This window comes from Larimichthys crocea, chromosome VIII (genome assembly GCF_000972845.2).
Source record: "Larimichthys crocea isolate SSNF chromosome VIII, L_crocea_2.0, whole genome shotgun sequence".
Lineage (NCBI taxonomy): Eukaryota > Metazoa > Chordata > Actinopteri > Sciaenidae > Larimichthys > Larimichthys crocea.
In genome coordinates, this window is record NC_040018.1 from 10,995,492 (window position 1) to 11,056,439 (window position 60,948).

At 40.4% G+C, this 60,948-nt stretch overlaps 1 protein-coding gene across 1 annotated transcript; it reads left to right on the forward strand.

The window, feature by feature from the left end:
* Positions 1–26,773: 26,773 nt before the first annotated feature.
* On the forward strand, positions 26,774–60,070 carry lgr4 (leucine-rich repeat containing G protein-coupled receptor 4). Its single transcript, XM_010731214.3, has 18 exons — positions 26,774–27,670; positions 36,524–36,595; positions 44,864–44,935; positions 45,718–45,789; positions 49,484–49,699; positions 51,442–51,513; positions 52,837–52,905; positions 53,269–53,340; positions 53,609–53,680; positions 53,789–53,857; positions 53,941–54,012; positions 54,267–54,332; positions 54,493–54,564; positions 54,648–54,719; positions 54,829–54,954; positions 55,965–56,062; positions 56,803–56,856; positions 56,950–60,070. Exons 1-18 carry the CDS (start codon positions 27,489–27,491, stop codon positions 58,362–58,364), a joined length of 2,943 nt encoding a protein of 980 aa, XP_010729516.1. The 5' UTR covers positions 26,774–27,488; the 3' UTR covers positions 58,365–60,070.
* The last annotated feature ends 878 nt before the right edge of the window (positions 60,071–60,948 follow it).

The window sequence follows — 60,948 nt, forward strand, 5'->3', positions numbered from 1 at the left end:
ACAGAAGCTGCAAAAGTGAACCAGATTAATTACGTTTTGGGCTGGACAGATAAACAATAAGCTAAAGCTTTGTACAGCTGAAGGGAGCTGCAGAGTTGGGTGATAATTCTGTGGTTCATTTCATCACTGTGAGCATTACACATTATCATTTGATACATTATTATAAAAAATATATTGACTATAGCCTCTATAGCATCGTCACATCATAAAACAGTTTTATCGTTCAACAGTGACGTTGTAACCGCCTGGAAGGCACAGACAAGACAAATGAATGTTGTCCTGTCGCTGAAGGCGTTAGATCCGGACACATTTTATTGTTTAATTTGGAAGACCTATTGCCAGAAACTGACTCCAATGGGATGATAATGTTGTTCACTGTCTACTGGATGTGTAATTAGGCAATACAAATTAGCCATGTTCGCCAACCTTATAGGCTGTTAATAGGGCTCTCTGTCTGACAGCTCGTTTTGGAGTTCTTCTGCCCTCTAGTGGCCAATATTTGATTATTGCAGCTTTAAGTGTAGAAGTCATAATCTTCTTGGTCTCTGTTAAAATAACACTGCTGTAACTCATGTCCACACTCTCAGATTTGTACTCTGTTGTCCACTCTGTATACATCTATTATTCATGTTATATACGACCCAGACATGGAAGAATTTAACTTTTCCAATATGCTTTATATTTTTATACTGTTGACTGCTGCCTGTGCAGGCTTTATCACCCTGTTTACTGTATTCTCTTTATTTATCACTGACACATGCATAGGGCCCAGTATGTTCAATAACCCTCATTTTTCTCTTCCTTTATGATTTAATCAGTGAGTGTTGGCAGGAGCCTAATGGCAAGGCCAGTGATGAGTCAGCCAGGCTGCAGTTTTGGGAGCTGGAGGTGAGAATAACACTGAGGGGAGGAGGAAGGCAGGGACAGAGAGAAAACACAAGCAGAAAGGAAGACAAGAAATGAGGGACACCATTGTGAATAACACTGAATTTGGAAACAGGATTTTTTTTTCTCTAATCGTCACACAGTTTAGGAATTGTTGGAATGCAAAAGGACCTCTGTAACTCCTCATTAATCGTCCTCTTTGTAATGTTTAACACCAGGATGATTTGTAACCTTTGAAATGAGCAGATTCGTTCCATACATAGACACGTTCCAGTCCAAGGATGCCTTTACTTAATCAGGCGTCTGGGTTGGGTCTCATGTTTGCTCAAGAGTGTTATCAGAGCAGCTCAACTAAGGATAACATGAATGTAAATATTTCATGTTAGATACTCATATATACCTCCTATCAACCTGATTGATGAGCCAGACTTGTAGCATTCCTTCCATATCCAAGCAAATACCATTCTGACAGGAGAGCTTTCCATGCCTGTGTTTAGTCCGTGGCCTCAGGTCTTTATTTTGAAACATTACAGTAAATCTAATGTTAATCATGATCCCATTTAATAGTTGAGTGTATTTTCTGCCAGAGGCATCTAGTGACATTGTTTGGGTATGACACACCACAGTTTAGACAGTGCGGTATTTTCATTCATAACACTGAAGATATTCCTGTTCCTTCTATTGAGCCAAAGAAACCAAATATGCAAGGAGACATCCTTCAGCTGCTAAGGTTTATAAAAGTTTATTTTATAAACCTTATTATTTCAGTCTCATCTAAAACCTGTTCTAAATTAAAAAAACGATTTATGGGAACTTTCTGTTTGTCTCTTATTTAAACATTTGATCATGTCAAGGGATTATATACCAATAATATATGAAATAAATAGGCCTTTTTCGTGGAAAGTTAACAATGGCTGAATCCATGTGGCTGCTTCGCTGCCAAGGTCCTGGTATTGTTCATGCTGGCTCACCGTCATAGCTTACTTGGACACTTGATGGAACTGAGCAATTGCTAACAAAATTTGTTGCACCTGTGCTTTCCTGTGCTGTGAAAAGGGTCTATTGAGTATCAGAATAATGCTGAAGGTTATTTGTCCATGACAAGAGACACTGTACATGTAACTCAGAGGACGAATTTATAAATACCACTCCAGTCTCCAATCCACTCTCCAGAGCCTGATGGAATTGCCAAGCTTTGGGCTCAAAGAAATACTTTTTGACACTTGGTAAACATGCTTTTAATTTCTTTTCCAAGATTGAGATGACAAGATTGATAGTAATCTCATATTTGAGTAATTAAAGCCATGAGACAATTAGCTTATTTTAGCTTAACATAGCATAGCATTAAGACTGAAATTGGGGACGTCTTGGCTCTGTCCAAAGTTTAAGAATCCACATAAATCTCACTAAACTAATTAAAACTCACTAAACTATTTAACTCATTGTATCTTGTCTCATCTGTTAATCTATACACTGGGGTTGGGCCAATGTTGAAATTTTAAAATCGGTTTGATTTTAAGCCAAAGATGGGATGGGACCAGAAATACTGAATTTTACCACTAGGTGCCACATTTGACTCAACCGATCCCAAATAGGACGTAATGAGCGCCATAAATAAGAGTAGAGCTGCAAGCTTTCTACAACACGTTCATGCAAATGATTCACAATAAAGCAGAAGAAATGGGTTTTAAGCGTTGTGCAGTAACTAACAGTGTAAATAGGAACAAGGCATCATATGTTACTTACTGTACTAGCTAGCTACCTTGCTAACACAGCAAACAGATGAGATAAGCATGAGTGACATGACGGTTGTCAGAGACAGAGTTATAGTAGGAAGGGATGATGATGGGATCATTGTTTATTAACTTTCGAGCAATGATTTTCACCAACTATTTAGAAACTTACTGCGATGACGCTTCTAACTCTATACCACTCAGCAGTTATGCATGTGCTCCAGTATTGTAGCGACCGCCCACTGAATGGTTGACATTGTTGAGATCTTCTTCTTCTCTCTTTTTATTTTTCCAGAATGAAAAATGCCAGTTCAGTTGTTGTTTTGCACAAACTCAAACAGATTTAAACTTTTGCACCGGCCCGGCAAAACCGGAAACCAACTCAATCCCAGTATACACAAACAGAAACTTGGTGGTTTCGGGGCGGTCGGTAGCGTAGTGGGTTAAGCGGCCGCCCCATGTGTGCAGGCTATAGTCCTCGCTGCAGTTGGCCCAGGTTCGAATCCCGCATCAGATGGCCATTTACTGCGTTCCCCCTCTCTCTGCCCCCTGCTTCCTGTCTATCTTCAGCTGTACTATCATAACAGGCCAAAAACAATCTTTAAAAAAAAGAAACTTGTTGGTTTCTGGTGGTGGTGACAATGTCTTGGCCGGGTGTAGTTACCTCCTGTGGTGTGGTTGACTGGTGATGACGTCTGGGTTTGTGTATGGATTAGACAAACAATATAATTATTGAGCTTTAGAGGTGGATCTTGTCACGTTTGGATTGAGCCATGCTAGCTGTTTCGCATTGTTTTCTGTCTGAATGCTAAGCTAAACTAAGCTAATGTTTGGCTTTAGTTTCCCACTCGAGCTGAAACATTTTGCCAAGGTGTCGTGACTTTATCTCAATAAGCAAATCTGCTGTATTCCTGGCCCTCCTCTGAACAATTCAAATTTCCGTAATCATCTGAGACTTGACGGGTGCAAGTCTTGCTGACTGAAAATGGAGCTGAAATAGATTATCATAGGTGCAGAATCATTATAAGGGCAAAATCTATGTTGGTCACGGTGCAGGCGAGAGCTTCTTACTCTGCCTACACATTTCAAGGTAAAACTCATACAGTGCTCTTTGAAAACTACTTCTCAGTAACCACCTTAACTCCATCCCCATAGGTGATACTAAGGTGGCCGGATTTCTTGCACTTATTATGAGCAAGAACTCAAAGGTGGATCTCATTCATTTCAAAATAATCAGAATGGCTTCTTCTAGATTTCTATCCATGCAACCTCAGAGTTAACAGGTACCAGAATGTAGCTGATGTTTGTAAATTGATATGAATCATATGAAATCTGGCTTCTATCTGTAAGAAACTTGAGGTTTCTTACAGATGAATGGCATACACATAGGAAGAACAGTACAAAGGTGTGAAAACAGTGTGAAAATATGTGAATTTGAATTAATTATATTTTCAAGAGGGTATGAATGTCATCATGACATGGACTGCCTGTTAGCTGGCTTTCAAAGGAAAAAGTGGATGACGCATGAGCTTAGGTGTTGAATGATGGTACCAAGAAATGAGGGTGAGAGAAAAGGTTCAGTGTGTGCCTGAGGGCGGACTGGAAAATATCTGACCATTAGGAGATGGAGTGATGTTGATTATTCCGTAACTTTGAAATCTAACCTGTCATTTAAATATACCACTGCAAAAATATTCATGTTAATAGGTAATTCAGTCTCAGGTTCAACTTTCATGAAACAAGAAAATGTTCAGCTGGAGACAACACCACTAGTTTACTAGTATAGCGAACAACAGATCTATGAGTTGCTATTTATAATTGTCAGTATCTTGAAAGAAATGAAAAATTTGGGCAGAAAAGGCCTTGATTCTAGAAAAAACATCTCACCCCATGACAGATTTGAGATCATATACTATATATTTTGTGTGCACTGTACTAACACAGGTGGAACTCTTTTGAAAAGCTTGATATGTTGAAGGTTGCAGCCCACAAAGATCTGTCCTTCAGGGGAACAGAAGGCAAGGCCGAGCAGGTGTTTGGACCACCTTTCTCACCCATAGATATAAATATGGACGTCGTATCCATGACGTCAACCATAGGTTTTTGAAAAGCCATTGTGAAGCTCAGAATTTAGTGGTTCTGTCCATCACCAAAGCAATTCTGCCACTGCCTTTATTTTGGACATTTTATTATGGGAGCTTATAGAGATTGGCACGTTCTGTAGCCAGCCTCAAAGTGGTCATTTTTGGCACTTCCGAATTGGCTTCACTTCAAAGTCATTTTTGCAGCTTGCTCTCACCTCATGATGTCAAAGTTCATCTCCACATTTGTTGACCTCAAACAACCAATACCAGCAGACAAATTTGTACGATACCATAACAATAGTTGAGATAATTAACTTATGATGGACACTGGGCAATATAAAACGTAATGGTAAATAGATCTGTGCTTTTTTACATTCAATGTTTTACTCTGGTTAAAGGATAGGTTCACATTTTTTGTGAATGATAATATGCAAAATCCACATTGTCAAACGGTGTAAAAAATATGTTTCAAAGCTCAACAGAAGATAATAAGATAATGAGGCTTCAGCAGACTTAGTTAGACAAATAAAAATGGGTATCTTCCAAAGTTACAATCTTTTTAAAACAGACTACCCCTTTTGTGTATCCCGGCACAGTGTTTTCTTGCTGAGCTGGAGTGGAGGGATATTAAGATTGTAAGAAAAAGAGCAGAACATATTTTATCCTACAAATCCTCCTGCATATGAGAATTATGAAACTATCCTCTAATTTGTTGTCATATGTGGATATGCGGGTTCTTGAGATAATCAAGCACATTTAAGATGATAATAAATGTGTCCCCTATAAATAAATAAATAAACAATTAACCCTTAGATGCACAAGTGACTGGACCCTACACTCTTCCATAAGTGGGTCAAAAATGACCCGAGCGCTGGGCTGGCTGGTTCCCCGCTGTTCTCTACTAGAGCAGGGTCGTCACTTCCCCATGGATGGTGAGGAGGAACCCATGCAGCTGGGAAGGACTCGGTAATGCACCACACTGCCACAGAACTTGATGCACTTATAGACTCAGGGGCTGATGGGAGTTTGATGGACTGGGGTTTGGCAGAGGAGCTGGGCCTCAAATCCGAACTCTTAGTGAAGCCAATCAACACCAGAGCTCTCAACGGAAAAGAACTGTTCACCATCACACACGTCTCTGAACCCCTCAAATTACACATAAATGAAATTTATTCAAGTCACCCTCTCATACACTGATTTTGGGATAGCCATGGCTGTTTCGCCACAACCCCCATGGAAACTGGAGAACGGGAGAAGTTATGGGGTGGCGCGAGGACTGTGTTAGTAACTGCCTCGACATCTCAACTGAGGGCAGAGAAGTAACTGTGGCTAACCTTGCCTCTGCTAATTCTGCCACAGACTCCGAATACCTGGACCTGAGTTCCGTGCCCTCCTGCTACCACCACCTTCGAGAGGTATTTAGTAAAACTAAAGACATGGCTCGCCCTCCACATCAGCCATATGACTGTGCTATTGAACTGATTCCAGGTTCCACCATTCCCAAGGGCCACCTGTATTCGGTTTCGGGGCCAGAGAGGGAGGCCATGCAGGAGTACATCAAGACCTCACTGAGGGTTGATCCGCCCTTCATCATCACCAGCAGGTGCCGGCTTCTTCTTTGTGGGCAAGAAGGACGGGTCCCTAAGACCTTGCATAGACTACAGTCCTCTTAATGACATTACAATAAAGAATCGGTACCCACTTCTTCTCATGTCTTCTGTGTTTGACCAGCTCCAGCAGGCCAAGGTGTTCACCAAGCCACACCTTCGCAATGCTTACCATCTGATTAGAATAAGAGAGGGAGACGAGTGGAAAACGGTTTAATACCCCAAGCGGTCATTATGAGTACCTGGTCATGCCTTTCGGATTAACCAATGCGCCTGCTGTGTTCCAAGGAATGATTAATGAGGTACTTAGAGACTTTCTTGACCTTTTTGTTTTTGTGTACATTGACGACATTCTCATTTATTCCCCTGACCTTGACACACACCGAGACCATGTAACCAGAGTACTAGAAAGACTGTTGGAAAACAACCTCTAAGTCAAAGCAGAAACTGTCTCCTTCCTGGGCTTCATTGTAACTCCTGGAAGAGTGCAGATGGACCCAGCTAAAATTAGCACTGTCACTGAGTGGCCGCAGAAAGGTTCAGCAGTTCCTTGGTTTTGCTAACTTTTACAGGCGGTTCATCAAGGGTTTTAGTGAAATAGCTGCCCCTCTCCATGCTCTTACCTCCTCTCAGGTGTGTTTCCACTGGGCTCCAGAGAGCTCCTCACCATGCCAGACCCTCAGAGACAGTTTGTGGTTGAGGTAGACGCCTCCAACGAAGGGATCGGGGCAGTGCTCTCTCAACGGTCGGAGCAGGATGGTAAAATGCATCCCTGCGCATTGTCACAGCGGTTGTCTAAAGCAGAGCGGAACTATGATGTCGACAACCGGGAGCTGCTGGCGGTCAAGGTCGCCTTGGAGGAGTGGAGACACTGGCTGGAGGGGGCACAGCATCCGTTCATTGTGTGGACGGATCACAAGAATCTTCAATATATCTAAATCCACGCCAGGCCAGGTGGGCATTGTTTTTTAACAGTTTCTGCTTCACGTTGTCTTACAGGCCAGGGTCCCGGAATGTCAAACCAGACGCCCTGTTACGCATCTACGACCCTGAGCCTGCTGCCAAGGAACCAGAACCCATCCTCCCACTGAACCGTGTGGTTGGAGTAGTTACTTGGCAGATGGAACAAGAGGTGAAGCAAGCAAATGGTAAGACGCCCGCACCTAGTGGATGCCCAGAGCATTGTTTGCTTGTCCCTGTTGATTTGCGCCCACAGGAGATTCATTGGGCTCACACCTCGCTGCTCACTCATCCGGGAGTCCAAAGAACCATGTTCGCCATCTCCCAACAGTTCTGGTGGCCGTCCATGGAGTCGAGCATCCGGGAGTACATCGAGGCATGTTTGGTCTGTGCTCGCAACAAGATGTCCTCCGGGTCACGCATGGGACTCCTGCAACCTCTGCCCATCACCTCCAGATCATGGTCGGACATATCTATGGACTTTGTCACGAGTTTCCGGTTTCAAAAGGTAACAACCCACCACTGTCCCTTTTGTGGAGTGGGAGTTTTTCCAAGATGGCACATTTAGTTGCTTTACCTAAGCTGCCCTCAGCTAGAGAAACTGCTCAAATCATGATGCAGAATATCTTTGGGATCCATTGATTCCCCAAGGACATTGTGTCAGACCAGGGGCCCTAGTTCATCTCCCGGTTCTGGAAGGAGTTCTGTCGGCTCATTGGTGCCACAGCCAGTCTGACGTCAGGATATCACCCGGAGGCCAACGGCCAGACTGAATGTCTAAACCAACAGCTGGAGACCAGCCTCCGATGCCTTGTGTCCCAGAACCCGGCTTCGTGGAGCACCCACCTGGTCTGGGTGGAATTTGCCCACAATTCCCTGCCTACCTCTGCCACAGGTTTCTCCTCCTTCAAGTGTGCCTATGGCTACCAGCCTCCTGTGTTTGCTGACACAGAGCCAGAAGTGTCAGTTCCCTCCGCCCATGCTCTGGTTCGTCGCTGCCGCCGCATCTGAGCCACCACCCACTAAGTACTCATCCTTCAGGGGGACAGAGTCAAAAGGCCTGGGCAGAGAGTGTGGTTGTCAGCTAGAGAGCTTCACCTCAAGGTCCCCTCTAAGAAGCTGGCGCCATGGTTCATGGGTCCTTTCCCCATCACCAAAGTCATCAGTCCAGCTGCCATTCATCTCCGTCTCCGTATGAGTGGTTTTGTTTTGTAGAGTTAATCTTCTTGAAAACATATCTTTATTTTCAACTCTAGTATAATTTCCATAGTCTGTTCTTTTGTCACTTACTGTTGGATGTGGGAGTCATTCCAATAAAGTTCTGCCCAGTCGGTCATTTACCTGCATCTGAGTCCTCCTGAAGTCTAGGTCTGACAGCGGGTCATTTTTGACCCACCTATGGGAGCTTGGGGTAGTAATACAACAAATACAATTTCGTAAAATGTATAAAAGGTAATTTTAAAGATTTAATGGCATGAAATTAATAACATGTTTTTTTAAGAATAGCTGGAATATGAAATGATAACTTTCCATTACGAGGATATTGCAAGAAAGCAACCTCACCGGGCCATTTTTGACCCACTTTTGCATCTAAGGGTTAAAAAAAACATCAGTGACTTTATTTTTAACTATCTGTTACAAACAGTATATTTACTGGTCTCCATCCATTCAGTTTTGTGGAGCTTATGGAGGTTTTGGAAGCTGCAGTCTGAACACGGCACCCCACAGACATCCGTCTCCACAGTGAGGTGTTCCAGCTCTTTCTGGGGAATCATGAGGCATTCCTGGGCCAGATGGACATGTAATCCCTTCAGGATTTCTGGTTATAGGGAAGTGTCCAGGTGGCTTCCTGATCAGATGCCAGAACCACCTGAGGTGGCTCTTTTCAATGTGAAGAAGCGGTGGAATGACTCCAATTTACTTGAAGATGTCTGAGCTCCTCGCCCCCCTTGTTAGATTGATACCAAGACTATACTGATGTAAAGCAGAGATGGAAGAATTTTCTAGATTTTTATACAAATGTATTTTTGGAGAAAAAGTTTTACCTACCTACACAAGTATATTAAAAGTATTCAGGTTGTGTGGGCATGTACGCCTGTGTGTATCTTATTTTGCAGTAGGAGCTAGATAGCCAAGAGTGAGAGAAGGATTTAGACCTGACAAGACAATTTGACTCACATAATAATGGTCCAGTACTGTCATATTTATGTATTTGCAGATAGCTAACAAATGTCAGCTGACCAGGAGGGACAGAGGTGGAATAATAGGTCCCAGAGGTTATGAGGCAAGGCCGAGTACTCGTACATCAGACGGGCATCAAAGGTATACACAGGTATGCGGAGTATGCCTACATATTTTTCAGTCAGCATCGGGTACACCCACTTCTAAATCCCCTCTCATGTGCAATATCCAGTAATGTTCTGCAAACTGATTTTTTTTCTTGGATGGTGAAGACATGACAGTTGAACATCAGGCGTAAGCTGGCCTGTTCATGTGAAAGAATCTGAAGGTGTTCTTGATGGGTTACTCACACAGTGGTGTCAATTAACATACCAAGCTGTCAGAGAAGCTTGTCATATTTTATGCAAGTTCACTTTGGCCTCAGCTTTCTTTTTTAAACATCCTCTGCACTTCTCGTCATTTGAGGTCAGAGAGAGATGTGGGTCCAAAGCAGACATGCAGTGAACAAGGTTATGCTTTATGGGAGCTTTCCGGAACAGCTTGCTCACTGAAGCCCTCGTGGTAATTTTACAGTCTGTTCCCAACTGCATCACCTTTACTACACTTATATTACCTTTTGCAGTTCACTTGTACAATCCTCTACAACACTTCAGCTCTATCTTTTCACATCATGATTTCCTTACAGTACAGCTTTCCCTTTTATGGACACCATTTTTTTCTCTCAAAAGTTTTTCAAGCTGGACTTTCTTTATTACTTATAGATGAATAAATCACTGCATTACCCTCCCAGTGTGCGATGCATGTCCTCACAGAGAAATTAAATCTCGGTTTTGTCCTTAATTTCTGTCTGTTTGGACTTTTGTAATCGACTTTATTCAGGGCTCAGCCAGAAGCCAATCTCTCGCCTCTAGTTAATCCAAAACACTGCTGCTGGTCTTTTTCCTAATTCCAAGAGGCAAGAGCATTTTACATCTATTCTCACCTTTCTGCATATGTTTGTGTGAGAAAAATATCTGTTAAAACAACAACGAGACTTTATTCTTATAGTTGGGATATCCAGTTCTGGAGTAATCCAATATGATGATAAATACTGCAATACGAAGGAAACAATGACACAGCAAGTAATATAACTAATGTTGTAAGCAATTACAGTAACCGTTATGAAGGCATGCATGACAATTTCCAGATTTTTAGAAAATCTGTCTGATCCTTGAAATATTTCTGAGATGATGAAAGCAGGACTGAACTACTGTTTTGAAGATGTTTGTCTAAACTGAGGTTTTGATTGAGAAAGACCAAGATTTCTGCAATGCTGAGTTACTGAATGGGAAAAAGAACCAGAAAGTGTTTGATATATGAGTATTTGCACAGTCTTGACTAACGATCAATATCTCTGTCTTATCAGCATTTAGCTGCAGGATAGTTTGTGACATCCTCTCCTTGATGTCATGAGGGCAGTTTAGCACGTTGCCAGTGTTCTCATAGCGATTTTCTGGGTCACAGCTTTGATAAATCATCTGCTTAAAAATGGAAACTGATATTATGTCTATGTATAAGTTGGCCAAGAGGGAGCATGTAGGTGGAAATTGGATTGGACCTAGCACTGAGCCCTGGGGCACCCCACAGTGAACAGCAGCTCACTGCAGCTGACCTAGTGTCAGCAATGTCAACACAGGGAATGCTAAACCTAAACAGCAAAGCAGTGCCACTAATACCCACCTAGGTTTCCAGATGGTCCAAGAGGTCTCATGGTCAATGGTATCAAATTAATGGTAATTAAATCCAGGAGAACCAGAATCGATTTATGTCCAATATTGTAAACTTTTGAAAGCACAGTTCCTGTACTGTATTTTTTTGTTTAGTTTTTTTTGCTAAATCCAGACTGAAATATTTCAAAGATATTGTTGTACAATTGTACAATGTTAAGATCAGAGCAATCAAGAGACAGGCTTTAAAAAAACCCCAAAACAATCAAGAGTTTGTGGACAGAGAGCAGTTCAGACTTTCTTGATATGATAAGTGGTGTAGTGAGAGGTGGGCTTCCTTCTCTTTCACATACTTAATATGTAAAATGGTCATATTTTAAGAGCAAAGGCTTCATGCCATATGACAGTTTAGTAAAACAAAATAAAAACCTTTAGTAATTTCTTAGATATTTGGGTCTTATATTTTTTTTATATATATATTATTTGTATATATATTTTTTAATGGGTTTTTTTATGAACAGTGACTTTCCACTTTCCAAGGATCTAAACAAATTTAGGAAAGCATGGAAAAGAAAGAAAAAATATTAGCAGGCGAGATCTAGCTCACCAGCTGCCTATTGATGATGCCTGTTCTGGGGACACAGGGACTTGTTACATCTGTTGTCTGGGTGCTGAGACTTTTATCTTTCCACTCTTCACTCTTTGTTCCTTGTGTTTCTATACGCTCATCATTCTGGCTCGTTTCTGATCAATTACTTTAGTTACTTCAGTTAATTTGAATGAAGTATCAAAAAATAAATCAAAAATATAAGTATCTATAAAAAGCTAAATTGTTTCACAGGATAACAGAAACAAGGACCAAGAAGCAGTAGAGGTTTATCTTAGGGTTTGTTTCTGACAAAGACATAATCACTATTAACTCTTCCTCAATGGCACATTTGAGGTTAATTATCTGGAACAATTGTTTAGCTATCTGGCCCACAACTTTACTGTTTTAGTTTACTCTCATGTCTCATGTAGTGTCATTTTTGGCCACTTTCAACTTGAACAGAATAATATGTCAGTGTTGTGTTTAGCTTGCACTGTACTATTGGTTGATTAGTCCATTCTTCCATCCATTTTTTGTAACCCTTGTCCTTATCAGGGTCGCTGGAGCCAATCCCAGCTGGCATTGGGCAAGAGGCCAGTTTGCATAGGGCTACATCATAGAAACAGCCAACCAATCATGGACACATTCACACCTATGGGCAATTTAGAGTCATCATTTAGGCTGCATGTCTTTGGACTCCGACAGGAAGTCACCAGAGGTGTCAGAAGTATTCACATTTATTACCCAAGTAGAAGTACAGATACTAGGGTTTAAAAAGACTTTAGAAGACTGTAGAAGTTGAAGTATCAACTCACTGCTCCTTTCCTCTCACCTCTTACTGCTCCTCTGGACACACAGAGCAGCTTCACCATCACTTTCTCTGCTCGCTCACTTGTTACACACTGCCATAAAGAGCTACGCTACTCTACGTTGCGCTAACGTAGTACAAAGTATTTGTACTTTGTTACTTGACATCTCTGGAAATCGGATTACCCACAGAGAACCCACACAGACAGAGAACATGCAAACTCCACACAGAAAGGCCGCAGCCCACTGGGAGCTTGAACCAGGAACCTTTTTGCTGTAAGGCTGTCTGTTTGATTAGTCATGTTACCTAAACTCATTTTAAAAAAAGTGAAACTTGTTTAAGTGATAAGAATTAGATAAGAATAGATATGAATTTATATAGCACCTTTCAAAAGCAGGTGTCACAGTACTTCACACTCTGAAATCAAACTAACCAAACCAAAACAAACCAAAACCAGAAGCAAAACAACTTAATTAACTTTTTGTTTGTGTACAGTGTGCGTGTGTTATGTACTGTATGCCTAGTGTGTTTGAGCATATTGTGGATAGTTTAATTTGTTTGTTCATGTGGTAAACATCCTAATTGCCTTTGAGAGATTTTGTAAATATAAGATTATTGGATCCACGACTGGTGCAGAGAAATACTAACAGCTAGTTAAAACTAGCTCCATATAACCTTGTGCACAGTAAAAGCACTGTGTATATGTGTGTGTTTGTGTTGTGGGTGTATGCATTTGTGTTGCGTGACAGATCAATTGTGAGAGGCAACTTACAGCATTCTCGTGGAGAAAGAAAACAGAGGAGCAGTCGTTTTTGTGGTTAACAGCCTCAGTTATGAACTATGACAGGCCAAGGCATGTAAAGCTCTCCCTTATTGTAAATGTGCAGTTGATTAAGCTACTATGTCGAATATATGCCGCAGTGCTGCAAAAGCAACAAAATGTTTGCCTCATCGGGTCTTATTTTACAAGACTCAAACCCAGCTATTCTCTTTCAATCCTTCTGCATTTCTCTGCCTTGTGATTCCTTTATTAACAGCATCTCATCCAGCACACAAACGCCTAGAGGTCTTTAGGAAAGCCATGCTTAACTGTGCTGGCAGAAATGTGTGCGCAAGAGAGCTCCAGTGACGTGATTCAACCCTCTGATGTCTCTCATGGAGGACATCGGCTGAGAAATTATTAATTAGTTTTGCACAAGAGTGGTAGGCTGGAAATACTATCAGCTATGCTTAGGGCTATAAACTTTGGCTCCTGTAGACTGGTGTGGTTTCTCTCAGTGGACAGGAGGTCTTGTTGTTTGCAGGGTTTATATTTAAACTGTATATTCTTATCCACTGTATTACTGTAATGGCTTACAGTAATGCTACTTGTTTGTATGCACTGGAAGACAGAATAGGCATAATGATACTTAACTGGGAAAGGTAAAGTGACCTGAATTTCCATTTCCATGCAAATATCGTAAGTAGATTTATTAATAGGTAGTCCAATACAACAGTGTTTCCAGTCTATAGCAGCTGCTTGGGTGTTGTGCATCCACAAATTCAAAGACATATTTAATACTTTTGGTTTCATTTAAAGGATGAAGAACATGGTGATCATTGTTCTTTTTGTTTTTTTACCATGCAGGTAGCACCTTCCTTACTTCTGACTTGCCACCTAGTTACAGTTATTCATTTTTAACTGTAGAGATAGACAGGAGTCGAGGGAGGACAGTTCGTATATGATTGGTGCTGACAAAAAAAGTCTCACTTGGTGTCTAAAATGTTCCCTGAACCGATCTGATGACTGATAGCAAAAGTGCAGTACACACACACTACAGTATCTGAGTCTCATAATGACCCATCTCACATTTCCCATCCCAACATCACTGACTTCTTTAAGTGGAGAAGCACTAGCATGCAACTTTCCAAAGCTTTAACCTAACACTCAGCTGAGTTCCAGCTTGAAAAAAAAAAAAAACACACAGAGCTGTGACAGTCATGTGTCTATTATTTATTTCATGTCAATGTCATTTGTGTGACTAATTGGGAATGAAGATTCAACCTTGGCATCTGCTTCATTTCTTTTGCCTGCCTACTCACATTTTTGGATTTGTGATATGCGAAAATAAGGGCTGAAAATTTTTTTCAGTGTTCTTGTTCACATTAAATCTCATCTGCTACTCTTGTGTCACTGCAGAGCTCGGAATTGCACCTTTGCTTTGTAATAGTCCACCAATGTCTGGAACTAGTGGTGAGTAGGTGTCAGACAGACATCTTTCTCTGTCTTTCTTGATCTGGTGGTTTATAGATGGACTACCACTCCCACTCTCTTTTGGTGCCATTTGGATTCTTTTTTACTGTTTTCAGTGTCTGCATGGATGTTTATTAACAGGCTTGGAAGATGTACCGTGGCACCAAGTGTTAATGACTCTACGGTCACCTAATTCAACACAGTGATGACTTCAAAGAACAAAAATATGCTGTAGTGTGGCTTTAGGATAAAGCATTATCACAATGAATCAAAAAAAGCTAAATCATTGTCTATAACTGATGGGTTCTGAGATTGCATTTTGGCCATTGCATTCCACCTGTTTTGCACTCCACACTAATTGCATGCAAACAAAGCCTGCTCAAACATAATGGGTCAATACTAGTCAGTCTACAAATGGAAACCAGAACACTTCCAAAACCAAGTTCTTGGTCCATAGCCCATAGATTTTAAGTTCATATGCAGATGTCTGTTCATAGAGATCATTGGCTGGTGAACATAAATGGAAGAGCTAGATATTTCCCTCAAACAAAACTAAAAGAAAATGAATATTGGACATTTATCAGAAGCTCAGAAAAAAAAAAAAACTATTGACAACATTGCTCCGTAACTGCTGCATGTAAAAGCAACAGTTTGCTAAGAAGTTCGTAATGATATGTCACATGTGCTTATATCCGCTGCCCCCGAGTGGCCAAACATATCATTTATCACTAAAACATATCGGCTGGATATGTGATTAAACCTGAACTGACTTGAAAGTATTTGCCAGCCCCTGGACACAGACCCTGCTTTGGTAATTTCTGACTGAACTTCCCCACAAGTCATAGTTGATCCTTAGTTATTTTAAAGTGGATCTACTTTACACTGTTGTCACATTGGGTTATCTTTATGCCCCCAGACAAAACGTTACAAAAGCTGGCTAATGGTGCATTTAAATGAAGTTCAACACTTATTTTGTGCTGGACCCTGTCCCAGCATACATTAAACAAGAGGTGGTCCACACCCTGAACAAGTCACCTGTGTGTGGTTTCACAAGGTATCAAGACACAGAAGACACCAGCACATGATTAAAATTTTCAGTTTAGCTGATCTGCAGTCTGCTGGAGGAGGAAAGCGGAGCACCCAGAGGAAACCCACACATGAAAAAGCCACACAGAAAGGCCCCAGCCTGCTGGCATAAATGAACCAGGAGCCGACTTTCTGCAAGGCGACAGGGATAAATGCTGAGCCACCTTGCCATTAACATAATGTATTTATCATAAGGGTTAAATTGCATTATGCGGCCAAGCCAGGCTGACACATTGTGCATAGTTAGAACAATTTGCAAATTAAGTGAGATTCCGAGCTCGATTTCAGTCTCCAGAAATATTATTATACAGTGACGGGCCACTTATTAGCAAATGAATAATATCAAATTAGCCACTTCAAACACATTTTAATGCTCTTAATTATAGTAAATTGAATTTGGCTGGACTGTATTAGCTCTAGCTTGTCAGTAGAAATTCAGCATCATATTAGATGGATAGACAGAAGGCAGCTTAGAAAACATTCAGCTTTTCCAGGCAAATCCTGTGCACGTAATGTATACGCAATCTATACATATTTTCTGCCAGGAATTCAGATACAAACACACACACACACACACACACAACCACACAATACACATATGGAGTCTGTGATCCTATATTTTGTTTGCTGAGAGTGCTTCAACAGCAGCATGTAAAAATAGGCTCAGAGGAGTCAGAATCTTTAAACAGCTCCTTTACAAGAAAATGCTTACAGTGCGATGCTTTGTTCAAATGATCCTGCACTTTTATTCATCTTCAGATCATTAGGCCAGCTGCTCAAATTGAGCATGACTGACGCACATTAATGGGCGAGCAGGACATGAATTGGTTGATTGCTATATTAATAGTAGCATGTTTTAGTGATTGTGTCCACGTTTTTGGAGGGTGTGGTGACTCATATCTTGTTGACATGGAGACCAAAATAGCAGCCAAATGGAAGAGGACATTCAGTCTACCCTTGAGACTTTGCACGATGGTGAAGAAAATGGAGAGAGAAAGGCAGAATGAGAGGAGTGACAGAAGGAGAGAGGATAGGAGAGGAGAGCTTAGAGAACTATGAAGGTTTGTGTTGTATAAGCCAACGATGGTGAGTCACACTCACCGTTTGAATCTTGAGAACTAATAGAAAATCGTTTGTTTTCTCTCACTAGGGAGTGGGTTAACTCTGCAAGGACAAAAAAGGAAATCGGGTGATTTGAGAAACAAGAAGGAGTTGTCTTATGCAATGCTTATCAGGGTCGTAGCAGAGTGACATTAGGATTTGGTACACCAAGTGCATTACTTGCAGTAGGTCAGCTCAAAACACCATTGTGTCTAAGTACAGCCTCCGAGAGTTGCTGCATGGCTGCAGACTCTGCAGAGTCTTGTTGTGTTGCATTTCCAATGCATTTGATCAGATTTATCAAGATTACAGAATACATTGGAAAAGCAGTGTTTCATTTTTGCGTCCTTGTTTACCTTAGATTATCAATTAAAATGAGATTAGTTTTCGGTTCTTTCTTGGCGTCTAGTCCCCTAAGCCAACCAGTTGCTCACAACCTGGAGGTCAACACTGCCACAAGGGATCCTACAATTATTCTAAAGGGTGAGTAATGAGTAAAATAAATTCATGAGTAAGTTACCAAAGGATGTTTGGTTCTTGTAAAAGTCATTCAATCTGAGGAAAGAAAATTACTCGATTCAACTGCTCACAATGTATAGACTCTAGTAGACTATAGTGAGTAGATATTGATTGATTTTAGCGTCACAAGCTGCAAAGTTTGGGAACCACTAAACTCACAAGCTGGATGCTTTATTCAACAAAGACTGAGAAATTTCTCTAAAATTTTAAAAATTAAAAAACAACAACAACCTTGAATTACAGAACCAATACAAAGTCTTTAGGATGGTGACATGTAGAACTCAACTAAACAATGTTGTACCATACAACTTTCTTAGAACACCTATTTTCAGTTTTTTAAAAGCTATCTCTGTTACATAGTGATTTGGTATATCGCTAGTCTGTTTCACTATGAAAACCAATGGGAGCAGGACATTGTTTCAGCTAAGGCATCTCTTGGAAGGGGTGTTTGTTAACAGCCATTGTCGTCGCTATTTAAGCAAGGATTGGAAGGCACCAATATCTCACCTTGACGACAGCAAGGGAACCACTGGTTTACACCGCTATGAACTAGGTGATGTTGAGTTTTGGTTCGTACAAGTAGCACTTTAGAGCAATATTTTTGCAAGTCATCCCCATTTTTGTATCACTTGTACTGTATGCACAAGAATATGGTTCCACAATTCACATTCTGTAGCCGGTTTGGTACTGTCCACCTGATCGGCAGAGACTAGAAATGCAGCAACGCATCAACAAAGGCAAACAAAAGAGACACCTACCAGCTAGAAAACAAACAGTAAACCAGGCAGAATTAGAAATGTCTTTAAAAATTGGCTACACAAAACGCTTTTTTGGTGATTAATATGTAATCATAAATTTGTTTGCAAGAAAACTCCACATGGGTGTATCTGCTTCAACCTTTCTCAGGGATTCCCCGCTGATAATCAACGTACAAACTACTATTCATTTGCACAATGTAACCTCATATGACTGTAAAATTACCACAATTCTAGATCCAAAAATCCTATACATCTTATTAAAATGTACACAATATGAATCTCAATGAGACTAATTCATGAGAAACCACCAGGAGATCGTCAGAAACATCAATTTCAGAAACATTTGACCAGTTTATTAGAAAGCTTTTGCTTCAAGTAATTCCACCCATCAATAGTAAACAACTGACTAAGCTGGCATTTGCTTTGTCAATAATTTTAGCCCAAACATGTACCAAAGTTGCAACCTTTTAACTGATTTTCATTCCCCACCCCCTACGCACTGCACTGTTCAAATTACACCACTGTTTCTTTTCATTGTCTACACCCAGTAGACTTTGTGGGCATACAAAAGGAAAGCAGCATGGTTTTCTGGTCCTCCATCAATTGCAAATGTAGTCCCACAATGAACAGGCAGGATAAGCCAAACCTTGCCATCAGCAGGACTTTCAGATTGAGAGGTTGAAAATTAATCTGACAGCATGCTTTCAAAAGACAGCCTGGAGCTACAGGACACACATGGGCTATGTGTTTCTATGTTTCTCTTGTCGCTGTGGTTTTCAATTATTATGTTTTGGGACTGTTCGGGCAGAGTTTCACACTGGGTTGCTCTTTGTGGCTAAAAAGGTCCACATTTAATTCATCATCAACTGGGTGTTTTTCTTGTTGCATACTATGAATATTTTCTACTGATATCAGCTTGTAAATCTTTTCTTTGTCGAGGAATGTATCAAGGCTGATTTATTTTAAAGCACAGATACTCAACTGTAAAAACAAATACACATTTCAAATGACAGTAATGTGTAATTTAGTGTTTATAAAGACAAATTATGACACAGCTTAAACAATTTGTTGATTAACTGACTAGATGATTGACCAAAAAAACAAAAAAAACAACAACAAAAAAAAACGATTTTAATAATTTGATAAAGTCCTTTAAGTGAAAGTGCCAAAAAATCACTTGTTCAGACAGCTCATATGGAAATATTTGCCACTTTTCTGAATCCTCTCTGATAATAAATTGAATATTTGGTGGTTTTGGACTGGCATGAGGGACTAAAATCTGACATTTTATAAACCAAACATTTAAATAATTTGAGCAGTTGAGAATTAAATTATTAGTCATTACAATATTATTAATAAACAGTCACAGACTTTTAAGCATTTGCATCCAGTGTATTATGTGTGCATGGATGTCCCATCATCTTTGTAATACATTTTCACCTCTCTCACATCAGGAAAATTAGACCACATTTAGGGTCATGATACGGACAGTAAGCTCCATCGCAGATTTTATTGTCAGTTCTGAACATTTACAGAAGTCAGTGCGATGAAGGCCCATCTTGTTCATCTGAGAGGATACTCGTTGTCAGTCATATGTCACCAAACAACAGTGAGCACTGTACTGATGCTAGCATGCTCGTATACTAGAATATAGCTTGAGGGGACAGTATCACAATGAGCATTTATACAGACAGAAAGGATGAATGACAGGACCACATAGGCTGATCATGCAAGAATGCAATCACCGGACATGCATTCTGCCAGATTTTAAAGGGTAATTTGAAAATAAAACGCCTTAACTTACAGAACATTGGTGCCACAATGTTCCATCACCAAGAGCCTTTGATCCAAAATGACAACTGAAACATATGTGCTAATATATGAAAGTGTCTTCATTAACTTAGAACAACCATTCTTTGATTTAAAAACCTGGAACAATTTGCCCTCTTTTGCTGGTAAGACATTATATCCATGAGTAACTTTTAATGAGAGTGGTAGCTTTAGGCCTTAAGACTTAGACACTTCTTTAGAGCAATTTGTCCTCCATTGCTGCTGAGGAATTATATCCATAAGTAACCTTTAATATGAGAATGTTAGCTGTAGGCCTTAATAGTTAACATTTCTATGTCACCATATGCACAAGCCTCATCTATCTGAGTCAGGACAACCCGAACCAGTTTCTATTTAGTTCCATGACCACAGGTTTATAGTAAATGTAGTGGCTCTTGGTAGAGCCATATAACATTGGTGTAAATGACACTCATGAGCAATGACAACACACTGAGACTTGAATGGCTGCAACTGTATGCCCTCAAAGCCCCTTTGACATGCTCAAAAACACAGCAATGTCCCATGGCTATTTATATAATACAGTCTGAACAAAATGACAAGTGCTTCATTACCTTGAAATGCCAATGAAGACTTTATTTTCATTAGTTCTTCACAGCCTGCTCTGTTTCTATGATCCTTTTGCCTGAGATGCTCCTTATTTGTGTCAGCTATGGTCATCTGACAAAAGAAGCTTTATTATAGTCTGGAAATGACGAACATCAGACATCCAAAGGCGTTGTAGAAGAAGGTGATCATTGTGACCGCTGACACTCCTCTGAGGACAGACAGATAGCGTCATCTGCCGTTATGGTCACTCTATCCCTTACTTGCTAATAACTGTTCTAGCCTTAGCATCAAATTGTCCCTTAGGGCTTGGCTTTCTTATTGAGCATCAGAGCTAAAAAGAACAGCCTAGCGGAGAGAGAGAGAGAGAGAGATAGAGAGAGAAAGTGACAGTCAATGACATTTTTCACAGTATACAGTGGAGCTTCATATCTTTTAGGTGACGGGACAAAGAAGTCCAACTCGACCTTGGTAGAACAAAATAAGCCTGTGTGAAACCAAGGATGTGTTCTGCACGAACAGGAAATCAGAGCTGTATGAAAGAATTCTGTGACGCTGGATCTCTGTTAGTCATATCAAAGCATTCACAGGAAATTAGATGTGTATGTTGCATAATGTGTCATCAAATGTTTATAATTGTGTCCATTAGTATTAATGTTAGATGACTGGAAAATGGACAGCCTTGCTATCAGGTTTTTAGCGCAAGTGCGGTAAAAAGTGGAAAGTTAATAGAAAGAAAAGGCCTAATGGTGACACATAGATCATGTTATCACTTAAGCCAACCAGGTTTTCACTTGTATCTGTAAACTAGTCTTGCTTTACATTGCTAGATTTAGAGTCTACAGGTCACTGGATGTGTTTTTTTAAGCATTGCATTACAAGTATTTTTTAGTTCTGTCACTCGTCCTTCTCATGGAACAGACACACCTCAATTTTAACAAATGAAACAACCCACTGCAAATCATGTCTTTCATACTACTACTACTACTACTACTACTACACTACTAACTAACTGACTAACTTACCAGATGAACTCCACTGGATGTGTTTGTAAAACCTAAAGTATGCCTCAAACCTGCAATACTAAACGTGTTGCTGCCCATTTACACATCCAGCAGACATGGAGCAATCATTTTACAGATTTGGATTTAGAGCTCTTTACTGCTGTCTGCTGTGGCTGAAAACATTGTTAATGACAGTGGTGAGAGTGAGCCAGAATAGACAAGATGGACTTACATACTTCAAATAGGTCCCTCTTGTCCTTCTCTTATTTCTTCTGTTTCTTTCTGAAGACAGACAAGAACCTTTTATGGCAACAGAGATGACATTTCATACACATGATACAATAATGAAAGTCTGGTGTCACATTTGAATTCTTCCATACCGCGCTTTAATCCTCATCCATCATGTGGAATGCTTTAACATACAGTTTTCCTTTCACTGAAGGCAACATACGTATGGTTTCTGTTTCAGTACAGTGTAATATTCCTGGGGGGTGGGGGGGGTTGGGGGCAAAATTCATGACCAGTGAATGTGAATGGAAAATAGTTTGAAGCACTGAGAAAATCTAACCACTGTGGGGTAGTGTTTCTCTTCATAAGAATTCGGCTACACCCACAACTGTGTTAAGAAAGAAACTATTATAAAAGTGAACATACACACGGCTTAATATCTGTGAGCTGAATCCGATCATATGAAATACTACAGGGTGTACACATTTAATAACAGCGCACCTTGACTAATGCCTGTTGGAAAATTGGCTTCAAAGACCAAGACAAACTCTCAGACACTGCCTTTCACATACACATGTAATGGACGATATTTGTGTATTTAAACACAATGTCTGACAATTAGGTAATACTATTATTCTTAACCAAAATAAGTTGTGAAATCCATCTCACATTGTTTTTTTTGTATTATATTTATAGTTCATGTCTGTACTTTACTTTCACCATCAATCAACTTCTTCTCTTTCACAAAAGTTACAAAAATAATAAATCAGTGGGGTTAGTACTAAGATTATTTAATGTAACACTGCAACTCAGTGCAAGCTATCATACATGCCAATAAACACAGACATGATTGCAGTAATATTGCCAGGCTTTTCTGTTGATAGTTTTGGATATTTCTGGTAATTAATTCAATGAATCTGAATTCAACTTCTGGGTAGGGTCATTCCATTCATTTACACCATGTACCATGATGTACTCCAGACAGTACTTGGACTCAAGGTTATCTACAACTTCAACTATGATAACTTACACTATAATTAAAATCCTAAGGCATTCAATAATTGCTGACATTTCTACTATGAAAAAAAAATCATTTGTGAGATTTTACATTTTTTTCAGTGCAAAAGAAAATACTCGATTTTAGAACTGCTCTTCACTTCATTTATAAAACAAGGACTTGATGTACTGAGGCCAAAAGTCATTACTGTTACTCAAAGTTATTACTTTCTTTTCTCATGACTCACTGCTTGTCTTAAAGCATTTTACAGGAACACTGGAAAATATGCTTGTTTGTCATCTCACCCACAGTAAAAATGAGACGGATGTAATCAGGTCCAGGATGACTTCAACCATGCTTAGCTTAAGAAGAGAGTGAAAACACCACAAGGAGTTTTTAACTGGTTATGAAACAGTCTTCATTTAATACTGTTGACTCGATATGACCTACATGAATAAGGCTATCAGCAGAAGAGGACTGTCTATTTCTCTAGAATTATTCTTAATCCCTGCCACTGGGTCGGATGCAGTCAGGTGCCTCTTGAAACAGACGAAATGAGGTGGTGGAAACACTACCACTTCTGTCCACAGAGGCACCAGAAACTGATGTGATGTGTGCAGTTACAATGACATCAGGGTGCATTTTACTGCAAGCTATGTTATTTTGTGTGTAACAGCATTATTTTATTATTATTTAAATGTCAGTATTTGGTGATTTCATTGAAATATCTTGGAATATTTCAGGAAATCTGAATCTAACGCTACAAAAATACAAATTTTGGGGAGAAGCCACTTACAGCAAGCTCCTTCCACATTAGACAGGTGTCTGTGATGTAATGAATGAATGGGGTTGATTTGACTGGCCGTGATTGATGCTATGCTGTAAACTACCCAACTGATAATGTATTGCTGGTAATCCAATCCCAGCCTATATGTGCTGCAGGTGTGTCATATGCCTCTGGCTACAGGAATACCAAACATAGTCACCACACCCTGTGCACCTTGTGCCTTATCTGGTTCACTGCCCTTTCCTGCATGCACCATTGATTATCCCATAATGTGATGGGTGGGGATGCACTGAGTGTCAGGTGCTGTAAAAGTTAATTTGCAAGTGGCGTGTTAAGAAGAACAGTTTAATCATGGTGGGAATGTGCAGAATAAGGGTTAGGGGAAGGTTAAGAACTTCTATTGTTTAGTCTGACACAAAAACAAGAAATGATTTAGGAACAGTGGGGAAGCAATGGAGAGCTGGCAGTACACAAACAACATCTGTATAACTAAAAACATGCCTTAGCCATACTAAAATATCAAGATGAAAATATGTAAAAGACAAATGGCTGAATTTTATCCTCCAACATGTAGCTGCCAATGCAAAATACTCAAATATGAATGTAAATCTTACAAGATTCAACAGATCTATTCTATTCTTGTCATTTTAGTGATAATTCATACAGTCGCTTTCATAGAAACACCAAGACATCAAGTTGTTTCCAGCTTTCGGGATCTATAAATCATTTGCAAGAAACATTGTGGATGTAAAAGACCCAAAAATCTGTGTACCTGGATTAATATGTAGTAGAAATAGAGTGAGAGATTCTGTAGATAACCTGATCTGATTAAAACACACAAAACAAACACATGTGGTAACATCTTAGACCTGCCACAGTCAGCTGAACAGCTCAGAATAAGCTGTTGATAGTGTCTTCTTGCTCAAAGGTCTTTGATGGTAACTGTTGATTCATTCAGCTCTCCGTGATTATGCTTTCCTGTGTATTGTGGGTTAAACAGACAAAGAGGTAATAGATAACTCTAAAAACAACAACATGCAATCCCCTCAAAGCAGGAAGTGCACTTAGTCTCTGCATTCATCAACTAACTGACCCTTCATCACCTATCTGAGGTTTGAAAAAAAAGCAGGTGCACCTTAAAAACACCTTTCCAAGCGTGTATATTAGTTACTTGTAATTGCTGGTGATTGTTACTCTAAAATGTGTTATGACTTTTTATTTTGCAGTATTTTGTTATATCTTGACATTCGCGCTGACACAGCATGTACGGATACCTGGATTATCCGTGCATACTTAATGTGATCTCCACTGAACTCTGTACATTGTGACTCTCCTTTGTGAAGTATCCACCCAGTCAATTATCCACCACGTCAGATTAGTGAGAAAAGCTGCACGTATTCAACCGTAGTATTAGAGGTGTAAAGTGCTGTAAGTGAAAACACTCGTTCTTTATAATTTTGTGAAACTTTGTACCTCTTTGTATAATGGATTATAGGGAACAAATACAGGACTGGGAAACAGTGTTTTTATTCTACTGCATTGATTCTATTATATTACCTGTTACTCTAAACAAAGCTTTTATATAATAAATATTTGATAACATAATTGAATTTAATACATTTCTGTGTTTTAAATGACCAGGATAAATTAATGAATAAATGAAACATACTGTGTTAAACCAGGTTTAATACTCAAACTCATTCACTGACCAAACAGACAAAAGATGTCTATGTCACTAATATTAAATGCACAATATTAATTTGTCACTGATTACTTTTTACATAGTGATAGAATGTCTTGCAGTGATGAATATTATTGAAAGCTGCTTAAATAGTATGGAAATATGTATGAGCAAAGCTGGATTACAGAACTTGGCAGAGTGGACAAATGCCCGAAGGCCCCAGGATACATAGTTGTGGTGGGGCTCTGTGTCAAGATCTAATTTACTGGTAATTACCTCAAACTAACTGACACACTGAAAGAACCTACACTGGGCTACGTCACTGTTCTTAAAGCACAGTAGTAGACAAAGGAGGGGAAAGGGGTAAAAAGGAGCCCAACAACAAATATGTGACCCATTAACCTCCAACAGTTTACTCAGTCATGTGTATGAGGGGTGACATTTACAATTCAAACCCCCAACTAATCTGGCCCCTGAAATACACAGCAGGTAATGTGTTAGAAAGTAACTAAATACATTTACTAAAGTACTCTATTTAAGTACAATTTGAAGGTTTTTCATTTTCTGCTACTTTACACTTCAATTCCACTAAATTTCAGACGCACATTACTGTACATTTTTACTCGACTACATTCATAAATTTGAAAAACAAATGAATGATGACATTTTATTGGAGGTCATGTCAATGAACAGTTTTAGTCCAATAACATACATTATTCTGAATAGGCAACTCTGCATGATGAGTAGTTTTACTTTTGGTACTTTGTTTATTGGATTGCATGACTTTTACTTATAAAAGAATATCTCTCAGTGGGTAAAAATAACAATACCACAGTGTAAAAATAATTGGATACAAGTAAAAGCCCTGAATTGAAAATCTTACTTAAGTAAAAGTACAGTACAGTAAGTATTAGCATCAGAATATACCTAAAGTACCAAAAGTACTCATGATGCAGAATGACCCATTTCTGAATCAGATATATTGTATATGAATGCATTATAATTAATGTATAAGCATCACCAATGTTGGAGCTGGTGAACTACTGCGCTGTAGCTACTTAACAATACATGGTCATGTTGTTTTATGTTGTATTAATATTCTGAAACTGTAAAGTAACTAATTAAAAAATACTATATTTTTCTCCAAGTCTGGTTGCATAAAAGTACACAGTAGCATACAATTACTCGAATAAAGTACAAGTGTAGTTGAGTAAATGAACTTACTTACATGCCAACATTTCTACACTGTAGTCTTGCTACGTTTACTTCATTAAACATCTGAGTACTTCTTCCACTTTTGCTAATGCATGCAACAGCCGGTGCAAATATGACTTTTGAGTCGTGGTGAACAGTTGTTTTTATAAGGGACTGAGCTGCTCATTACTCATACTGGACGTGCATACACACGTGAACTTTTGCATGTAAGTCGTATCTAGTGAGTGTGTGCAGTGCTTTGGCACACTCTGACGTTGTGGTGCAGGTTTCAGTGTTGCACAGGCCGGGCCCAGTGCTGCAGGTTGTCCGGTAGGGTGCCCTGCCCGAGCTTACAAGCATGCTGTTGATGTCAGGAGCAGGAGAGGAGGGGAACGTGAGGAATGGCTGAAAAACTGACGGTGGAAACAAACCAGCACGGCAAATGATTGTCCTGTGTGTTTAAACTGAAGATTACCAGCCACTTAGCGACGCATTAACAGGCACCGTTTTTTTTGTGTGTGTGGTTATTTAATGGGACAACGAAAACGCAAAAAAACGCAAGGTAGGCTACCGCTCCTGTCGCAAGCCCCTGCTACTTTATTTCCATGGACTAATACGACACACAAGGGGGGCTGAAAAATGTTTCGTAGCAAGGTAAAGCGCTCGTCTTCGAAGACGACGTTGGCTCTCTAACATTAGCTAACCGCTAACGGTTGCGTTCTCTTCGCTCGGGCTCGTGAATGTATGAAGTGCTCGAGCGTTCTGTTTTGTTTTTTAAAAAGCGTCGGTTAGGCTTCATCCTCTTCATGCCTCAACCGACCAACCACATGAGAAGTCGACGTCCGGGACACGTTTAACCACAAAACAAAAAGCCCCCTTCCCCCCCCACACACGCCGCTTTTTAAATTTTTTTTTTTTTTAAGTCGCTTTCACCTGAACCGACGAGGAGAAAAATGCGTGTGGATTTGTTTTGGATATGTTTGTGGTGTTTCCTTCGTCCCGGTGCCACCGGTCAAGGGCAGTCGACGGCCGTTTGTTCGCCCTCATGCAGCTGCGATGAAGATGGGGGTGCAGACTGCTCCGGGAGAGGGCTGACCACCGTCCCAACTGGGCTCAGTGCTTTCACCTACTACCTGTAAGTACTAACCTAACATTCACAAGCTCAAAAAAAGCCTCACTGTAGAGGCCTGAGTATGGGCTGTTTGTTGTGTTTACATCATGGACATTGATCATCACGGGGTGAACTTTCCACACATGGTCCTAATGAAGATGTCAGGAAAGAGTGTCCCGTTCAGTGAGGCTTACTGCTCGTTATTTAATGTGTCATGACTCTTAAAGTCTCAACGGAGTCAAGCTACACACAGTCCAAGCTTGACAAGTTCTCACCAGCTTTCTACTGCAGGCACAAAGTTTCTGAAACAATATACAATCGGCTCTGTTGTGATATATGGCTGCAGCTGATGCTTCTATACGTTTTCGGTCATTTTTCTGCAGTTGAAACAAATCAGTAGTCAGTATTTAATCTACAAAAAAAACTATTTAGATAATCGATTGCTTCACATTTTCTGGTCCAGCGTGTCAGATCCAGCTCCAGATTTGATCTCTTTCTTTGCCATATACTGTATGATGAGGTTTGGTTTTATTCCTTGGATAAATAGGCAAGTTGAATATGTCTTGGACTCTATAATAAACATATTTTACCACTTTTTGATGGTTTTTAGACTGAGCTGTAAATTGACTAACTAACTGAAGGATAAGATAGATGGATAGTGACAATAATTGTCTGATGTTGAAGTTAAAGATGTTAAAATGTGAACATTGTCTGTCACCAGTTGATTACAAATTGCTTGTTTTATTTAACCTACAGAAAGAAGCACAACCTCACATGTGAGACTCTGGATTTGTTAATGTTGAGCTTTCTAGCTTGATTAAAGGATTTTATGTAAATTGACAAATTGTTTATTGATTAGGGGTTTTTCCCACTTTATAATGTTTTAGTCCTAGTTTTTGTGACCTCAGTGCTCCATACGTTCTTTTATAGCGTTGTTATCTAGCAGCAGGTTGCATCTGCATACTTATTTTTGTGATAAAATATTTGTCTGGGGACAAACAGACGTCTAAATCTAGTACTTAATATTGGTTTAATGCTTTTATTTCTTACGTGCAAACAGAACAGGCTTCTGCGATCATAAAAATACCTTCCGAAGACGCAAGCTGCTCCCAGATAACACGTTAAAACATAAAGTTTAGATTCTCCTCCCTCAGGTCTGGGTTGAAGATGCCGTGTGACTGAGTCTCAAAGTAATGTAAGGAGTGCTGAGGTCACAAATAGCGCCAGATTTGTGTTGAGTAATACTGCGTGGATTGTAGCCAACAGCGCCTAGTTGTTAGTACTGTATGTGCAGTACAAAATAATTAGGAGGCAAGTTTGTGCCATTAATACACAATACAAGTCTGACTTAACTACTGCTTCAAGCAAGGGCACTCATTTTTATATAAGAGTGGAGCAAATGGTAGGTTAGATCTTTATGGAGTGGTGCAGGTACAGTTGATGATTGCCCCATGAAGAAACAACACAGTTTGTTTCACAACCTTTGAGTTAATCATAAACTAAAGTAACCACCAACAGCATTGGAAACGGCTTTTTGTAATTATCTCGCTCCCTCTAAAACGCAACAGAAGACAGTATGACTAAGTTTACACAGGGACACTCTTCTGTTTAAATTGTGTTGTTTGTTTAAGAATATAGCCTGAATTTCACTGTCACGTTGCCTTAAAGTGTAAAGAGTGTTGAAACCTCTGTGCTGTTGTTGCTACTTTTTTGAAAATATGGTGGCCCAAGCCCCGCTACACCAGAACCAATACTGTGCCTCTTGAAAATCACAATTATTAAGAAAGTGTTAAGGTAAACGGAGGAAGTGGATTCATATGCCAAGCTGTCAAGACATGTCACACTAGGCCTACTGCTTACAGCTGAAGCTCTCAGCCTACCACTCCGGGGGAAAAAATATTCCCAATTCATTATGGGCAGTCTGGCATCTCAATCATAACATGAAAGAGTGTTTTCACAAAATGATATCATAGCCATACAGCCTCTCTGCCAGCCTATTTTCTGCCAAAATGGAAAACAATATGTTGTTTTTGAGATTGTGCTATCTTCTCGTCTTGCGGGCGGTTATCTAAATGTTCAGTGACTTGATTTGAACACTGAAGTGCCTAATATATTCTCTTCAAACTCTTAAAAGTATGTGAAAGGTTGTTTGTCCCTCTCTCTGTCCTACTCTCATTTGTTCTCCGGGTCTCTTGAACTTAAGTTGTCCTCTCCCACTCCCTCAGTCTTTTGTATGTGGAGCGCTGGGGTTAGGGATCATGATGGATTAGTGAGACGTATTGCAGCTGCAAGGGCTCCTTCTCTCAGGGCTAATGCACCCACAATGGTCTGCCGATGTGTAAAGGAAAAATCTCATGTGCAAGCGTTTAGTCATTAAAATATTTGAACTGAACTTGTGCAAATTTGTTTGCAGTTGTCATGTCTTCACAATCAGTATGATTGAATAGAGGCAGTCAGTGCCAACATCAGGAAGGAGGGTTTGTGAATGTAAATTGAAAGATACTCATAATAGGAGAAGCAGGCAGATTCAAGGGAGTGTTTTGTAAGTGTAACAGTGCCCAAAGGTCAGGAAAATTCCTCATACAAGGATCTGTTTTGGGATATTCACTCTTTTGTTCTCTATCTACTGTTGATCTGTACCTTTTTGCTTCAGAAAATAGCACATGTTTTACCAAACAAATCATATGAAAACATTGCAGTGGACTTGTACCTATAGCTCACAGGGGCTTGTGTTTTGGCACCTGCAATGGAAACAGCCCACTCGGAGAAAAGCAGATGAGAGAAAAGACGAGGCCCCTCAGCCAGTAACAAAGCAAACACTCCTTATGAAGGTATGTAGTTTACCTGCCACTCAGTCTCCGCACAGGTTTCGTTTTTGCTATGCTGTCTGCTTTTTTTTGTGGGAGCATGGGGGGGGGGGGGGGGTGGTATTGCAGCTTACATCTCAGTTGTGTTAGGTCCTTTCATAGCATGAACAAGGTTGAGACTTAGTGGGGAAAAGGAGGGGTGGCGTCAGGGGTCTTGCACTCTGCTGGTGGAGCTTGCCGGCCTCACCATTGGTGCCCTCAATCCATTTTTAACTGAATGATACTTTTGTTCTTGGTCAGCAGAGGTGAAAGGAGCCAGTCAGTGGTTCCCAATCCCAAACAGGATGACTTGTGGATGGGAGAATATTAACGTTCTCTCCCCCTCTCAGAGCCCCCAACCCTGTCCTCCACTTATATACAGGTCCCCCTCCTCCTTCACACAGCGTCTAACTACTAATGATTGCAGGTTTTCTGAATCTTGTGCCCAGTGTTCACATTACCCCCAAGCTGAGTTTGGTAGGAATTTAAACTTTTAGGCGTGTGACTTAAATGGTTTGTTTGTTAAGTCTTTGTAATGTTTAATAGTGTTAAATCTAAGTGTACTTTTAACCCTGTCTGATTGCTCAGAGGATAGACTGTGATCTTGTCTGTCTCTTTCAAAGACAGACAAGTTGGAGATGGTTCAAGGTAGCTTCAAAAGATGTAAAGAGTTTTCAAAATGATGGCCAGATCTTTGGATGTTGATGTTAAATCATGGCAAATATGATTTATGTGCAATGTTTGTCACATCTAGGACCACATATCTGTGGGTAATCCTAGTTGGCGTGCATTCAGGTGGACTATGAAGAGCTCAAAGTGTAATAGGCCTAGACTGGAGAAGAAGGAAGGGGTGTTAATTTTTGCATCCCACCATTCGTCCATGAAATAACTGAGCTGATCCTCCCATTTGTTTCTGTTATTAATGAGGTGTGTGAAGATAAGGCAGCTTTTAAATGTCCTCTGTAGCAAATAGTGTACCTATTTAATGTGCATGGCATTAGCTTTTAAACACTGACTGCACAGAGTGTGCTGCAGCATTAGTGTAATGTAACTTTTAGCACTCAGTGATGATGAAACCTTTTTTGGGACACATTTCATAAAACAGGGAAATAATTAGGGGTCAAATTTCAGTCCTGATCAAAGATAATAAGTATTTTATTGTTATCTGAAGCGCTGTTTCCTTATTAGTACAGATTCAATATTAAAATATTTGAGCACTCTCAGCTGTCCTTTAACACCATTGGCTGTGCAGTGAATGCAGCAGCTGTCAGTGTACACTGAATTCATTCACCTGTAGTACTGCCGTGCAGTCTGAGGTATCTGACAGAGCTCACAGCCCAGCGTACAGGCTTGTACTTATATTCCTCAGTAAAAAAAAATCAAGGTAAAAAGACATTACCGGTTGCAGACACATGTGAAATGAAAGGCGTTACACAGTGTAGGCAGCTGTATCGGTTAAAATGAATGCGCCTGTTCCACCACACACTTACCTACAGTGTGACACAGACCCATTTTCATGTTTGTTTGCACATCTCTGAGTCTTCATTTCCCACTGTAAGAACACAGATGAAAAATCTAGGGCAGCAAATCATTTTTGCATTATCGATTAATCCTTACACGTTTCCAGGTTAATTGTTAATTAAATGAATGTAGTGGAAAATGTCCATCACAGTTTCCAATAATTTTAAGATTTTATATTAAATATTAGATATATTAAATATATCTTTTAAAAAATCACTCAAATGATTGATGGATTATCAAATAATTTTCTGCTACTTTGATTTGTACTAAAACTTGCAGATTCCCTTTTTTAAACATGGTAGCAACATTATGAAAAATAAAAAAATATTAGTGTGCCTCACATCTGACCACATAAAAAAACCTGAACCTTCTTACTGACCGTGTGATCAACCTGAGTGGCCTCACTGTCCGGTACCAACAGAGTTACATTACGCCTTGATTCTGCCAGGCACAGCTCTACGATGTGGTGTCCGCGATGCTGTTTTGGTCCGTCCTGCAGCTGCACCTGCGGTCTACATCAAAAATAGTACATGTACTCTCTGCGGATCAGAGTGGAGATCCACTTCTGGGATGCTTCGCTTTCATTGTCTAGAGCAACTGCGATCAATTCCTGCGACCACACCACAGCCAAAAATGGTGCATTCAAGCAGTTGACAATTTGACAGAGAGACAGAGATTTGAGAGTGAAAATTCCATCATAATTAATTATTACCTGTCAATAGAAACATATTTAATAGCATTTAATCTCCAAACTTTTCACTTTTCATGTCCACACGAAGCAGATGAATTATTTTTACCTCCTTGTTGACACTTCCACTTCCCCCATATCATTAGCTGCTGCTCCTCCTAAATCCAGCTAGACAATAAGGTCATGCATGTGAGCTTAAGGACAAGACTATTAGACAATAGCTAATTGTTATGCACACTCTAATAGGTCTAATAACGATAGTCTACATGTGGTTATCGACAGTGTTGCATGTGAATTACCTGGCATTACAGTATGTCGCCCTTATATTACGTCTCTAATACATGTGCTGCATGTTTTCCTTTCATTACAGGAGGTTTTTACTATCCAGTGTGGGATGGTGTTAGATGGGTGAATGCAGTGTCCCGTTTCCACAAGGTGTTGTACTATATTATGGCTGAAACGTTGGATTTTTAGTTTTATCAGACCACGGTATCTTTGTTCAAAGCATGTGCCTTTTTTCCAGGAGTGCGCTTGTTTTGTCCACTCTGCCACACAGGCTTGATTTGTGAAGTGATTTTGTCCCTCCAGTGAAAACCTCCCATAGGAGCCAGTGACCTCTCTGTAGTCATGTCACTGCAGTTTCTGACATCTTGGCTCCAAACTCAATTAAGTGTCTTCTTTCTTGCTTAATTTGGTCAGGCCAGTCTTTTCCTTTGAATTATGAAGGCTATTGCACTCTTAGAGACCGTTGTTACAGTTCCCCAACAAACTCTTTTTGTCAGCGCCAGTGCAACAGTAGTTATTAAGTGTAAATATTTAATAATAACTACACTCGCTGCACAACCTAGTTTGTGTGGTTATTTAGTGACTCACAAATCTGTAGCCCTCTTGGTAAACATAATATAACTGGGGCAAATACTAACTTACAAACAGCAAGTGCAGCTGGCTGCAGATCTGTGCTTCATTTCTCTGTGTGTTGTCTTTTGTGCAGGGTAATATGGTCACGTTTTATAGTTAAATAACCTGAATGGGCCACAGATCAGGATTGCCAAGTAGTGTATGCATCTTGAGAGAAAATGTGTAGTTTCTTGTTTGCAGATCAGTTAAAAAAAAAATAAAAACAAAACATTATTTTGTAAATTTTTATGGCATATTGTTCAGAGATGCAGCAGATGTAGACATGCATTCCAGCAGGGCAGAAACACAACAGTTCAGAAAAGACTTAACAACAGATTTATATGGCCCAGTGTGTGCACTATTCATTGCATTCATTCTGAGCACATTAACTATAATAATAATGATAATAGAAATAATAATAATAATCATCGAGTGGCATTAGCCCCAGGAAACGCGATTTATTTATTGTTCCCTAACATTAGGTTACTAACCCCATTAGTAAACTAGTAAAGTGATGTCTCTTAGGCTATTGCAAACTATGACTTTACTCTGTACTTAGAGTTATACACCTAATTTAATCAAATATATAATTTCAAGCCATAATGATTTTTTTTTTTTTTTTTTTGATCAACAGATTATTTTTAAAGTAACTTTTCAAACTGTCATGTCTGTTTCCAGCCTCTCAGTTCTGAGGATGTGGTGCATTTCTTTATCGAATGGGATAGTAATCTAATTATCTTTGGTGATTTTAAAGATGTGTTGTTGGGCTTAAGAAACTTTTGATGGTGAAAATTGTGATTTTTTTAATTTTTTATAGACCAAACAAAAAACCCCTAATGAATATAAAATACTAAAATAATTACAAATAACAAATTATTTAGGAATGAAGATTATTTAGCTACTACGCTTGAACCAACACATTTACTTCAAAGAGGAGAATAGAGGAACTATGTAGATACGATAAGACTATTTAGAAGCAACATTTCAATTCATCACATTGTACACAGTGTGCTAGTGCTTAAAAAACATTTGATACATAGTATTTCTATGTAAGATGAAACATTTAAATGATATTTTTAAAGGAGTTTAAGCTTAGCAGCCACATTTTCCTTCTCTCAGAGCGTATCTGCTATGTTTCTCAGCTTCTCTGCTTCCTTTCTGCTAAGATGAAGCCAAAAGGCACATGGGATAGAAATTTACTGATACCTGTTTGTAGAAGCGTTTAGGCTTGTCACCATTTATCACAGCTGCATTTTTAGTGTCCCCTTCGATCTGTCTTTAGCAGGGATGGGCCAGGGCCTTGATGAGTAAAGCAGCCAGACACAGAGGGTGGGAGGAAGTGTGATAGAGTCATGCAGGCCTCCCATACTCCCCAGCCCTGCATGTGGTTCGAAACCAGTCAACAGTCCGTGGAAGATTTAGTCAAATGGTTTAAAATGTGGTTAGGGATGTATCCATCTGACCACCAGTGGTGGCAGACTTGCAGCAGTGGTTGCAGAACACCACCAAGAGATGTTGTAAGGGTTGGAGAAGAAAAAAAAAGATAAGGAGTGGGTGAATGTTGATGGAAGTGTTGTTGTATCTGCACTGTCTATACGGTAATTGGATAACCAGGTAAGTGGAGATGGGACATAGGTCGCAGGGATGATGAGGGTTCTGTCAGGGCCCGCCTTTTAAGGCTTCTGTGCGCCTGTGTGTGTGCATGCGTGTCTGTGTATGTGTGTGTAGTTGGGACTGCAGAGGAAGGGCAATATGATCCTTGTAGGATTCAGGGGCCCACACACAAGGTCCTAGAGAGATCTGGCAGTGAAATTCAAGATGGCCAGTTGGAGAGTAAAAGAGGAGGGGACCGGGGGGGGGGGGCTGCTTCATTTGTGAATCCCGGATGTTTTTTCAGTTGTGATATGTGCTGTCTCTTTACATCTGGTGGTGTTTCTTTGAAGCAGGTTGGTGGATTTCTAATCTTGATTAAGGATCCAGAGCTGAGTTTGCTCTCATTGTATATGTCTCCTCTATAGTCTTTTGTCTCCCTTTTTTATTGTGACAATCCTTACTTATCCGTACTTTTCACATGCAGTTGAAGACACCACACTGCTTTCCTAAAATAACACATTTTCAGTAGCAGGCATGAATCAGTGTGGGTTTTTTAAATTACCATTATGAATATGTAAACACATATACTCATATTAGCTCTGGTGGGGAAGCAAATCAAGTCCTGTGTGCATATTTTTCATGCTGCTACATGCCTATCTTTACTTGAAGTTGGTTTGAAAAATGAAGATCCCTGGGGCTAAAGACAAGGGCTTTTTCAAGGTTTTCCTTTCCTTTTTTTGAGGTTATACTCGTGCAGGCACAGTCAGAAGACATAAAACTGTCATAAAAGATAGGTGACACAACTTCCCGGTGGTTTGTATCGCTAGTTTACGGTTACAGTCAATAACCTCATCATGTCAGAATCTTAACAACATGTTGAAACAGTTGATAAAATGAGGCATTCTTATACAGATGATTTCATTTTGAGACATTTGGGGATTGAGTCTCTTTTAATATGAGAAAAAAAATCTACATTTTTTTCCAAGTAATGGGTACAAAGGGCTTCAAAGAAACAAAGGACACGGCAGTGAAAAGCATTTAACTAAATATTTAAACCACAGGCAAACAAAACAGGCAAAGAATAAGAACAAAATCGGAGCAAGTAAGCGTTGATGAAATGCCTTTGAGAATAATAAGGCCTTGAACATGAACAAAAGTTATCTGTTGTTGGAAACAGCTTGAAACAACAAAACGTTTTTTTTTTTATGAAAATATATAAAACAGATGGCATCATAACTTAAATCTGTCTCCTGTGATCTAGTCTTCCTATAAAGAGCATAAAGACAAAGCAAATTTGATTTTGAATTCTAACTGATTTTTGGTTTTCCACAGTGACCTGAGCATGAACAACATCACTGAGCTTCCAGCATACGTGTTCAAGAACTTCCCCTACCTGGAAGAACTGTGAGTACATATTCCCTTTTTTTCCTGCGTTAATGATGCATTTACTCTGCACAATGACTCCAGGGCCAGGCTTTATGATATGCACCTGGATATTTGAGTTTGTACTGCAAAGCACACAGTATGGGTGCACAGCATGCCCTTCTTCCCAGCTGAAGAAGATAAGCGCAGCATTACGTGAGGCTACGAATCACTCAGCGTTCATGAGTTGAACAAGGGCAGTTCTAAAAGGTGCAGCAAAGCTCAATTAAAAAAGGTGAGGTTAGACAACATGTATTGAAGCTCCAGTCATGTGACATCCTGTGTGGATTTTTTTTTTTTGCTTTTAAGGGATTATCAGGGTGGCAACAGCACATCTATGCTCTGGGGCTTTGTTGAGTGGCGTACATCTAATCTCAGTGGGTGTTTGTTATTTCTTCACTCTTTAAATAGTCCGCTGTCTGGCTCGGCGCTGCTGGGAGTCAGAGATAAAATCTGTCTACCTGATATCAGGTAACATGCAGCCCAGTGAGTGAACATACTCCAGCAGTTCCAGCTCCACTTGGCCTTTGGTGGGCATGTTTTTTCAGCTCTCGTGCATCTTTCAACCGGCCGAGTCTTCACCCGCTTCTTTTCCATGCACCACTCCAATCCGCTTTGTCAAAAGGCAATTTACTTTTCATCGCATTGTGTGGAGGAATGCAAGGCAGGAAGGAAGAGGGCAAAACAATAGTTTCCATGGCAACAAGGGTAACCCCCCCCCCCACAAAAAAAAAAACAGTCTTGCTGCTACTTCTTGTCTTAGATCGTCATAATGGATGGACTCTCGCCGGGGGTTTGAAGAAGGGTATTTTGATTGACATGTGCCTGTAGTTCATATGTGTGTTTGTTTAACCTTTCTGTCAGGGAAACAAATCTGCAGGCTTGTCTCAGGGAACTTTGGTGGATGACTTTTTTGCTGTAGGGCTGTGGCAATGTCAGTGAACCAGAGCATGGGCCCTGAGGGCAGAGACAGGGAGGGAAAGAGTTGACAGAGAAACAGAACAGGGGAGAGAAAAGCGGGCCATCCTCGTACAGGACAGGAGCGGAGACGAGGGAGCAATATTCCCTCCTTCGTAGTCACGCAATCTCCCCTGCACTCTTTCTTTCTTGCCAAAAGCAGCACAAAGCTCAACAGACGTGATGACAGGTATTTTCTGTCTTCTTTGCAGTTTGTTTATATTCGTGAAAATAAGCTGTGATTCATAGGCACTCTATATGCAGTACTGACAGTTGTTATGGTAATGATACCTTGGTCAGTGGTGCATATGTTTCCTTTTTTAAAAACAAAAAATTTTAGTGTCAGTTTTGTATTTTCATGTCTATTTTTCACGTTATTGCATCTATTTGAATGAGACGAGACGAGATGCTTTAAATAAAGTTTTCCTCGATATTTTCAACTGTGTATCAATCCGACTGAATGATATTTTATAAAATCCATATCAATGTAATTTATCCTTTCCCCCGATAACAATAATGCAACAGTAACTATATTCAAGTACAGCAGTGCATCCTATTTTAGTGTTGGCTCACATCTGATGATGATCAGTTGAAGAGAAACTAGTGTTTTTTGTTTGTTTTCATTGCACTGCATCACAGATTCTTCACATATTACACACACCACTGAACCCCACCCCCACTCCTCCATGTTGTGTTTTGAGGGTGTAGTAACTCTTAAAGGATTTTGTACTTATGGTCTGGACTATGGGCTTATTGGTTTGTTTTAGTTATTCTCGAAGGTATAATGAACATAATGAGAAATAATGATTATTATAGTTAAGAATTAAGAAGAGGGAGGAGACGCTGGTTCTGCAAGGGTTCTCCCCCCCCCTTCTGTATTCTCACTTCAGAATCTTCTTTAAACTATAATGTTCAATGTTACGTGACATAGTTTAGTTTCTAAGAAGTCATGCTATGTTTTAGTTGTGTGTGGTGCATGGCTCCAAATACTACAATATCCAAGAACCTCGGTCACTGTTACCATGAAGAGTCATAGGCATCAGAGCTATAGCAAATTTTAAATACTTTGCTGTTACGGTAAGAAAAGAGGGCCATAGCTGTTGATATGAACCCAAAAAGAGCAGCGAATCCAAAGAATTTGATTTAAAATGTAGGCTGTAAAAGCATAATTTTAGCTTGTAGTGCTACAAGCTACAAACTTGGCACACTGGGAGCCAAAGTTAACCGCTCCTACATGCTTGTACGATCACTCCACGTTTATCAAAGAACTACATATTTTAATTTCTCACATACTTGTTAATCTTTTGTACTGATAAGTAAGTTTCATACTGATCCAAACCACCTTACAAGAGCTCTAATTGTAACCCACACAACACTGAATGTGACTTACTTTTGGAACGACAAGCACCTGAAATAGCTTCTCCCACTTCACATCTCTATTATAATTACATGATTGTTGGAATTTGTTATGTGAACATGTTCATTACCAGCATGAGCATAGGAAATGAAGTCACAGGCTTAGCATATCAACCACAGCTACCTATACCAACAGTGGTACAAAAAGGTGTGTATTGTACATGTGGGAGCATGTTGTGGGGGAGGGGTGCTTGTTTAGGTTTTGCCTGTATTGTTACAACAAAATTGTTTCAGTGGTAAACTTAGCAGATCATGTTTGGAGTTCTTTACTGCAGTCAGAGTTCACTGCAGAGCTCCTTGTGAATTTGCTATTGACAAAGGTAGACCTGTGGGAGTGGTGTTGCACAAGGAGAGGATTTAGCCTTTCCTCAATGAGATTTAGCACATTCTTCTGTCCTCATTGAAGCCTGGGGGGACATGTACTGAATTTACTGAAAGATGCAAGGGGAAGAGAAGCTCTTTGTGTTGTGAAACCTAAAGGATATCTGATTTGTCAAATCATGTTTGTATGTGGTTCAGGGTAGTGTAAGTTCTAAAGGAGAAAAAGGTCCAGGATGAGTCCACCATGTTGCACCTTCATGTTGCTACAGTTGCCCTGAATGGATAAACCAAACACTGACTTTAGATATACCATTTGGAATTTCAGCGTGTTTCACGCCCACTGTAGTTTCTCCTCCGCGCATAGAACAGGAGGTTGAGGGTAGGGGGTTGCAGTCTACAAGAAGCCATTAAATCCATCTCACTGTTCCTTGAAGTCATATTGAAACAGCCACATTGGTCACTCTGCTGGTAATGAACAAGAACCAGTCATCAGCCACAGACAAGATTTGTATCATTTTGAATTTGTCCATGTGTGGCAAAGTGTATTGTAGCCATGACTCTTAACTGTAGATTAAAGTCTTGAAATTAAAATCGGATTTCAAAACGCTGTCTAAAGACGTCCACTTGACAAATTGTGGCTCAGTAGAGGCACAAATGTTCACATTAATTGGTTTATTTGGTGGTATTCTGAATTTCTGTTTTGGAAATTGTTCATTGGGTTTGTCTCAAAGTCGAGTCAAGCTGAATTGACAGCCCTTTTATAATACTGGTGAGTATTCACACCTTAATATGACAGCTTTGGTCAACCACAATAAATCAAGCAGTTAATAGGGCCCATAATTAGGCAAAACTTTCATCTAATGTGCTCAGAGCAGTTTGTCTATTATTTGATTAAGCCTTTGATTAATACCTATTATTATTTTTCACTGAATAGAAATCAGTTCAGTAAATCTTACTCACATGCTCACCTGTCAAGCTCTTTGAAGCTTTCAGTTGTCTTAAAGTGTAACTACAACCCCAAATTCTGCTAGCTCCCTCTCTCCCAAGTTTAAAAACTGCAGCAGATGATTGCAGAGGACAATCACTACAGGAGGCATGGCCTTGTGGCTACATAGTGTGTGATGCTGGGGGGGAACGCTGACAAGAATGACCAGTGTTGCCAACTTGGCGACTTCATCTTTTATTACATTATGTCAGTTTCTGGGCTATATTAAACAGTTTAAAAAAAAATAATTTTAACGTTTGTCTAACCAGCAGTGTAAAAACCTGAAATTTAAGAAAAAAAAAATTGATAAAAGCAGCAAACTCTTACCGTTTGTAAAGCAGAATACAGATGTGGGAAGACCTAAACTATTTATCCTTCCCTGGCCAGTTCAACATACACACACACAGAACAGTGTCAGTGAACACATGCAAGACATGTGGGAAATCTCATCAGCCAAAGCAATGTCTAAAATATGGAGTATCTTGCTTCAAGTGTAGAAAGCAGAACCATGATGCAAAGATGTGAGGCAAAGCGCAGCATGGAAAGATAGTGCATGATGTAAATTCAGAAATAGATGTACTGTTTATTAAAACAGATCAGCTAGACAATTGCACTTATAGGTCCTGGTCCTCTTGGACAAATGTTGACTATATTTCTGTCAAGTTGGACACGGGGGCAGAGGCTAATCTCCTGTCATTCATGCTGTATAAATCCATGAAGAGATAATCCAAGTGTGAAAGAAGGGCACAACTACAAATACAGCACACAAGTACAGTGCTGGTGACATATGGAGGAACACCCTTAAGCACTCCACACCCAAGGCAAGTCTACCATTTTATGTAAGGCACTCATCCATACCTATCCTAAGGAGACAGGCATGTGAAGACCTGCTCCTAGTGAAAAGAGTGGACATTGACACAGTGAAAGTGAAACATCCTGGAACAAAAGAGGAGTTGATAGCTCAGCACCTAGCTGTCTTTGAAGGTTTAGGGGAGGTTTTGGGATCATATCACATCCTTACAGACCCTAGGGCTACTACAGTCATACATGGCTGCACAAAAATACCACTGACAGTAATGGACAGACTTAAACCAACTCTTGACAACCTGTTACAAGCTGATTTAATTGCTCAGATGACTGAACCAACACCATTGGTAAAATATCCTTATGGTCACAAAAAATAAAGATGAAGAAATGATGGGTTTCCATGGACCGCAGTAATTTGAACAACAGCATTACTTTCCTTCAACAGATGACATTTTGTGCAAACTTGTTTGTAAGAAGATATTCACAGTACTAGATGAAAAAGATAGCTATTGGTTAGACAAGGAGTCATATTTACTACGCAGACTAAAGACACCATGGGGGAGGTATCGGTTCAAGTGGCCACTGTTTGGAATCAAGTCAACAAGTAGTCTTACAGCAGCGAAACCTGCAAAAAATGCAAACATGAAATGATAAAGTATCTGGCACAGTACATCCTTGGTGAGGCCACCATAACTGCACCACTGAGGTAGCTACTATGGGACAGAGTGTGGCAATGGCAACATGAACATGATGAGGCAGTCACAAAACTGATAGATGACCTCATGCTCTTATGCTTAGGTTCCACCCAAAGAAACAACTCATCATGCAGGCCAACATGTCCAAAGATTGCCTGGAGGAGTGTTTCTTGCAAGAGGACCACCTGATACCCTATCCATCAAGAGCACTGACAGAGACCCAAAAGAATTATGCACTAATAGAGAAGAAAGTAAAGATAAAGCATTGGCAAACAACCTGAGAAAGCCATTGGTAACAGCACTTTCCAAGACTGAGAGAGAGTGCTACTTCAGCTACAGAGTCATGACTTAAATGTCACATACACACTGGATACTTGTTGACCATGGACACACTCTCATGAGCTGTCATACAAGAACAACACACAACAGCAGAGTACATCATGGACCAGAATCATGGACCAGAAAGTTGTCTTTGCTTTAGAGCCAACAGATGCATTGAGTACAGACACTAGAACAGCTCTGGGGCGAAGCAAATAAAGATGAAACACAGCAGCTGTTGCAAGACACACACAGACATGGTTGGCCCCAACACAGGAAACAGGTAGACACATGACTGACACAATATTGGCCCATCACACACACTGGCAGTGAGAGAGGGAGTAATATACGCATAAGATAATCCTGGCTTGTCCACAAAGAGATGAGAAAAGAAATGGTACATATAGCTCTTTAAGGGGTGGACTAAAGCACTATCCAGGAAACTGGTATTGGCCAGAAATGGCAGGAGACTTGAGGAACATGCCAGCAGCTCCAGTCCAGAAACCAGAGGAAGCTCAGTCTTTTCTGCTGATGGTAGATTACTTACTCAAAATACCCAGAGGTCCTCAACTTTAAGGATAAAATATCATACACCGTTAACAACAAAGTGAAATCGGTGTTCTCTACAATAGGAATACCAAAAGAATAAGTTTGTGACCATGTTCCATTTGCAAGTCAGGGGAACTGAATGAGAAACTGCAGCAGTACTACAACAGAGGAGCAAAGTGGCTCCCACAATTGCACAGGGGTTTTTACTGTTTATTTGAAGACAGCACAAGGTTGGCATCCAGCTGTGGTCACCACGCAGAGAGATGAACCACATATAACATAGGTGGCATCTGCTACATCTCTAGTGCTGATAAGATGTCACTAAGAAAAACACCCCACAGCTCCCAGATGACCTAAATGACTTACTAAATGATGAGCAAACCAGCACACCAGACAGAGGCACAACTGAGAGTGCGGACATTGAAGGCCAGTTCTGAAAGGTACTAAGACTTTGAGATGAGCCTGCGTTAAAGGTCGTACACCAGCTGACAGTTTAGGGCAGGCAACCTTTATCCCTATACTGTTTTTTTTAAAGAAGAAAACTAAACTTGGACAATAGACAGTGTTAATGGTGTGACAGGTTTAAATAAACATGATGGTATAACTTGCCTCTAATTCACCACTGCTAGAGTGATGGTGGATAACTTCCAATTATGGCACATACATTTTCCTTTTAGCATAATAGAGTGGAGGTCAGTCAAGATCATATATGCCTTGATCATGTTCATTTCTGATCTTGAATGCTACTCTTAACATCTGCAGTCCAGAGATGCTTTGTGGACAGGCTTGGTGGAGATACAGCCCCATATGTAGTCAGTGTTTTCAGTCAAGCATTTTATTTTTGAGCATTTGATTTCTTTAACAATAAAACTTATCTTATGTTCTTGTGAAACAAAAAGTAATTACATACACAAATCTATGCGTTGCATTTTGAGCTTTAAATGTAGCATCTACCGTTGAGCTTCGAGATCATAACCAACTGAACTAGCCTTATCCTCCCCTTCAAAGCATTTAGGAGCCCTGTCTAGAGCCAGTATTTGTCCATTCTGTGCTTCTGTAGAAACCTGTTAGGCTCTATAGTAGAGTACCCTCTTCATTTCCAGATATAAAAGGCTTAATCTAATTTCATCTAACCTAATGAAAACAGGTGACAGGTATTCACAAATGAAAACATGTTGTTGCACTTTTTTATCAATGCGTCTATTAGATTATTTTTGACATTAGTTTTTGAGATTGAAAGCATTGATTATACTTGTCGTAACAAGGTCATGTTTATTGGGATTTACACAAGCCTTGTGTTTCCAGTTTTATCTTAGAGAAGAATTAATTATTGAGGGGCCAAAAATGTTTGTTGAAGGGGCAGATTTGGCCCACCGGCTACTATTTGCCTGCCACTGACAGACAGTATTCCTACGGAGCAGACAATTCACTGCATATCTCACCACCTCGCAGCTATTCATGCCTGTCAGCTCATAATTTTGCTATTAAAATACCTTGAAATTTATGGCATACAAACAAAATACCAGTTTTGAGTCTACATGAAGGGTAAGTGGTCTTCTAACACAGTCAGCCTTGATTCTCAGGCTCACACCCAGCTCCTCTTGTTACAGGGAATTCAGCCTGGCCTGACTCACGTTGCAGAGTGATAAATCTGTTGCTAATCTCTCAGGCCAGATAGTATGCTTGGGCTGTGTGTCCCAGTCAGCCTGTCCCATGCTTATTTACACCCATACTTCCTATAGACTTCCTGTTCCTAACAGGAAAGGGAGGTGTCCCCTCAGCCTCAAGTAATTCATGCAGGGACTGAAATAGCTACCCAGTGATAAATGTTACAAGGCAGTACTGACACACAGGGGTGAATTAGTTTTTCAGTCTCTCCAAAGGGAGCCTGGAGTAGTGATGGTTGGGAGGCTCAGAAGGGGAACTAAAGAGGGGATATCCAGGAACAGGTCTAATCTCTTGTGGGTGACAGTTAAAGTGACAACAGGCCATGGCACACAGACTCATGTCTTTGACACCCCAGGCCCCATGTTCAGCATCAGACCTGGAACCTAATCTGCTGAGGGGCTGAGTGTGAAGACGTTCTCAACACTGTGCACCGCGCTTTATTCAGAAATAAAAATATACTCCATGGTTATGTCACAATGTATCCTTCTTCCGAATTTCCAAACTATAAGTTTGACTCTTTCTCTTTCACCACAGACGACTCGCAGGGAATGACCTGTCATTTATCCACCCTGAAGCCCTGTCTGGACTCCATCAGCTCAAAGTCCTGTAAGCATACACTCTCCCTGCCACCACCATCATTGTCAACACACACTCACAGCTGTGACAGCGTGAAATTTTCCACACACTCGGAGAGAGAGAGAGTAAATAAATGCAAATTGAATGTACATCTACTTATAATAGATGAAATTAACTCATGGTCCAGCTGTATCTGTGGCTGTGAAAAAACCCGAACAGAGCGTTGCTTACAAACCCGCTCTAAAAATTAGTTGTACGTAATTCACATGGGGCAGCACACCCTAGTGTGCTTGCACAAACTCGAACATGTTGCGCACCACACAAAGCACTGCCCTGTTGAATCTGCACTGGGCCAAAAGTTCAAAGTCCTGTTGATCTACAGGTGAGGTCTTGGTTACAGGACTGAAAACACAAACACTATGACTATCACATCAAGTGATTCATTCACATGGTTACTTGTAATGGTACAAGTGAAAACAAACTGAAGTATTTTGACTACATGCAACTCAAACAAACCCCATTCACATCAGATTTTGACCAGTTTTCACAAACTGTAGCTAAGTATACACACAATTTTACATGCTCTAATGAACCAGGCATATTTATTTCCTTTTGCAAACACTGAGACAGGAAGGATCAGGAGAACTCCACGAAGCCAGTGTCTGTTCCAAAGGCAACCACAATAACAACAACACAGATGAGACCTTTGGAAAGCTCACTAACATAATACATTACATACATAACATTTTACACTGAGTGCAAGGATAATGTGTTGTGAGCTGATTTGAAATCATCATTTTGTCATTTCACAGCATGCTCCAGAACAACCAGCTGAAGACTGTGCCCAGTGCAGCCCTGAAGAACCTTCATTTTCTCCAGTCTCTGTAAGTCATCTGCCACACACTCACACACAAGCATGTGCACATGTGTGAGGTATTGTCTACTCAAAGAGCTTTTGAATTTCAAGTGCACATTTCCGTCCTGCTTCTGCCGTATTAGGGAAACACTCTTTGTTATGGCAGCAGAGATTGCAATGATTATTTGTCAATGTCATCGTACTGGTCAGATACTTTGTTTGATTAATGTAGTTTCATTTGGTTGTAAATGGCCAACTACAGCATTGGCTTTGGACTAAAAACTGTTTTGAATTTCTGACGTTACGTGTAAATTTTCAAAATGTGGTGGAGCTGCTGAAAAAAGTCATTCATCATTCATCTTTGCATATAAGAATCACTCCACTATGAAAGTCTCAGGTCATGCTTCCCCGTTAGAGAGTTTAATGAATAGCCACTGTTTTCTTTGGACATTTGAGTTCACGAGGAGGCTATATTTTTCCTGAATTCTGGACAAGAAGATACGAGGCAGTCATCAGTGCTGTTGTCAGAGAAAGCACAGCGGTGTATTTACACAACCGGCTATCCAAAGTGGAATTCATAGCGTTTGTGCTAAACTAACAACCTCATTCTAAACAGTTACTCACAAAGATAATACCAAAAGCAACGGCAATAGGAGTACTGCAGTGAACAGTTTATCTACTAATGTATGTAAAGATCTAAACGTTTGGTGCTGAACATTTGATAAACAAATGTATGCAAAAATGGGTCAGTGAAGTTTAGTTCGAGGTCACTAGTCACTGATTTCTCAGTGTGAACAACAGACAGGTTGCACTAAATGTGTCAGTAGAACTAGTTCTTAGGTTTGTGTGTCGGTCGATTAATACACCATTTTGGTCCAGACAAAAATATCTTAATAATAACTACAGGATGGATTTCCATAAAATTATACAGGTCATGTGGATTTAATTGAAACTGTCTGAGCAACTTTTGGATTGCCATTTCATTTGTCAAGTAATTAAGTTGTGTTTTGAATTCAGTGGTAATTAAAATATTAGCATGCGGACATGCTAAACTAAGGTTGTCAACATGGTAAATCACACTCTTGAACTACAGTACAGTATGGTGGCCTTAGCATTTATCTAGAATTTATCTCTGTCCAATCTCACAGAGCTGCTGGCATGGCTGCAAACCCATGGTCATTTTCTAAAAATGTTTTTCTTTTAATAATACATTAGGAAATTATCAGTTAAATAATATAAGTTCATGCTAGAAACACTAAAATCCATACATATAGACTCACCATCTTCCACCAGAGTTCCTGGTGAAGTCCTGGTCATGTTGAAAACATATATAGTATAATAGTAGACAGTAGACAGTATATAATAGACAGTATAATACATGGAAAAAGCCTCTGTGATGTTACCCATAGATTTCTGAAGAGCTTTTGTGAAGCTCAGAGTCTGGTGACTCTGGCCGCTGCTATCTTGGCAGTACTGCCTCTGCCACTAAAACAAAAATGGGCAAAGATGTGGATCGTGGAGCTGAGGCGGGCTGAATGATGTCTGGTGCTCAAACAAGCCAATTGTAAGGGCACCCACGTGAAAGTGACCATGCTTTGAATTATGCATAATTCGAAGCCTTAATATAATGTAAATGTGTAAAATATAGATTTAAACCCTCAGTACAGTTGTCATAAACAGGGAAATCGGCTATAGACAGCAAAACTGTTATTTTGTACCAGGCTATAAACATGTTTATTTCTGCTGTGAGGTTGGCCATTTTAATATAGGGGATTTGTTCTGTAGCCAGCCTCAAGTGGCCATTTTTGGCACTTCCACATAGGCTTCACTTCACAGCCACGGAGGTTGCCTCTTGGTTAAGTGCTTCAACAAAACAGACTGGCCTTGGAAGGTTTAAATGTTCCTGTTAATATGTGAGTGCAGTCATCACTTACAGCACTGTAAATGTTACACTACTCTCAGAGAGCGAAGAGTTTACTCTTCCTCATGTCAAAAATAACAGTTGAAATCTCCATTATTTACTCGAGACTTTGTTAAAGTCATTTAGGGGTGGTTCCACTCATATCACATACTTTACTGCTGCTGCAGTGTTTGTTATGCACTAAGCCCAGCAAAAATGTAGGTCAGTCTTATTCAGCATATCTGTAGCTAACTTTTCTATTTTTTATGTCGGATTGGTGGGTTTTCCAGGAGCTTGTGTGCCTCCACGTGTTTACTCGTAACTGTCAGTCGTCTTGCAATTTTCTGCTTTACTCGCCCTCAGTCATAGCATTGTTTTTCTGTCAGTTTCATTGAGATCATAATATGTACATGGCTCTATTTGTGCCACCCCCCCTCTAGCACTGTGCCTTTGAGTTTGACAGGGACTAATGGAGGAATGGATCCAGCTGGAGAAACGTGCTGAAAATCCAGCTTTCAGCTATTATCACCCCTCTATATCCCTCCCCTTGTCCCTTGCTTCCCCTCTTCTTTTTTTTCTGCCTCTTCTTTCTATTTAACAGATGTCTTTTCTCTGTGAGGGTTTTAAGGTCTGTAGCTGAAGTAATATGCTTTGGCAGAGCCAGGACTTGGTTTGTATAAAGCCTTAGAGAGCTAAATGTCAATCAAGACTGTTTTTCTTCCAGCCCAGACACTTGAGGAATTTTGAGGGAGGGCGAGACACTCGGTGAGGGGAGGATAGCAGGAGAAAACAGTGTGGTGATGGTGAAAAGAACACTTGTGCATTCATAATAATGTTTAAATAAAGAGTATTACCCCTTTTCACCACCAAATTATTGGCTTCTGATCAGAATTTCAATCAATTTCCAAAGTCAACTGGCAGAATATCCACAGCATGAAATTAAAGCATTGCTCTGTTATATTATGTAAGTTTTGTGAAGTCACTGGTTAGAAAATGTCATATGGTCATATACCAGATTTACCATGGCAGCCAAATAAACATTTGTGTCATGTTTTTTTTTTTACCCTAAGAAGTCAGGGTAAATGAAGACAGAGAGTTAGATCATCGCAGTAGTTGTAATAATGCAGGCATTGTACTGGACAATTCTCGCAAACAGGGAGCAAAGCCACGGACCAAAGCCCTTTTAATTTTTAGCAGTCTTTTCACAAACCAACTCTGCCAAACCTTCCCCTGAAGTCACAAGATGTTGGTAATGACCAAAGAATCAGATGAGTCCTTGAGGGTTTGCAGTCCAGCCGAATCTTGAAGTTGAGCTACTGCCCTTCTGCACTGAGAGGAACAATTTTAGGCTCAAACACTCGTGAGTCTGTTTTGGTCGTGTGGCTAATTGGGAGTTAGTATGAGCCCTCTGGTGAATGTGTGTCAAAACAAGGTGCTGCTAACAGCATTAACAAACTCCCAGAACATTTCAGCACCTTAAAGTGTGGTCGATGCCTTGCTGAACGCTGATAAAATAAAATAATTGGAGCTTAACGTGCAGTTAGAGACCAGAAGTCAGACCCAGAATGAGCTAAATAGGCTTCATCTCCCAGATGGATTTGGAGCTGCAAGAGAAACTTTTTCATCATGACCTAGAAAAGTGACAGTAAAATGAGCTTAAAAGTTCTTTTAATAAAAAAAAATAAAATAAAAAAGATTATGCATTTATCTTATTTGTTGCATTATTTGCTGATTATAAGGCATTTATAGCACAGAGATGAAGTCAACTTTAATCCTAACTGATTTAACAAACCCATGCTTTCCCTGTTTCTCTGTTCTGCAGCCGCCTGGATGCAAACCACATCACCACAGTCCCAGACGATAGTTTTGAAGGTCTACAGCAGCTGCGCCACCTCTGGCTGGATGATAACAATCTAACGGAGGTTCCCGTCGGTTCTCTGAGACACCAGGCAAACCTTCAGGCTCTGACGCTGGCACTCAACCGCATCTCGTACATACCAGACAATGCCTTTGCAAACCTCACCAGTCTAGTTGTGCTGTAAGTTATAGTAAGCTACTGTTCTAATTGTGGTTTTCAGATGAAAATCTACACTGTAGCGTTGAAGTACAAATGTTTAGATTTGTTACATTAATGTTCCTGGCCAGTCGGGCCTTTACCACATAAAAAGGCCATTGGTGCCAAGCTCCACAGTATTCAGCGGTCTGCACTGATCTTTTCAGGTGCACTACAAATAATATATTGATATTCGATATACACTGTACTGTAAGTATGGTATTTCACTTCAAAAATATGAAGAAGTACCACATTTGTGAAGGGATGTCGCTGGATTATTACTTGCATATCATGGCCTTGCATCAATAATAGCATTTGATTAGATGTCTTTTAAAAGGTCTACAACTTATTATTTGTTATTATCAATGAATCTGTTGATCATTTTCTCTTCATAAATTAGTTGTTTGGACCAGAAAATAATAAAAACCAGAACAAAGTCACAACAGGAGATGAAACAGGAAAATGTAGTAGAGTAAAGTTTCTTTCTTTAAAAAATAACTAGAAATGATTAATAGATTAACAACATAGTTGCCAACTTATTGATCAATCATTGGTAGCTCTGTATGTGAATAACAGTCCTTACAGTGAACAAAACAGCCTGGAGAAATCTGCATGCAGTCTTCACAGACGTATACATTACATAACTCAGCAGGAACAACCTGCTGGTGTACTTTTTTTAAAAGCCTTAATTAACCAGCCACTCTGACTGAGAACATTCTCGTGTTTACTACTTAATGACACGAGGGAGGAGCTGGAGAAATGAAAGTCATTGGGTGTTAAGTCGATGAGGATATTTCTCAAGTTGAAAGCAAACATGCAAATTCTCTGCAGTGAGACTATACACCATACAGTATGACATTGTCTCGCTTGTTTCTGAGTCATTCTGTGTAATGACTGGATGGACATTTATTTAGTTAATGCTTGGGTTTTTTTGGGTGCTAAACTAATGAACATTTCTTATCTACTTGAATTCAGCTAGTAAAATATGACCATACGGCTCCCCTCTGAATTAAAGAAACTCCTAATTCATATTTAGTTGTTCATAAATCAGTGGTGTTATTCTGTTCCCACAAATCAATGCAAAGCACCTCTCCTTATGTTCAGCTCGAGCTCTCACCCTCCAAGTGAATGCAAATCAACACAGACACACTGTTATTATGTGTTTATATTCACAGGTCCACAAAACAGGTTGCTCCTCATGCCAGCCTGTTGTGTTGCATGAAAACAGCAAAAGTAGTTTTCTATGTCATTATGGTTTGAATGTGAATGACAGTTGACAGGTTAATTAATGTTATAATAAATCATATTATCATGGTCTTTTGTGCACGGTGGGAAATGTTTAAACCTTCCAAGACAGGAACTTGTACAAATGTGCAGTGCATTACCAATCTGAGGGATTGTTCTAAACATAGATTTTTTTTCACTGCTGCTGTTAAACCTTCTCACAAACACACACACACACACACACACACACACACACACTGAGTGGTATTGCTTCAGGGTAGTATAAACACATCAGGATAAACAGGAAGAAAAGAACTTGAATCTATTAGGCAAGGAAGGCCTTCTGCATATACACATACAGTACAGACGTGATTTACAAATCACAGTCTTGTCATTCAAAAAGTATTTGTGGAAGAACTCTTCAAAACACAACTGGATGAATGTGGAAGATTATTTTATGATAATCTCACAGATGAGTGTTGAACTGCTTTTGCTTTTTCCAGGCATCTTCATAACAACAGAATAAAGGAGATCGGAGACATCTGTTTTGCTGGACTCGTGAACCTGGAGACGCTGTGAGTGTGCAGTCATACAGTAGTTGACGTGTGTGTGTGTTTGTGCTCGTGTTTGTGTGCTAACAGCTCCCCCACCCACCTCTGCTCCAGTCCTCCAGACATCATTGTGTCCACTTCCTCCTTTAATTGCTCTAGGATAAATAGAGCAAAGTACACGATGCTTATCAAATCTGCCCTCCCACTGTTCACTTCCTCCTGCCACACAGCCATGAAAAGTGTTTTAGTGACAGCCTGACCTAATGGCAAATAGCTACTGTACAACACGCACACGTTTGCAATAGACCAGGGATGTCGTGAAGCTTGTTCTTGTTTTTGTTTTCTTTGCTCTAAACGTAAAGTATCTGCTGATCCGGTGTTTACATTTCCCTCCATAATAACGCAGCAAAGTGGACACTTAGCCACAAATTAGTAAAAGCAGTGATGCAATCTAAGGGTGGGCAATCCGACAATTTAAGGACGTCCACAATCATTAAGATCGTGGTATTTAAAGGTCCGGTGTGTGAGATTTAGTGTATAAACGCCTAAAAATAAGAATGTGTTTTTGTTACCTCACAATGAGCCGTTTATATCTACAGAGGGAGTGGTTTGTCTGATATGTTAAACTGCCATGTTTCTGTGGTAGCCCAGAACAGACAAAATAAGCACTAGCTTTAGAGAGAGAGCAGTTGGCATGTTTTGCAACCATTGCAGTTTTTTCTTGGAAGGCAAGCTGTATTCAGTTGGTTACAATCTGCAGGATCACCACTAGATGCCACGAAAAAATACAACCTCCTTTGCTGTCAGTATAGTTACTATATAAATGCCTTTTCCAGTTTGTCAAACGGGAGAATTCGCTGCTTCTCTCAAAAAGTTTTTAATTTATGTATAGTATAGCAACAATGCTGGTGGATTAAAAGTCTGTAAGTAAGTAGTAGAAGTTGAAGTAAAATCCAATCACAATACTATATAATAATAATATAGGAATCGGCACATCAGGCATCATGAACGTATCTAATTGGAAGATAAGCGTACCTAGCCTAGAGTGTTTAGTTTGTCTGTTGTGTACAAACCTGGCAGCTCAACATGGATCAACAAATCCACACCATCTGTAGAATAGAAAAGCTAATTCGAAGGTAACTATACTGTAGGTATATATGCATATAGTTATGCATTTTATATTCCATTTCTGTTGCATTCTGTAAAAAGAGCCTCCTGGACTTTATTTGTAGGCGTGTTTTGTTTTTGCTGAATGTTCATTAATTAGTGGGCTTTAGAGGGATGGATTTGTTACGCCCAATTGCAAGAAACACAGCGCTGACTTCCGGTGTCTCTGTCTCTTCCCAGAGATCTTAACTTCAACAATCTGATGGTTTTTCCCAAAGCAATAGAGGCCCTGCCCAAACTCAAGGAACTGTGAGTACATGGTGCCGTTTCTCCTCCATGAGGGAAACATTTTGTCTTAGTACTGAGTCAAGGACCTGACAAATATCTGAAAAAGTTGCCGTGAACTAAATAAGTAAAAGTAGAACACATTTACAAAGTAGCAAAACAGTAACATGCCCTCATTTTACATGAGTCTCAGTGAATTGTTAAAATAAGGCACAGATACATCAGGACCTGTGCTATAACAATTATTAAAATAACATTCAATTATTTTAACTGTCTATGCCTTTTTGAGTCATTACTTTTTGCATATGTCACCTTAACGTAGTCGTATGTCGGGTTTCACATTGAGCAAAGTGTTTTTACGCTGTCTCTTTGACATTCTTCCTGCAGCGGGTTTCATAGCAACGATATTGTTTCCATACCTGAAGGGGCCTTCCATAACAACCCCCTGCTGCGAACCATGTAAGGTCACACTCCCCCTCTGCTTCACTACTGAGAAACAGACGTAGCACACTAATAACCCAAATTTGTACTATGCATAATATACAGCATGCTTTCTGAGAAGCACACACACACACACACACACACACACACACACACACACATATAGAGTATTAGCAGATACGGTATACACGTGTGAGGCTTCAGTAGATGAATGTCCAGAAGATGGTGCCATTCTCGCATAGTAAATGAATTTGCTTTGAACTCTCTGCTCTCGCTGCCCTCACAGACATCTTTACGACAACCCTCTGTCCTTCGTGGGCGCTTCGGCTTTCCAGAATCTGTCTGACCTGCACTCGCTGTAAGTCCCGCTGTCAGGCACGACTCCTGACAAAAAAAGTCTGTTTTTCATCCATACCAACTCACGCTTTGATGTTAGTGATCTTATTTGTCACCGTGTGTGTTTCAGGATGTTGCGAGGGGCCAACATGATGCAGGACTTCCCCATCCTCACGTGGACTAATAACCTTGAGAGTCTGTGAGTGAACTTGGAGGCAGCGTGTGTTCCTGTTTGTGCTTTTGTGCGTCTCAGAAGTGACTGATTCCATTTAACTTTTCCAGGACCCTGTCAGGAACTAAGATATCGTCCATCCCCGCTGATCTTTGTGAGGATCTCAAGTTGCTTCGGACGCTGTGAGAGACTTTTCCTTTCCAGACACCTGCAGTAGCACTTAACATCTTCTACCAACAATAATTCCTGCTGAAGATTTAAGAACATTAGAAAATTACAGAGAAATGAAACAACCATGTAGACTGAAGGTGTGCCATTTTAGAAATGTGTACACACTAAGATACATGGAAATTGTGAGCTATAATTGACCTATGAACAGAGTTGAACATAACTAATAATTGTTGTCTAATTGTTCCTGCTTATTTCCCTCCATTAGAGACCTGTCCTACAATGAGATCAAGGAACTGCCAGCCCTTCAGGGCTGCGTCAGACTACAGGAGATGTGAGTGTAGAAGTCAGTTTAAGAATTTCAGATAAGGATGGTGAAGCTTAAAAGACAGATTCTGTTAGGGTTAAACAGTTATAATGTAATAACATAATAAATGACAAAGGTAATCATTTGCTTGTTTGTAATGTCTTAAATTCTTGTTTTCAATCTACAGAAGCTTTCAGCACAACCACATTCAACAAATCGACAGGGACACTTTCCAGGGGCTCTCTGCTCTCCGTTTGCTGTAAGTCCACTCTGTCACACAAACTGTCAAAATAACAGTTTTATTCCTGGATTGTGAGTTCATTGTGTTGTGATTTCAAACAGAGACCTGAGTAGAAATGAAATCCGAGTTATCCACAGAGATGCCTTCCTCACCCTCAACGCACTCACCAACCTGTGAGTACGACCTGTGTTTGATTTAACCACCTTTTATCACAGCGAGTACAGAACTCCGGTCGCATGTCATCGTTTGGTTTGACTGTCTGCGTGTAATGATTGTTTGCAGAGATCTGAGCATGAACTCTCTGACTGTGATTCCAACAACCGGATTGAGCGCGCTCAGTCAGTTGAAACTCTCAGGGAACCCGCAGATGAAAAATGTGCTGACTGCAAAAAACCTGCCCAAACTCAGGTGAGAGAGAACGTCTGTGGTGTGCTGTCAAGGTCTGTTATCTCAAGTGTTGAGGAGAGGAGGTAGAAAAATGTAACAGCGGGTGGTCTCGCGGCTGCTGGCGCTGGCAACGTCCCAGATTCGGTTCCGGACGGGGACTTTGTTACATGTGATCTCCTATCTCTTGCTCTCTCCTCGTTTTCTGTCAGCTCTTTACTGTCACTTTGTGATGCAGGCACGGAATGCCCCGAAAAATACAAAATATTAAAAGCACATTCTTTTTGAGATTATTTGAAAGGTGAAAAATTAATTTTAAGGACTTATTTTTGAACTAAACCTTTTTATAAATTGGTTTCAGAGACAAATTTGGTTTTTAAGGGTTTGTGTAAGGATGGTCCTCTCTGGTACTGGTGTATTTTATATTCCACACCTTTTGTTTTTAGTAGATAGTAAAGGGATAGAAAACATCTTATCTTATATAGCTGAACACATTTCTTGATTATGTCTTATTATTTCACCTCTTAAATTACCTTAAATGTCTTATAAACACACATAACTATATTATTTCTATGATCATAACCTTCTCCCTCTAAAAACACAAAGAGGGCAGGTCGTCCAAAATGGCAACTTAGAAAATGGAGCCTACGAGCTGTGCTGCACAAACTCAAACCAAGCAGTTGGTTAAAATAATTTGTTTTAATCCTGCAGAAAACAAAACGTGCACAAAATATATCTCCTTGTGTGTCTCCCCCGTCTGCCGTGATTACATGTGTGTGACAGACTGACAGAAAAACAGAAACAAACTCCACCTCTCCTTGTGCGTTTAATGAGAAAGCCAGCTGAATCTGTTTTCTCCACGATTGTAGACACACTATGGAAACATCCAAATATTAGGGCCAAATATTTGCAGACAAACACATTATTTATACTTTTCCCAGTATGGGATGAAGATTCTGGGCCATCTGTATTATTATCAACACAGAACCTCAGCAGGATGTTCGCAGCCTTTTTCAATGATTGTTTGTTTGTAGGTCCATCTCTGTCCCGTATGCCTACCAGTGCTGTGCGTTTGTTGGATGTGACTCAGTGACAAGTTCTTCTGAGGAAAATGACGTAAAGAAATCTACAGGTGGGAGTGCTGCAGTCAGAGCTTTTTCCACATAACAGTTGACATGTTAGCTAAACTTTGTGTTTGTTTTGTTTTATTTACACGAAAGCAGCAAAAAATATATCAACAGAGATTGCTCTACATGTATCTCCATTTACACGAGCAGTACGGACAGTGCAGTGCAGATGTATTTCTGTGTGCATCAGGAAACATTGTGTGTTTTATTGCACTTTAACTCAATAACTAACATTACTAGTCAGGAGAAATGTAAAGGTGAGAGGAAGTGTGTTTTGTGCGCATGTCCTTGCACATTTGTTGATTTCTGTGATTTAAAACACTCATACCTGACATGCACAGTCAGTTTTCTGACTGACTTCAGATGTAGGTATTAAAAAAAAACTTCTTTTAATTAGTCCAAATTAAACTGGTCTTTGCTACATGTGTTTTTACTGTACGGGTTAGGGTCAGAAGAACTCAGTTCATTTTCTGGGACAGTTAAAGGTCCAGTCGAAAGGATTTAGTTACATCTAGTGGTGAACTGGCTAATTGCAACCCTCTCGTCTCACCCTCTCCTTCCTAGCATGCCATGCCATTTTCTGTAAATAGAGCCCCCAAAATCTTACACACTGGACCTTTAAGTTTCTAATAATTAACTATTTTTGGTTGTTTCATAGCAGAATCAAGTTGTTAACTTTCTCCTGGATTCACTGGCTACTGGTGTTGATACTATTTCTGTTCTGACATTCATTTTTTAATTTTAGGCGGGGAAGACGTAGAAAGAATCTCCATGATTATGCATTGCTCTCCTTCACCAGGTAAGGACATTATATTGTGTTTGCTTTCGTCAATCAATGTTGAAGAGCTTTTAAAGGATCTAAAAAAGAAATTAACCTTGTTTTTGTCTTCAGGAGCCTTCAAGCCTTGTGAGCACCTGCTGGGTAACTGGATGATTCGTCTGACTGTCTGGTTCATTTGCCTGGTGTCGCTGGTCTTTAACAGCCTGGTACTTGTGGCCACCTTCTCCTCCACACACCGAGCCACAGGCCACTCCCACTCCCTCGCTCCCTCGCTCTCTCTCTCTCCGGCCAGGCTGCTCATGGGACTGCTGGCCCTTGCCAACCTTCTTACAGGCCTGTATGTAGGAGTGCTGACTGTGCTTGATGTCGCCACCTGGGGCTCCTTTGCTGAGTTCGGTGTGTGGTGGGAGATGGGACCCGGCTGTCAGATCACAGGAGCTCTGGCTGTCTTCTCATCAGAGTGGGCCGTCTTCTTGCTGTCGCTGGCGGCTGTGGAGCGCAGCATGGCTGTGCGGACAATTCTTGGGAAGGTCATGATGTCGCCTAGGAGGAATGGCGGCAGCCATCGAGGGTGCTGGAGGGGAGATCGGCGCTTCAGGCTAGCCGCAGGACTACTGGGGCTGCTGGCTGCTGCTGGAGCCTGCCTGCCTCTCCTGACGTCCAACGACCAGACCACCTCTCCTCTCTGCCTGCCCTTCGCCGGTGGTGAGAGTCCAGCTCTGAGCGTTACGGTCGTTCTGGTTCTGCTCAACGCGCTGGCTTACCTGTTCACCGCAGCTGTGTACACCCAGCTGTACTGCCACCTGGGCAGGGTGGAGCTGGCAGATCCAGAGCAGACGGGTGCGCTGCGTCATGTAGCCTGGCTCATCTTCACTAACTGCATCTTCTTCTGCCCCGTGGCAGCTTTCTCCTTCGCCCCTCTCTTGACTGGCTCTACAGCCGGCGGCCCAGAGATTGCCAAGTCAGTCACCCTCATTTTCTTCCCGCTGCCTGCGTGCCTGAACCCAGTGCTGTATGTGTTCTTCAGCCCAGCGTTCAGGGAGGACTGGCTGAGACTGCGCGGCCGCGGAGGTTTGAGCAGGGAGGTGAAGGCCGGCACCGAAAGTCACGGAGACGATGGCGGCGGAGGGTCGGAACTCACGGACAGCGGCTCCTCCACCCACCTTGGCTTTGACTGTGGGGTGTACTCGCAGCTTTGTGGAGAGACAGTTGTATGCGAGCAGTGCGAGGCAGCTCTGCATGCCAGGACCTGCTCTTCTCCCTCGTCCTCCACAGTCTGTAGACACTTGGTGAAGTCTCACAGCTGTCCCACCCTCCTGGCGGGAGCTGCAGTGTGCCAGCGCGCCGAAGGGTTTTGGGCAGACAGCGGCACGCCCTCCGCTCAGTCCGAGTACGCAGACGAGGGGGACTCGTTTGTGTCGGACAGCTCGGACCAGGTCCAGGCCTGTGGCAGAGCCTGCTTCTGTCAGAGCAGAGGCCTTCCTCTGGTACACTACTCATACAACATACCTCGAGTCAAGGACTAAAGACGCTTTAGAGCGGCAGTACGTCTGTGTGCACAGATCTCTCTGTCATGTGAATTCAGATGCTATGAGAATATGTAAACATTTTTATACCCGACAACAAAATGTGCCAACTACCCTGCTAAAATACTATTCAGTAAGCACTTATGTTTGTAATTACTGTGTAAACAGAGATGGAACCAATCATTTAAAGGGAACTTGGTGTGCTTTTTGAACTGAGAGACCATTTCCAAGTGAACTGAGCACATCATGTTACAAACTAGTCAACAAAGGATCTCGCAAAGGAAAATCTCGCCACCAGTGCCTGCCTCTTGCTTTTGATTGGATGTCATGATGTTGCGAGTCTCAATGTACGTGTCAAAGATTTTGTGATTTTTCTGTCTCACCTGTACTTATAAGCTTTTTAATTGTTATACTTTTTTTTACTTTGATTTTTCTTGTTTGTGTTTTTTTTTTTCCACATAAATGTAGCACATGTAATAATCATCCTAGACTTTTCTGTGTGAATGTAACTTTCAGGTGGTCTTCACCCGCCAGAGGGGGGGGGGGAAATGTAACGTCAGCAATAACTTCTGCCCTACTTGCCTGTGATCGTAATCTTATCAGTGTGAGGATGGTGTAAGTAAATGCCAGTCTGTAATAAACACTTAAGAATGTGATAAAAGTAGCAGATATCACTGTTTTAGCAACAACTCTGCTCGGGGGCGGTGATTGTTATTTATTGCTTGAGCAGCTGGAGTGTTTGGGTGGAGACGATTTCAGGTGTGTGAACGGTGGCCTTTTGAATGACACAATCCAATCCTAGCATTCACCAAAACAACCGAAAACACTAACAAAAACTAGCACGCACAGACCAGTTTAGGTTATTATTTTCATTAGTCTGAAGGATAGTTCCACTTATTACAAACCAGACCTTATTTTCTGAGTTTTTGCCATCATGTTGTTTGAATTGGATGATTTTTTTTTTTATTATTTCTTAGCTGCAGAGCTACAGTACATGTTCTGTTTGTTAGTGGGCCAAGAGACACATCAAACCCTACAGACAGAAACACTTAAATGAGACCTGCTTTTATCTGATTGGCTGACAGGATTGTTGACTTATTGCTCAGTTGAATTGTGTGTTTTAATAAGCAAACAGGATTTGAAATTAAAATGAAACCATTATCCTCTAACTTCTCGCTCAACATGAAAAAAATTCAACATTTTGGGAAACATACTTATCCGCTGGCTTGCTGACACTAAGATGAGAAGATCAATAGCACTTATCACATTTCTATATGCTAAATATGAACCACCGGCCAGCAGCTGGTTATCTTAGATTAGCATAAAGACTGGAAGCAGAGGGGAAACAGCTAGCCTGTTTAATCTATTCAAAAACTGAAGGATTAAACAAACGAGATACGAGGTGTTGATTAGTGAGCTTTTGATGTGCTGGTAGGTGGATTATGTTACACAGAGGAGGTCTAGCGGTTTCCAGACTTTAGCTAAGCTAACTGGCTGGTGGGTGTAGCTCTAATTAGCATATAGATATGAGAGTAGGGTCACTTTTCTCATCTGACTCTGGGCACGAAAGAATATTTCACAAAGGAAAAACACACTAAACTTTTTGGTTTTATTTCCCCCCACAAATTGTAGACGTGAACTGTTGTCATAGTAACTATAATAACTTTTTAACCGACATCAAACAGGGAAATGCAAAAAAAAAAAAATAATAGTTTAGCTGATATCTGAGGTGCGTTTCTGGCTGACTATAAAAGTGTCATTAAGCATAATTTGGCTTCTGAGCAGCAAGTTAAACACATGAATACCATCCAAGTCAAACACGTGAATGTAATCCCACTCTTCCACTTTTTCCAACATGATGCGGACGCTGCACAAGACTGGCAGCCAGCTGAGTCAACAAGAAAATGTAAAAACGGTGCCAAAAAGTATGAAATGCTCCATTATAATTGAAATGTGGGCGATTATTATTCAACCACAGATATGTAAAGACAAGTTTCTGCAGTGTGTTTTTTTCATTAAAAGGATTTTTTTTTGTTTGTTGTTGTTGCATGCTTGCATGCACGCGTACCTGTTGAGGTACACGAAGCTCTACAGTGAAGTAATTACCAAAATTTTGACTTAAATAAATGGACATGATGGTAGAAGAAGTAGGAAAATGAGGCCAGTGTTGAAAATAAGAGGAATTATCTTTAAATCTCTGTGTCTTCCCAACCCAGTTACATCATCAGAGAGTGACTCAAACACTTCACTGTGTGCTCATTTCAGTCTGTATAACCCAGTTTTATCATGCAGGTCATCAGAAGAGCATTATTATATTGTAAAATATACAAACATAGACCTCTTTTCACCCTGAGAACTGACCTGAGAGGGACTGTCTGTGTGTGTCTGTGTGTGTGTGTGTGTGTGACGAGGGATTGACTGATGTTTGGTGTGCTGGAGCATGACTATACACATTAAGGTGGATACACCCTCGGAGCATGTATCCACAAGTGTACGTCATGTGAGTGCTCAGGAATTTAGGCAATGTAGGGAAACCTTTTATTCCACCAACAAGACATTCTTGTGTCCTAATAATGCACCATTT

Excerpts from the sequence above, each read along its gene's own strand:
- lgr4 (XM_010731214.3), top strand. The coding sequence starts at position 27,489 with ATGCGTGTGGATTTGTTTTGGATATGTTTGTGGTGTTTCCTTCGTCCC. Across the intron at positions 51,514-52,836 it reads CTCGTGAACCTGGAGACGCT|AGATCTTAACTTCAACAATC; the intron begins GTGAGTGTGCAG and ends GTCTCTTCCCAG. Across the intron at positions 53,681-53,788 it reads CTGTCTGACCTGCACTCGCT|GATGTTGCGAGGGGCCAACA; the intron begins GTAAGTCCCGCT and ends TGTGTGTTTCAG.